General features: G+C 34.6%; 1 protein-coding gene and 1 long non-coding RNA gene across 2 annotated transcripts; one reads left to right on the top strand and one right to left on the bottom strand.

Moving 5' to 3' along the window:
- Nucleotides 1-9,484: 9,484 nt before the first annotated feature.
- On the bottom strand, nucleotides 9,485-12,210 carry LOC140181957 (uncharacterized). The gene is made up of 5 exons (XR_011877662.1): nucleotides 12,050-12,210; nucleotides 10,888-10,972; nucleotides 10,381-10,780; nucleotides 10,174-10,295; nucleotides 9,485-10,042 (listed from the first exon to the last, which is right to left on the bottom strand). It is a non-coding gene; the product is annotated as an uncharacterized lncRNA (long non-coding RNA).
- A 25,351-nt stretch (nucleotides 12,211-37,561) lies between these two features.
- On the top strand, nucleotides 37,562-39,765 carry LOC112778633 (RING finger protein ETP1 homolog). Its single transcript, XM_025822933.3, has 4 exons — nucleotides 37,562-37,623; nucleotides 37,710-37,788; nucleotides 38,822-38,875; nucleotides 39,445-39,765. Exons 1-4 carry the CDS (start codon nucleotides 37,574-37,576, stop codon nucleotides 39,598-39,600), a joined length of 339 nt encoding a protein of 112 aa, XP_025678718.2. The 5' UTR covers nucleotides 37,562-37,573; the 3' UTR covers nucleotides 39,601-39,765.
- The last annotated feature ends 32,324 nt before the right edge of the window (nucleotides 39,766-72,089 follow it).

Here is a 72,089-nt window from a genome sequence, read left to right as displayed (position 1 = left end):
TACAATATTAACATATAACCAATAACAAGGCACACATTTTACAATTCCCTGGCAATGGCACCAAAAACTTGACGGAGGAAAAATATCGGTAAAGAATTTCTCAAAATAACTTCGTTGCAAGTATAGATCTAAACCGACAATTAAACCTCAATTAACGTTTAATTAGGTTGTCACAAGTACAAACCCCAATAAAAATAAACCGAAGTATTCAAACACCGGGTCGTCTCTCAAGGAATTGCAGGGAAGTGTATTTATTATTGGTTATGAGAAAGTATATTTTTGGGATTTTGTAATAAGAAACAAGAAAGTAAATAGCAAGAAAGTAAGGAAAACTCAAATGGTAAAAAGTTCTTGGTAAGAGTTAATGGTTAAGGATCTCTATCCTTGTCACTAACTATAATATGATAGTTGTAGGGATCAATCTCATTTAGTTATCCTCTAACAATTGAAGGAAGGTCAAATGAGCTTCATCAATCCCAATCCATAAGTCCTAGCCACTCACTAATTGAATTAGTGAAAGCTAGTGTCAATGAACATCAACCATCAATTATTTGGGCATTAACAACTCAAGGTTACCCAAGTTACCAACCCAAGCCAAGAATAGAAAAATCTTCTCTATAGCTAAAAGAGACATTTCATCAAACACATAGAATGCAATAAAGAGAAACATCATAAAATGCAAGAATTTATAAAAGCTATAACTAACACAAGCAATAAAGCAATAGGAGAAACCAAGGCAAACATGAAAAAGACATGAAAACATAAAATTGCATTAAAAAGGAAATTGAAAGTAACACAAGAGTTCATAAACTAAATGGGCAAAATAAAAGAATTAATGAGAGAAGTAGATAACTGAAGTGTTAGAACAAATAAAAGTAAGAGAAAACTAAATTAAAGTTAGATAAAATTCTGAAGTTAAGAAGAAATAAGACTAAAAATCTTAAAACCTAGAGTGTGAATGAATGAATGAATGAATTGAATGATTCCTTCCAGCTCCACTCTGCAGCCTCTTGTCTTCATTTTTGGGCCTGAAACTGGGTCAAAAGTAGCCCAGAAATTGCCCACAGCAAATTTTGTTAATTGCAACATGTGACGCTCGTCACGCGTATGCGTCAACCATGCGTACGCGTCTCTTGGACGAATTCCTGGTCATGCGTATGCATCAGTCACACGTGCGCGTCATTTGCTTATGACTTAGTCACGTATACGCGTCAGCCATGCGTACGCGTAGACACCAGCTTCTCAAAACTAAAGTTTCTTGTGTTCCTTCCAGTTTTTGCATGCTTCCTTTTCATCCTTTATGTCATTCCTACCCTATAAAACCTGAAATCACTTAATACACATATCACGGCATCGAATAGTAATAAAAGAGGATTAAAAATTAGTAATTTAAAGGCCTAGAAAGCATGTTTTCAATCACATCACAAAATTCGGAAGAAAACTTAAAAACATACAAATTATATGGATAAGTGTGAGAATAGTTGACAAAACCCACTCAATTCAGTCCAAAATATATCATAAAATAGTAGTTTATCACCGAGCATCAAGTACATGTATCTTTACCAATTAAGCAATTTTTAAATGCTGGAGTAGAACCAAAGGAGATTCCACTTCCTCATGAATTTATCTTGAATCGGAATTTTTCGGCTCAACTTTATCCTAGTTTTACCGAGGGAGCAACTCTATTTTTCACCTTGAATTGGTCAAACTACGCAAATTTTCTTACTTTTCGTGGAGGATTAGATACAGAGATTAAAAAAATTAAGAGAATTAACATGGTTATTAGTGTAGATAATAAAAAATTATTAAATTATGCAACTTAAAAATAAGAATATTTAAATTTTGTGGTTAAATTTTACCAATTATATTTCTAATCCAATAAACAAAAGTATATTTTCTTTTACATAAAAAATTTGTGTCATTTTTTTGTACTATAACTTACTTTTTTACTATAATTAAAAATTTTTCAAATACAAAAAATTGTTGCTTTACTAAATATATTATTAGAGATAAATTATTAAACATAAATTATTAAAAAATATATCATAATTAGTTAATTATCATAATCACATTTAAAATTATTAAAATTATTTTCATATAATAAAAGTAATATGCTTCAAAAAATATTTTTATATAATTTATTAAGAAATATATATAAAAATATTATTATTTTAAAGTGATATGTTTTAAAGGCGTATAAATATACTTTTTATTTTAAAAATTATAAGATAATAAATATTATTTTTTTTCAATTTTATCTTTAACATTTAGTTTTAATTTTATCATTGATGTTTCAATATGTTTCAATTACACCATTAAGATAAACAACATTAGTTATAAATAATTAATAAAGAAATAATAAATAAAGAAATAATAAATAAAGAAATAAAATAAATAAATTTAATTTAAATTTTCTCTTATTAGTTTCTATATATATATATATATATATATATATATATATATATATATATATATATATATAAGAAATCAAAATGTGCTTTATACCTTTCTCTTTTTTTTTTGTATTTCAGTTATTTATTTTTGTAATTTTTTTATTTTTCGATTTTATTTATTTTTATTTTGCTAAGATTTTCTATAATTGTTTTATGTTATTTTTTATGTGTTTTTGTTAATAATTCTTAAGAATATTACTATTTTGTCTATTAATATTTCAAATTTTTTGTAATATTTTTTTAGAACTTGATTTATAAGTTTTTTTTTTCATAATATTTTTTTTGAAATTTTTTTATAAGAATATCTTAATTTTTTACTTTCATCTTTTATATTCATTGATTATACTAAATTTTTTATAGCGTATTTTTTATTGATTAATTGATTATACTAAATTTTTTATAGCGTATTTTTTATTGATTACGCGCATAATCTTTTCTCTTTTCCTCTGCTTCTTTTAATTGATTTTTTATCTTATTTTTAATTGTTTATTTTATTTTTACTCTCTATATGTTTATTATATTTCACTTCATCTTAGTCTCAATCTCATGGTTAATTATTTTTCAATTGTATTTATTTTGTGACTAATTATCTTTCAATTGTTTAAAATTGAATAGTTTCTTTCAAAACATGTTTAAATATATTATCTATTACAAATAATTATTTGGATAAAAAAATAAATTGAATATATAATCTAATTTTAATTTAAATTTAGAACTAAATAAATCATCAGAAAAATATTAATTAATTTGTTTTTAATTTCTCTATATTTTTGTTTAATTGTAAAAGTCTCTCTACAGCTAGGGGTGTTCAAATCCAAAACGATCCAAAATTAAACCGCTCATCCAATTCAATCCAAACCGAAAACCGATTAAAACCGCATTAATTTGGATTTGATTGGATTCTATTTTTTGCAAACCGCTGGATCGGATCGGATTTCGGATCTACTTTCCATAACCGATCCAATCCAATCCAAACCGCACAATGTACTATAATATTATTATTTTATTATTATATTTACAATTATACTTATAACATGTTCAATTTGTTATACAACTTTATATTATTCATGTATTATTATTATTTAATAAATATTTTATGTCCAAAATATTATTTATTTATTTATTTTAATTAACTTATAATTTTATTTCCATTGTTATGTTATTGTTGGCTTCTTAAAATATTGTTGAGACTTGTTATGTCATCGTTGATTATTTAAAATTTAATGTTGCGACTTGTTATATGTATTTGATTTTTTTAATTTACAAAACCGCAAATCCAATCCAATCCAAACCGCTTGAAATTTGATCGGATCGGATTGGATTTTTTTCTAAAAGTCATCCAATCCAAACCGCACCGCAAGTACAATTAGTGTTCGGATCGGATGAGTTTTTGACTCAAAACCGATCTAAACCGCACTGCAAACACCCCTATCTACAGCCACTAACATCGTTGATACAGAAAAAAAAGTATAAATTTCTATAAAATAAAATAAATATAATATAAATAACATATATATAATTTCAAAGTTATTAATCATAAATTATGGACAAATTTCTAAAAACAAAATCTTATAAATCAACATGTAATTTTTAAATATATTTTTTCTAAAGTTGTGCAAATTTATCGATATTTTATAATATGATTTCACAAGTTATAATATGTGATATTAATTAATTATTGTTATATATATGAAAAATGTGACTCATTTAGTGTTTTACTATTTATCTTCGATTAATGTTGTTATAACAAGATTACATGTAACTTTATGAGAATGATATAGCGTGGACTTCAATTATCTAAGAATTTATTGCGTGACTGGAATAGCTCCACATCACGAACCAATGAATGCTAGCAATTAAGATAATGGAGAAACAATCAAAATAGATATTCGTAGAGATTACTCACGATTTTGAGCTAAATATGGAGACCCGAAAAATCTTCATAGATGGGGACTAGTACAAATAAAATGGACGGAAACGAAAACATAGTTATCCACCTCATGGGTAAGGACGGTAAAAAAATCCGCACCTGCAAATCCTCACGGGATTACCCGCGGCAATGGGACTAATAGAAATCCGCAAAATCTCCACGAAACGGGAATTCACTGCGTGAATAAATGGGAATGGGGCGGGGATTAAGGTACCCGTCTATCGGGACCACAAAATTCTCGTGAAATAAAATTTACTTAAATGTCCTTTTAATTATATATATGTAAATTGTGTAAGTAACCTTAATTTATTTTATTTTAATTTATATGTCAAAATTTTATGTGTATGTTATTATGTTAAATTTGTGTTTAATTAAATATATTTGGTTGAATTGTATATGATTTTATGTTTGATTAGATAAATTTGTGTTAACTTTAAAAAAAAATTTAAAACTTACTAATATTCATGGATACCCGCCTCTCCCGCAAGGAGAAATAAACAGGGCTCCGTGACGGAGATAGGGCGGAGACGGGGGCATTTTATTAAACAGGGACGAAGTTGGAGAGGGATCCCCACTCCATAGAGACCCATTGCCATCCCTACCTATGGGACCCATTAAATCCATGCGCATATGAAATAATTGATTTATCTTAATTTATATATACATAAATTCATTAGTAACCCTAATTCCTGCCTCCAATTCGAACGGTTCTCTTTTCTTCCAAACTTATTTTTAGTCTCAATTTTGTATCTCTCTAGTTAACTTTTTCTATCTCTTAAGTTTGTCATTATGTCGTTGAGTCTTATTCTAAAAAATTTTGTTATGTTGTTATATTGGAAGATGTTTTTCTATTTTTTCTTTTGAAATTTTATTTTTTATAATGAATATATTAAAAAATATGAATTATGTTGAATTACATTAAATTGATTATTTTGTAATTATTATATTATGATTTTTTTTATTTTTTTTCAAAAATTTTTAAAGAATATTTATAAATACATATGGATATATACGTTTTCTACAGGGATAATTACATAGAGACTTGAGACGAAGATGAAGATGAAACGGAAGATATTTTCTTAAAACAGGAGTGAGGGACGAAAAAAGAGACCCACTACACCCTCACGAATATTCGTTACCATTTCTAACTAGCAACAATTATCTAATCTGGGCCAATTTGAGATGGGCACATGGAATTATCTACATTCGGTCTTAAGTTAATGAGCCTAAATCATATTTAGGACCCTAACAATAGGTCTAGGTTGATCTTGCTCATTTGAGAGTCTTAGTAGGTACAAGTATATCTTAAATTAATGTTTTGAGTCATTACTGTAACAAATAGTATATATATATATATATATTAGGGATGTCAATGGGGCGGGACGGGGGTGGGGGATGCCTCCCTGCTCCCCGTCTCCGCCCCCAGAATTGATCCCCATCCCCGTCCCGATCTCCGCCATGGGGATAATTGCCCCTATCCCCATTTTTCGCGTTCCCTATATTCTTTGCGGGGCCCCATTCTCCATCCCCTTATATTTAACATTCATATGAAAATTATAGTAAAAAATATAAAAAAATAAAAAACAAACTACAAAATACTATTACAAACACACAAACATATCTTATCCAAGATTATAGGTCCAGAAATATAACATAGCAAATTATAATCCATAAAATAAAATCTTAAAATACAACTTCCATTCTAAAAAAAAGCAATAAGATATAGTCTTTAACATCAAGTATTCTTTGATGGTTAGCACACAGCTTCCAACAAACATCTCCATGTTCTCTGTTAAAATAACACAAATATAAATATGTTAACATACATCATAAACAAGAATTTTACACATTAAATAAAAATTTGACATAATAAAAAAATAATTACCTAAATTCCTAAATCCCCCATATTCATTAGATAGTCCTAAGGAATTAGAATTTTCGACCCTGATTTACCTATATTATATCAATCAACAAATTACGAGAGTTAAATTTAACATGAGATTAAACTTTAATACCAGATAAAAATTTGAGTTATTAGTTCTTTTACCTGAAGATTCAATACAAAAACACTAAATTAAAATTCAAACATAAACAATAAATCACAGAATCAACTCAGAACAAGCAAATTGAACCCAACAATTCAGAATCATGGAATCAGAGTTATTAACAAATTGAATCACAAAATCAACTCAAAATAAGCCAAAATAAATTAAACCCAACAGCTCAGAATCAACTCAGAATTATTAATAAATTAAATTACAAAATCAACTCAAAACAAGCAAAATAAATTAACAAAATTAGTACAAGCAGAAATAAATTAACAAAATCAGTACAAGCAAACTCAAATTAATAAGATCAGTAAACAAACCCAGAAATCAGTATTATTAACAAAATTTCAAACCAAGCAAAATAAGTATAGAAAATCAGGAATTGACTCAGAATCACAGAATAATAGAATCAGAGAATTTGAACTAGGCAAAACAAGCAAATTTGAACCCAGCAACTCAGAACCACATAATCAAAATTTTTAACTCAAATTGAATCACAGAATCAACCCAAAACAAGCAAAATAAGTACATGCAGAAAATCAGAAATTAACAAAACTCTAAACAAATCCAGCAACTCAGAATTACAAAAATCATAATTAACAAAATCAAACTCTAACTATTTCAAAATTATAAACCCTATATGTCTAATTGCTTTAGATATATAGAAGGAGAGAAAATCAAACCTGAAGTCAAGTTGATGGGAAGGGGGAGGGGGACTGGAAGAGGGGCAACCAGTGGCTATTGCAGCGTCAGCAGCGACGCTCTCCAGTAGACAACGAGCAGGAACGAGGTGGTGGAGCAGCAGGATGCGACGTGGCGAGCAGCGAATAGATGGAAGAAAACACGTAGATGCAAGAGTAGAGTTGGGGCTGTGGAAGAGAACGACGCGGTGAGACAAAGTGGAGACTGGAGAGAGTTGGGACTGTGGGAGAGAACGGTGTATGGTGCTGTGGGAGTTTTGCATTTTGAACAAAGTGAAGATGGAAGAGAGTTGGGGCTGGGAATAGAGAGTATATGGCACAGCAAACAACACAGTGAGTAAGGAAGACTGAATAATAGGGTTAGAAATTTTTAATTGGTGAAATTACTAAAAAACTCGCCTATGTTAGAAATAAAGTAAGATTATTTAAAAAATTTCAAATATTCGAAAAATTATCAGGGGTGGGGCGGGGATCCCCGCTCAGGTCCTCGCGTCTGTCTCGGAGGAATTTTGCTCCCCATCTCTATCCCAACGGAAAAAATTTTCCACTATCGGAGTCCCATTCGAGGCGGTCCTCGCGGAGATCCCTGCCTCCTAAAAATTTTTAACACCCCTATATATATATATATATATATATATATATATATATATAAGTTGAATACACTTACTTACAAGATATTTTTCGATTCAAATTAAAAAAAAAATTAATTTTTTTTTCTCTCTTTTAGTTTTAAGTATTATTTACTAATGCAATAAAAAATAAATAACAATAACAATTCACATAATTAAAATATATCATCTTAATATATATATGACATTATATATATAAAAGATTATTATATATGATAAATAATTTTTTTATAAAGATAATTTATGTATAAATCAATTAATTTTTATAATGTATAATTTATTGCATAATTTTCTCCTTTTAATATAGATAATTTAATGAATTTAATATACAAAATATAATTTATATTAGTTAACATACTAAATGTAACTTAAGCCATCATCTAGAATAATAAATATAATAGTACATTACCTACTTACTTATTAATATTAAAAAAATATATAAATAGTATAAACTGATTTTTTTGGTAAAAAACAATAATAAAAATTATTAATTAAGTTAATTACGTAATAAAATTATTATGAATAATATCTTAAATAATAATAAAAATGAGATAATTATTTTCACAAACGACAAAGTTTATAAAAAAATTTTGGATAATAAATCAACCCTCAATAAATTATACATTAGCCTTGTAAAAAAAATAAATTATACTTAAATATTATTATTTATGTACTTATATATATATATATATATATATATATATATATATATATATATTATCGATTATTAAGTTATAATTAATTTCTAATCTAATTTAGGGTAATTGAAATTTAAATGATTGAAAATATTAAATACCAAATATTTTGTACATAAATTTTTTTTTTGTAGTTATTGACATTGAAAAATGATGCGTTGTTAATCAATTATGAATTTAAATTTCAACGTGTAAGAAAATAAAAAATTATTTTAAACTTTATTTCACTAACCAGAATAATTTTAAAATAAAAATCACATTGTATATTATATTATAGGATAATATAATTATTTATTTTTTAAAGATAATTATTATCAAATAATATGGTGTAAGAAATTGGAAAAAAATATATTTACCAATCTAGAACATAATAATTCATTTTTCAATAAAAAATTTATATATTGAATAGCAAAAGTTATTATGGTTTCTCCTTACACAAAATATACTCAACGATGGTATTTTGGTAATATTATCAAAAAATATTAACCAATTTAATCGTTTTTGTAATGTCATAGGTCGATAAGTTTGAAAACTTGAAAATCATATCATAAAATATGAAATTTTAACTAGTAATAATGTTGACCATATTATTTTTCCTTCAAGAATGAATATGAAACAACAAATAAAACTGTCATAGATAAATTTCTATAAAGACAAATCTCCATAAGTATTGCCATCAATACTATTTTTTTTTCTATGATATTTTCTAACTCAGCAGTTTGAGGACTAATCCACTACAAATTGAAGTTCCATTTATTAAGAGTCTATCGTTAGTTAATAAATTGCTACATAAACAACATAAAATTTAAATCCCTAATACTTATTTAAGCGGACAAGTAAAATAATCATTCAACCAATTTAAATTAATTAAAATAAATATTAATTATTTTTAATATTTTTAATATTAAAAATTATTAAATTTTTAATTATAATTTTATAAAATATTTATAATAATAATTATTATATATATTTTTCATTTAATTTTCTTTAATAAAAAAATTTATATGATTTATCCAAGTGTACAGCACATACAATAGTTCAACTCAAAAGGGAATAACTATGCACAAAAAACATAAAAGATGAAGCCACCACAAGCCTTACAACTTATCATCTAATGGTTAAAATGAAGTATCTTCACATGATCTGTGAGGCCAACATATTGGCCATTGGTGCAATGCCTCGGCCACGAGTAGCCACTTTATTATTATCCAAGGGTTGGAGACTTTGGCACTGCGGATCCGTTTTTGGACTCATTCTGACTGCGTGAGTTGTTGCGAGTCTTGCTATCCCAATCCTTGATGGCCCGACGGCATATCTCATCTTTCAGTGGGTTGTGGTTCCTAAGCACCAAGTCAACGGCCATGCGCATCCTACTATGGTTGTTGACCCTCTGTAGCAATGATAAAATAGGAAACATCAAAGACAAAATTATAATTAAGCTAAATATAAGTAATAAAAACATGATGTTTTGAAAACACCCTTTTAAGTAAGTATAAGACATAAAAAACATAGGTTACCACCAAATCATATCACACCAAGAATTGGACATGATCATCCACTGGGAAACCCACATGCCACAGTCCTTTCTGCAAGAAATTATTAAGTTCGACAGAGACTACTAGTTAGAAAAGTCCTTATCCTTTGAACTAAGTAAGCTAAGTCAAGAAATCATAGCACATGCATTCTTTAATTTGGTAATTAATGGTATCAAACTTACGAATCTCTTGCTTGTTGGCCAATGGTAGGCTCCTTGATGTCGTAGGTGGAGGGGTGGAAAGAAAGAACTTTCTTCTCCTCGTACATTTTTGGGTTAGCCAAGAGGGTCTCAATGAAGAAAGCCTTCAAACAAAATATGTGATTTTTTTTTTAAATTATTATTCCTTAACATAGACTACACATTAATAATCATTTGTTTACGGCTTACAACGTTTCTCATTTGAGCAACCCTATCATCGTGCTCCAATGGAACCTTTGCGGAGTCCAAGTATACTAACTTGCTGTTGGTGAAATCAACCACCATCAAATACCAATGACGATTTTTATTGAGGGGAACATATATGTGAGTGATATGATCGGCATATCCCATGAAGTTGGTCTTTATAAACTCAAGTGTTTTCTTGCAATAGATGGTGTGGGGTGTACGGCCAATTGCTGAAATATTTTTCAATTTAACATGATATGAAGTAATCAATAATAAACCTTCCAATACATTGCGCACAACCAGCATGGAATATAGATAATTAACTGACAGCAAATGTAGTAGGCAGAAACCACTTCCTTCCACGTTTCTCTTTAGTCATCATGAAGGCAACTAGGTTGAGCACCTACGTTATATGGGATTTGAAACAGGGTTTAATTTACTTAGCTTGAGTTTATGGCATCTGTGGAAAAAGGCTAGTAATAGTATTAAATTAAGGTTTTTTGCACTTACATCATCAACCACTTCTTGTCCAGGACATAGGGTCCACAAAGCTTGTCGATCAACTTTGCAATAATCATTTGGAACCAATATCTCCCTGAAATGTAAGCCAACAAGAGGACAACGCTGTCATATGGATGGCAATACCACTCAAACTCGCGGGTACTCACCCCACTCTTACTCGTTCAGGCCGGATAATTTGGATTTTTACCAGAGTAGGTTATTGTGCGGAGCGTGATCGGGTTTAGATAATATCCATTCCTACCCGCATCAGTATATATATAATATATATAATATATGTAAAATAATTAGTAAAATGATTAATAATATTGTATCATATTTAAATTTTTATTTTAATTTATGTTATGTATGTGATGATGGTTATATAAATTTTGAAATTTAATTTTATTTATTGAATTTTAATAATTATAGAAACGGGGAGGATACCACAGAAGCGGATTAGGGTTCAACTTTCAATTTTTTACTATCTGCAAGTAGGAGCGGGGCAGATTTTATGTGGATTATTGTAAGATGGAGCGGGATGTAGAGCAAAAACCCGCCCCTACCTATCCCGTTGCCACCCGTAGGTTGCTATTCATGCGATGCTGACAAACCAAATTTTAAAATGGTGAATTCTATGGTGTATTTTATTATGGTGCCTAAATTGCCTAACTTGCCTTTATGAGTAAAAAATAAAATGTATAAAATAAAAGTAAAATATTTAAAATTTATTAAATATTATTTCTTTGTCTTTTTTAGTAAGTTAGGCACCATGTCTTAGGCACCATTGCATTCACCTTTCAAAATATTGGAACAAATAAAAACATATAGGCAGCCAAGTCTTTCCCAAAAATATAGGCAGCCACCACCATATATCCGCCCCGATAAAAGTACATGTCGGGTGGGGGTCGAAATGCAAGATCCAACACCTAAATGAGAAGAACTAACTGTTTATAAATGCACGACAACATTATTTAAGCGATTGCGAATTGCGATGCTGCTTAAAAGTGATGTCTAATTTATTTAAAAAGATTAAAAATTAATATTTAAGAAAATAAACTAGACAAAAATTAGAGAGTGGAATTGAGCATACCAAAAGTTACTTGAGATGAACTCACATCTGAGCATACTAAAAGTTAGGAAAAGAATGGTTCTAACAGTGCAAAAATGTTACCTTGATATGGTGTCTCCCTTCTTCATCGATGACACACACTTTTCCTTGCCATGTTCCATGACCAAGGTCCCTCTTGTGTACGAATGAATTGAACTAAAATGAAGCGTGCGTATCATCAAAAAATAAAAAAAAATGATGAAGCGTGCGCAAGAAGCCTTGTGATAAGTTGATGGATCCAATGGAAAGAAAGGAGAAAATCACAACATTACTATATATCAGAAGGCTTTCCTTACAAACGGGCCACAGGATGCCTCCAGGCCCATAAGGAAATTCCAATATCATGTTTTTGTTTTTGAATATATAATCGAATGTTTTTCAAAATGAATTTTTTAACAAAAAAAAAAAAAAACAAAGTGAATGCTATTCTACCATCTCTAAAGTAACATGTAAATTACCCTCTCTGATATGTTATATTCTAATTCGATGTTTATTTTAATACATTTGTTATATATTTATTAAAATATTAATTTAACAATTTTCTTATATTAACTAAATTCTAAACTAAAATTGATGTGACAAATTAAAAATAAAAAGACAAATCAGTGTCACCGTGAAAATTTTCAATTTGAAAAATTTATCGTGTCAAATAGATCTTTAAATTTAGAAATTTATTATATACAATTTAGTTTCGAATTATATAAAAAAAATAAAAAAATTGAAACACTTTATATCTTGTTTTTTAAAAATTAATGTAACTAGTTTGTAATTATTTTTTATGAAGGTCTGGATTTTTATTTAATTTTTGTTAAAAATCAGAGATTTTGTAAAATAAAAGAATAATATATAACATTATTTTTTAAATATTTTGTTAAATTTCCAATAAATTTTAATGATTCGAAATCAATTTTTTATTTTTTATTTTATTAAATAAATTAATCATCCAACAAATTCTACTAAAAATTTAAAATAAATAAACATTAAAATATAACACATTAAAAAAATAATTTATATGAAATGTTTCTTATTCTTCTTTTTTTTGTAAACATGTGTTCCACTAAATCTTCATCACTTTGTACGAGAAACAATTTTCAGATACGTACATCTGATCCAAATGACCACAACAATGAATTTTCTCAAACTTTTTTATTAATTAAAAAAATAAATTATGATTTTATAATTAATTTTATAAATGAAATAAAAAATATTAAAAAATTAAAAATTATATCTTATTTTTTTATTTTTTTAACAATTAAAAAAATTTATTTTCAATAACTATAAAGAGTGGGTTTAAAAATTATATTTTATGACACATGAAATCTTTTAAATTCAGAGTTATATGTGATTTTATATATTATATCAAAGGATCTATCTAATTTTAAGACACGATAAATTAAAATTTTTTTAAAAAAAATATAAAAAATTTAAATTTTTAATATATTTATTTTTTATTTATTAAATAAAAATATTTAAAATATTCTATTAATGATAATATTATTATGTACTTTTAAAATATATGTTAGCTAAGTCTTAAAACATGTATGACGATTATAAAATGAAAATTCCGTCCACTATTTCTCTCACAAAAAGTGAAGATCTAGCATCGGAAGAGAATGAAATTGAGTTCCTTCTCATTATTCGAGGCAAATGAAACCATCTTTAGAAAGAATGAGAGAGTAAGCTTCTCCAAAAAAAAAAAAAAAATTAAACACATGTGAATAATAAAATAAAATAAAAATATTTTTAAAATTAATAAAATTAAAACATATTATATATATATATATATATATATATATATATAGAAGTAACGGTCATATAATCATTATTGCTAATAATATAACATTATATTATTCTCTTTCTCACTCTCTATATATATATGAGTTAATAGTCAATTTCGTTCTCAAAAGTGTTCTTGATCTCCATTTTTGTCCCCAAAAGTCAAAATTAATCAAAAACGTCCTCGAAAGATACATGAGTTGATGACGTTCGTCCTTCCGTCATCTCGGTGGGTGACATGGCAAACGGCCGCTTACGTGGTCCGTTAACTGCCTAGTTGGCCAACGCCAGGGTGTAGCATGTTGTTGCTGACAAGATAAGTTTTGTTTTAGACGTCAAATTAGTCCTTCGAGTGTATAAATCCTAATCCCAATTTTGAACGATAAATACATCGCCATGATCACTTTCAGTGGCAGTAGCGGTAAGTAGGAGGCGTAATCCCTGACTGGCTGCGTGGATGGAGACAGGAAATGGTGGTTGCAGTGGCGGTTTGTCACATGCATCGCACGACAGTCATGGATCTAGTGTGTCGACGCGAAGAAGGAGGGTGAATGCTCATGATGGATCATGTTTCTGTGGCCTGAAGACTGTGATTAAGAAATCTGGGACGGTAGAGAATCTGAATAGATTGTTCTATGCATGTCCAAGGTACCGGGTGAGTGATAGTAAAAGAAGTTATAGCTTTTTCATGTTGTTATATGGTGTTGGGTATTCTCTGATTTTTTTGTTTACTCTGAAATTGCAGAAGGGCAGTCATTGCAATTATTTTAAGTGGGTTGATGATGATGAATTTGAAGCAGTGGGTGTATGTGGTACAAAGAAAGATGCAGGAGCTAATATGGAGGTTGAAGGTGAGTATGATGAATGGAGGGTGAAGGTGGCATGGAAGTTGGGCATTTTGGAAGCTGAAGTTAGAGCTTTGAAACTGCTCATGATTTTGCTTTTTGTAGTAGTTGTGATACTTTGTTGTTTCTTATGTACTTCTAAATGAACTCAGTTGGTTATCCTGTATGAAAATGTAATGGTGTATTGAAGTTGTTGATATGAATGGGAGTAGTTATTTGAAGTTACAAGCAATTCCCTGTCAAATGTGAAAAATTTTAGAAAGTTTGGCAATTAATTCTGTGTCTCTGTTTGCATGAATTATGTTGAGGCATAAACAAAATGAAGATAGTAAGTAATCTTAGTAGTAACTTATCATTGAAGGCTAATTGTCTTAATACAGAAATACCACAACAAAGTCATAAGGTTCTTAACTGACAAATACATTGTCCATAGACTAAATTACCATACACAAAAGCAACAAACAGAATGTTGGGTTATACACAAAATGAGTCAAGCATAACACATTCCTAACAAATCAAAGGTTGTCATCAGTCTTCCTTGGAGCCTTGAACCCTGGAGTAGGCACAAAGGTCATGAAGTTGGCCAGCCGCTTAACAGTTCCAAAACTTGTCCCCTTAATGGTCTCAGCAGAAACAGCCACAGATCCAGTTGCAATATGCTTAGGGGAGGATGTTAACCTTGCTTTTCTTTTGATCACTTGCAATTTAGGTGGCTGAAGAGCGAATGATTGACGGTTTAGAATTCAGAATAAATTCCTGTTATAAGTATAGTTTCTAAACCAAGCAATCATCCTTTCTTACAAACGTTTTGGTTGTTACAAGTAACAAACCCAATAAAATTTATAAACCGAAGTATTCAAACTTCGGGTCGTCTTCTCAAGGAATTGCAGGGAGGTGTTCTTATTATTAGTTATGGAAAAAAGTGTTTTTGGGTTTTGAAAGGTTTGAACAAGGAAAATAAGTTGCAGGAATTAATAAATTAATATCTAATAAAACTCTTGGCAAGGTATGAAAATTCAAAAGTCCTATCCTAGTTATCCTTATGAGAATTGAGTTTAATCCCACTTAGTTAACCTTTACGAAAGCAAGGGAAAGTCAAGTGGACTAATTAGTTAGATCCCCAAGTCCTAACCAACTCCTAAGGAAATACTAGAGTTAGTGGAATTCAATTCAATTAGCAAAAATAACAATTAACAATCACGATAAGTTTGATAACTCAAGAGCCTCCAGTTAATCAATTAAAGCCAAGAATATAAAAAAAAATCTAAATAAAAATCATAAATTTGAAATACCTCAATTTATATCAAATAAAGAAAATCCTAACATGAATGATTCATAAGCCAATTTGGCAACATAAGTAATTAAATAAAAGCATTAAAGTATCTGAAAGTAAAAGAGAAATATAAAGTAAAAGGAATATTGAACCTGAGAGGAAGTTGAAATAATAAGAAATCCTAATTCCTTAAAGAGGAATCCTAATCCTAAATCTTAAGAGAGAGGAGAGAACCTCTCCCTCTAAAAACTACATCTAAACTATGAAAAGTGAATAATCGAATCCCCCGCTATGAATGGATGCATTCACCCACTTTTTAACCTCTAATCTGTGTTTTCTGGTCTTGGATCTGGGCCAAAAGGGGCTTCAAAAGTCGCTGGGGGCGTTTTCTGCAATTTCTGGTGCGTGGCGTCTGTCACGCGTCTGCGTGGGTCACGCGGTCGCGTCATCTGGGAGTTTTCCTTATCACGTGTTCGCTTCGCTCACGCGTACGCGTCATTTGCGTTCTGCTCAAGGCACGCGTCCGCGTCAGTCACGCGTCCGCGTCGCTGCCTTTTCGCGCTGGGCACGCGGCCGCTTCGTCCATGCGTTCGCGTCGCTGCCCTTTTCTTCAAAACTCCATTTTTGTACTTTCCTTCCATTTTTGTATGTTTTCTTTCCATCCTTTAAGTCATTCCTGCCCTATAAAGCCTGAAAGCACTCAACACACAAATCACGACATCGAATGGTAATAAAGGATGATTAATTTTAATATTTCTAAAGCATAGGAAACATGTTTTTCACATATATCACATAATAAGGAAGGGAAAGTAAAACCATGCAAATTACATGAATAAATGGGTGAAGGATTGAATAAATCACTTAAATTGAGCACAAAATACATCATAAAATATGGGTTTATCAACCTCCCCACACTTAAACAATAGCATGTCCTCATGCTAAATCCAAGATATAGAATAAGGTAGGGTTAAAGTGGTGGAATCTCATGCAATGCATTCTATTCTAAATGCAAACTACCTAAATGAGTCATGCAATTCTAGTTATTATTCACTTGTATATAAAGCTTACATGTAGTTAAATTAATTCATATCCTCAAGGAATTATATGTGTATAGCCAAACCTTAGATAATGTTAAAGCACTTTTACAATTGAGATGGGAAAAATATTTCACAAACTTGCAAGACAATTAACAATTAAGCAGAGATATATGGTGATGAGCTATTGAACCTTTATTGGATTTTGTGTTTACTCTCTAGTCACTCAGTGTTTATTGGGTTAATCACTCTATTCTTCTTTCTATCCTTGCTTTCTAAAACTTTGTTCTTCATCTAACCAATCAACAAATATGGAATATAGACATACAAAAATCATGAGGTCTTTTTCAAGGTTGTAATGGGGCCAAGGTAAAGGTAAGGGTATATGTATAAGGCTAAGTGAGCTAATAAGTGAATCCTTGATTAGTCTAAGATCCCACCTAACATACATACTTTATATAATTTTAAAGTTCCTTTACCTATTTACCCAAAATTTTTCCACTTTGTATTGCAAGCTCATGCATTAATTTTAATTTTTGAAATTTTGTCCCATGTGCATTGACTCTTTTTATTTTGCATTTGGGAAATTTTTGTATCCCCTTATTTAAATACTAAAAATATTATTAAATTCTTTTTATTTTATCAATGCACATAGTAATTTAATTGTTTTGATTTCACATGAGCGTGCTTCCCAATTTTTGTTTTTGAAACAACTTGTTCTGTTTAAATCCCTACTTTGTTTCTATCATCCCATGTTCCCATAAAATTCCCACTCTGAAATTGTGCACAATATCTATCTTAAGCTAACCAAGGATTCAACTTGGGATTTTTATTTTGTTTTTTTGCTTAAGGCTACTAATGTGGTTATAGAACAAGAGGGGATTAAAAAGCTCAAGGGGGCTAACAAGGGTGATGTAAAAGGTAGGCTAATTTAGGATAAGTGAGGGAAAATTCAAATTATGGCCTCAATCATCTCTCGGTATGTATCTATATTCTATATTAGACATATAGATTAAAACAAAGTAAAGAACATCAGAATGAAAAAGAAGGGCAAAATACACAGGAATGAAATTTATGGTTTGAATGTAACCATACAATTAAGCTCAAAACTCACAGGCTGTGTGTTCTCCAGCTCAAAAGTCATATATCAGTTATATATGTCATGCAAGTAGAATTTAAGAGTTCCCATTATTCTCAATGTAAATATTAGGGTGGCTTTTAAAATCTTAGTGTTCCTCCTTGATGAAATGTTGTTAACTAACTAACATGTAATACTATATATACAAGGTGTGTGGATTGTTTTAATTTACTAAAGTCTCTAGTTTATTTCCTTTTATTTTCAATTGAACCAAACTATTATATGCTAAAGGGGTAAACTATACTAATTAATCCACATATTCTATAACTAATAAGTTTAGAATTGCAAACTAAACTAAATGTCTAAGGTATAAACTAAAGTGCAAAATGCGAAAATAAAGTAAAAATATAGCAAAAGAACAATGTGCAAGTACTAAAAAAATAAAAATAAAGATAAAAATACAGAAAAATAAATAAAATAAGATAAAAAGAGTCTGTAGTGGTTCACCAAAAAGATACGCCAGGGATGGCGACCTCCCCACACTTAAAATATAGCATCGTCCTCGATGCTCACTCAAGCTGGGTATGAAGAAGTGTCATCACCGAAAGGATGGGCTGCTGGTGTCTCTGTGGAAGCCTGAAGGTTTGCAGACTGGATAAGTGTAGGAGGATCTGTCTGCTGTAGTGGAGGCGCTGACTGTAGAGGAATCTCTGGGTCTGCAGCCTGAATCTGGTGTGGCTCCTCATGCTGTGGCACAGCCTGCTCTGGTTCTGCCTGCTCAGCCTGGGTAGGTGCCTCCTCCTCGTGATCATCCTCCTCCACCTCAAATGTATCAGAAGGGATGTCAGGCTCGGAGGGGATGTTGCCGCCGGGATCGGATCATCAATTTGAGGTGCTCATAGCGTCGCTTGTTGCGACGCTCAGATCTCTCATATCGCCGCCGGTTGCGGCGCTCCATCTGGTCCAGCTGCTGAAATAAGCGGTGCACGAGGTGGTAGTGGTGGTAGCTGGTGCAGTAGTGGATGAAGAAGGGGTAGCTGAAGGTGTGGCGGTCTCATCAGAAGCGGTGAGAAATGGGGGTCTGTGGCCTAAAGCCTGAAACTTCCTGCTGTGAGGGATAATCTTCTTGCAGTCTGCAGCAGGTGGCTTCTCATTAGCAAGCTCCCAAGGCACGTCAGCTCGACGGCCTAGCTGGGTGACCAGATAAGGGAAAGGGAGAGTGCCTCTGACATGGACCCTGGTCATATAGTACCGGATGAAACGTGGAAGGTACAGGTCCTTACCCTCCATCACACACCAGATGAGGGTGATCATAGCAGTGGGCAGCTCTGTCTCATGAGTGCTCGGCATCACATAGTTGCTCAAAATTTGGTGCCAGAGCCGAGCCTCATCATTCAGGTAAATCAGCTTGATTTCCTTAGGCATCACTGTGTTCTTTCCCATGACCCAAGGGACAGTAGGATCAAGGCCTATTCTCTGCTTGACAGCATCCCAGTCAAATCTCATAAAGCGCATGTCCTCTTCAGCCTTTTGGTAACCGTCAGGCTGCTCTGATTTAGGCTCAAGGTGGAGGATGTCCTCAATGGCTTCCTCAGTGACCAAAATCTGTTTCTCTCTGAGGTGCATTGCATCCAGGGAAGTCTTGAAATAGTTGCAGTAAAACTCTCTGACCCAGAAAGCATTGACCTCTGTCAAGTTTCTCTCCAAGAAGAACCAGCCTCTCTGTTTTATCTGTTCAGAGGTATACTGCTGTAGTTCTTCTGGAATTTTCAAAGTTCTCTCTAGGTACAGGTTCCTGGAGGTGGCAAACACTGGATACTTCAGCTCACAGTATCTGTTTACAAATTTAACTGGATCATTGGCAGTGAAGAGCTGGTCAGCCTTCTCCTGCGGGGTAAAGTGCTTTTCCCGCCAGGAGTCGTCATGCATAATGTCGAGGATGGACATAAAGGATTCGCCTCTTTTCTATTTGCCAGTGGTTGCTTTGCCTTTCCCTTTGCGCTGAGGGTCAGACATCCTGAAAAGTAGAAATTCCAGGGTATAATTGAAGAACAAAGTAGGAAAATAAGTAGGCAAATAAAATAATAACAATATAAGCACATAGTGGCAAAAGAGCAGTAGAATTATGAAATGAGTTAAGTATATGTGCATTATAGACTGTATTTGAGTTAGAAATCTGAGATGAAAAATCACAATCCAAAATGTAATATAAGTAGAATTCATGTTAATTAGGAAAAACAATAATCATGCCTTGAGTTAAAAAGTTAAAGTAGTTAGTTAAAAACCAAAAGAGAAGTTTGAAAGTTAGATCGGCTAGGATTGAAAAAGAGGTTAGAAGGTGGAAAGCAGTGAGTTAGGAGAAAGAAAGTTGAAGTAAGTGGTACGATAAATGTTTCCTAGGTAACAATAAATTCACAAATTTAAAGAATAATCAACTCATATTCAAGAAAAAATATCAGGTTATTGATGATAATTTATAAGGATAGAAAAGTTGCAAAACTTAACATGAAATTATCAATAGTGCAAGTTATTAACCAAGGGATCAAAAGGAATAAGAATGCTAGCCCGGACAGGCATGAATTGGTTTGGTTGTAGCCAAGTAAGGCAAAATAATAAGTTACCAAACTCAATACATGAAAACAATTTGCAGAAAGTTGGGCAGCATTCCGGCTAAAATTGGATGATCCCGAGTAATAAATAGCAAGAAAAATTTTAAATTTGAGTAGAGCTGCAAATAGACACAAATACCATGAACATGAAAGAGCAGTGTAACAGCAGCAAGAAACATGGAAGACAATGTATGAAAAAGATGAACATCACAGCAAAATCAGAATTAAGAAATAGATAAAATAGGTAGCAAGAACGGCGCAATTATCAGGCCTAAATCCACTAACCACATCCTAGCTACCTAACCACCTAGAATCCACTACAAACATGCATCTCTAACTAGCCTAATTCTAACATAATCTGAAAAATAAGCACATAACTACAAGTGATAGAGAAATTGACGTTCGGCAGAACCTGGTATGTGTAAGAGCAGAGGTGAGGGCAGAGAGATGGTGGTGGTGATACGGCGGTGCTGAGGGAGGGGCACGTCGGCGCGGTGGCGGAGCAGAGGTGGTGGCAGGGGCTTGGGTAAGGTTTAATGGTAGAGCGGGTAGTGATGGTTGAGAAGAAGGGGGTGAGGGTTGTGGTGGTGGCCGGTGGAGGTGGGAGACGACGGTCTGAGGTTGGCCGCGGTGGGGAGGCAGTAGCGGAGGGGAGAGAAGAGAAGAAGGGAAGAAAGAAGAGAAGGGGTGGGTGTCGCGACGGGTTTTGGGTGGTCGGGGGTGGTGCGACGGTCGCGGTGGTCGGAGCTGGGTGGTTGGGTACGGTGGTGGTGGTTGCAGAGGAGGGTGGGAGTTGCAAAAAAGAGAGGAAGAAGGGGGGGGGGTTATGGGGCGCGACGGGTAGGGTTTTGCATGAAAAGGGGTTAGTGATTTTGAATCCATGCGAACACGTGGGGCACGCGATCGCGTGACTAGGGTGAAATGGGATTGACACGGTCGCGTGATTGACGTGATCGCGTGGGTTGGGCAAAAGATGGATGACGCGGACGCGTGAGGCATGCGACCGGGTCTCTGTAAATTGTGCTAAACGCACAATTCCAGCGTCGTTTCAGCGCAACTCTCTGTTTCCATTTAGGGGGTCATGATATCCATGCGACGCGGACGCGTCGCTCACGCTTTCGCGTGGGATGAGTGTTTTGCAATGACGTGTTCGCATTAGTGACGCGAACGCGTGGGCCGTTTTGTGCTAAACGCACCCCAGCCGCACGATTCCAGCCCAACTTTCTGGGCGTTGGATCTTTACGCCGATTTCCTTCTCACGCCCACGCGTGGCCTGCGCGCTCGCGTGGGGTGCCATTTTTTTTATGCAATTATGCAATTATGCAGTATGCAATGCTAATGCAAATGCTACGAATAATATCCAGGTTCAATGAAAATAAAACAGTATAAAAATAAACAAAACGAAATAAAATTGAAACAGGAACGATCATACCATGGTGGGTTGTCTCCCACCTAGCACTTTTAGTTAAAGTCCTTAAGTTGGACATTTGATGAGCTTCCTGTCATGGTGGCTTGTGCTTAAATTCATCCAAAAATCTCCACTAATGTTTGGAATGCCAACAGCCTCCGGGGTCCCAAACTAGGCATGTAAAGCTTTTGAGCAGCTTCAAACAGATTTTCAGGCTCCCGGGGTGATGAATGTCAGAATAGATTCCAGGATCCCAAACTTTGCTTTTAAATCTGCCTTTCTCTTGATCTATATTCTTCCATCCGGGTGGTTTAGAAATTGTATTCTCACCAAGATGACCAAACGTCTTCCGAGACCCATTCAATTGAACTTGGTACCAATCCGTGCACTTCGAATTGAAGTGTGGAACCTTATTGAATCTTGCATACCAACTCTGAGTACGAGCCATTTCCCTCTTACTCTTAAAGCCGCAGAGAGCTCTAAGCTGGCCATCTGTTTCAAGCAAACCATATTCAAGTGGAAAAGTAAAGATAAAGGTTAAGGATTGTACCCACTTGAAGCTTGTATTAGGTAGTAATGGCCTTGGGATAGGTGTTTCCAGTGGTTCTGTAAGCTCTACTCTCTTGTATTCTTCTGTGAATTCCTCCACTTCTTTGCAAAATTCTTCAACTACAACTGTGTCCTGATCAAAGTCTTCTATGTCTTCCTCGTCACTCAAGTCATACATTGGAGGTTGAGAGAAATCTACCTCGACGTCATCTTCGTATTCACTTGGATAAGGTTCTTCAGGCTCATGGAGTTCAGTTGCGGATGCAAGTTCGTGAGTAGGAGAGCTTGATTCATGATCATCACTGCCTATGGAATCAACTTCTTGGTCTGTTCCGTCCAATTTTTCACAAGGTATATGCATTGGAGGTTGTGCACTATCCTCTTTGGCATCAAATTCAAATGTCTTGGCGGAATTCTTTACAGTTCTCGATTCCCATGGAGGTTCAGCATCTCCTAAATCTTCAACCACTTCTTCCTCTACAACTATCATGGCTTCCTCCACTTGTTCCAATACAAAGCCATGCTCCTCATTGTCCACCGAAGTTTCTAGTGTTTCCTTCATGCTACGCTCTCCTTTTGATTCTCCACATGCAGCCATGGGAGTACTTTGAGTTCTCAGATGTCGGGAGGCTATTATATTTACTACCTCGGTTAAGGCAGTAGTGAGTTCCAGTACGTCCCTTTGCATCTTCGCTTGCCCTTGAAGAAGAACACGAAGTTTGTCATCCATAGGATGTTGGGGTGGGTATGAGGGTTCATTGGTTGGGAGAGAGGGTTCAAAATAAGAATGTGGTGGTTCTTGGGAGTAATTGGATTGGGATTGTGGTGGATAAGGGTCATACGGTGGTGAATGGTGAAAAGGAACTTGTGAGTGTGGTGGTTCAAAGCTACGTTGAGAGGATGGTCTATAAGCACAGGGTGGGGCTTGTTGGTAAATACAAGGGGGTCCACCATATCTATCAGCTTGGTATGCATTGTTGAGTGGTCCTTGCCCATGATATCTTGAAGGGTGTTGTTGCCTAAAGGGTTGATCAGATCCTCTTGGCTCCATTCATCTTTGATTGCTTAGACCTTGATGCATATTCCTGTTATAGCTTCCACTCCTTTCAACAGATTTAGAACCAAACTCAAAGCGAGAGGGGTGAGAATTCATAGTAGCTAATAGAAATAAAAGGGAAAAACAAAAACAAATAAACAAGTAAAAGAAAAAAAATATTTACAATAACCAATAATAAGGCACACGTTTGCAATTCCGCGGCAACGGCGCCATTTTGAAGAGCGAATGATTGACGGTTTAGAATTCAGAATAAATTCCTATTGCAAGTATAGTTTCTAAACCAAGCAATCATCCTTTCTTACAAACGTTTTGGTTGTCACAAGTAACAAACCCAATAAAATTTATAAACCAAAGTATTCAGACCTCGGGTCGTCTTCTCAAGAAATTGCAGGGAGGTGTTCTTATTATTAGTTATGGAAAACAGTGTTTTTGGGTTTTGAAAGGTTTGAACAAGGAAAATAAGTTGTAGAAATTAATAAATTAATATATAATAAAACTCTTGGCAAGGTATGAAAATTCGGAAGTCCTTTCCTAGTTTTCCTTATGAGAATTGAGTTTAATCCCACTTAGTTAACCTTTACGAAAGCAAGGGAAAGTCAAGTGGACTAATTAGTTAGATTGCCAAGTCTTAGCCAACTCCTAAGGAAAGACTAGAGTTAGTGGAATTCAATTCAATTAGCAAAAATAACAATTAACAATCACGATAAGTTTGATAACGCAAGAGCCTCCAATTAATCAATTAAAGCCAAGAATATAAAAAAAAGCTAAATAAGAATCATAAATCTGAAATACCTCAATTTATATCAAATAAAGAAAATCCTAACATGAATGGTTCATAAGCCAATTTGGCAACATAAGTAATTAAATAAAAGCATTAAAGTATCTGAAAGTAAAAGAGAAATATAAAGTAAAAGGAATATTGAACCTGAGAGGAAGTTGAAATAATAAGTTGAAATAATAAGAAATCATAATTCCTTAAAGAGGAATCCTAATCCTAAATCCTAAGAGAGAGGAGAGAACCTCTCCCTCTAAAAACTACATCTAAACTATGAAAAGTGAATAATCGAATCCCCCCTATGAATGGATGCATTCCCCCACTTTATAACCTTTAATCTGTGTTTTCTGGTCTTGGATCTGGGCCAAAAAGGGCTTCAGAAGTCGCTGGGGGCATTTTCTGCAGTTTCTGGTGCGTGGTGTCTGTCATGCGTCCGCGTGGATCACGCGGTCGCGTCATCTAGGAGTTTTTCTTATCACGCGTTCGCTTCGCTCACGCGTACGCGTCATTTGCGTTCTGCTCAAGGCACACGTCCGCGTCAGTCACGCGTCCGCGTCGCTGCCTTTTCGCGCTAGGCACGCGGCCGCTTCGTCCATGCGTTCGCGTCGCTGCCCTTTTCTTTAAAACTCCATTTTTGTGCTTTCCTTCCATTTTTGTATGTTTCCTTTCCATCCTTTAAGTCATTCCTGCCCTATAAAGTCTGAAAGCACTCAACACACAAATCACAGCATCGAATGGTAATAAAGGATGATTCATTTTAATATTTCTAAAGCATAGGAAACATGTTTTTCACATATATCACATAATAAGGAAGGGAAAGTAAAACCATGCAAATTACATGAATAAGTGGGTGAAGGATTGAATAAATCACTTAAATTGAGCATAAAATGCATCATAAAATATGGGTTTATCAGTGGCCTACCTATCAATTGATCCTACATGATCCAGTACCAAATGAGTTTTTTACATGATTAGACTACTTTCAAATTTTTTTAGGAGTGAGGAGTGATGATACTACCTGTAGGGGTTCTTGGGTTGGTGGGATGCATTCTGATTCACTGCTGTCAATATCTAAGTCAGGCTGAGTTGGTGATGGAAGTGAAGGCAAAGGTGCCTCAGCCTCTGTACCAATATCAGTATCAGTAGGGGCAGCATTTAGTTCGGGATCAGCACCTTCTGTAGCAGGGGTAACAACTGCCAATTGTAGCTGCATCTGCTTGGCATGTTCCTCAGCATCCACAGTCTTTTTCTTTGCGCACCCTCTTTTGTTGTGTCCAACCTCACCACAGTACATGCACCGGATTGGGTTGTATTTTCTTTTCATTTTTGTCTTTGACCCACTCGGTTGTTCTTCTTTGTCTCTTCTTCGCTTCTTTGTTGGCCTCCCAGGTTTAGGCTTCACTGGGGGTGGGACGGGTGCTGGATGTGGTGTTTTTTCCCATAGATCTTGCCCTTTAACCGGATTGACATTGAAACAGTAAGTATGCTTATAGGCTTCCATCTTTAACCACTCATGGTAATATTCTTCAGGTCTTTTGTCATTCTTATCTTGTATTGCCGAGCATACAGGGCATTCCTTTCAAGCCAAACAAAATGATACAGTAAACATACTATCATGAATGAAGACATTCTTAACTAAGTAAGAGAAGAACGTTGTTACCTGTAAGTTGCCAAAACCTGCAGGTGCATGTGTGCTTGCCCAGGTCAACCACCATATTTGTCGGCCAGCCATGCACTTCGTACAACTCCTCCTTTTCATCACTAGACCACTGAGGAGCCCAATGGCGGGACAGCACTGTCATAGCTTCCAACCTACTTTGTTGAATATGAGGGAGAATTCCTTGATAGTTCTGCAACTTCCTCCTATTATCAACCATACTCTTCATGATGATTCTTCTAACTTCCTCAGCCAGGGTCAGGATAGGCTTACTCCTTTCGTGTTTGATCTTTGCGTTGAATGACTCACAGGTATTGTTGCATATATTATCCACTTTCGGAACCTCACTGAAATGCGCCTTCGTCCATGCCTTTTTTGGCCATTTATCAAGATACTGCCAAGCTTTTTCGTTGATCAGCTTAACTCTCTTCATGTTTCTATCAAATTCAGTTGTTGTCCTTGACCTTGCACATTCTCACACAAGGTCTTTTAAATCACAACTACCCCACTGTTTCGACAAATTGCGCCACAAATGCCACACGCAGAAGTGGTGGTGAACTCTTGGGAACACTTCCTGCACAGCGGGGATTAAACCCTGCACCAAAATGCCAAACACGAAAAGATATTAAATCATTTCAGTCCCCAAAACAGAAATCATTAAATCAAACTAGTCCTTTAAAGATTACTCAGTAAATCAATTTAGTCATTACAGAAATCATTACCTTCTGCATATCTAATATGAAGCACCATTTGTTCTCTCTATAGTCACGTAGATCACTATGAAGCAGTTCAAGAAATCATTGCCAATTATCCTTGTTTTCCACACTGACAATTGCATAGGCAATCACAAAGATGTGATTATTAGCATCTTGTCCGCAAGCAGTCAGAATTTGTCCTCCATGTAGTGTCTTCAGGAATGCTCCATCTAGTTCAATCAGAGGTCTACAACCCACCTTAAACCCCCGCTTGTAAGCATCAAGACACACGTAGAACCGATCAAAAAAAGGAGGACTCTCAGGCATAGGGATCACACCAACTTGCACTCTGGATCCTGGATTGCTAGTAAGTAACTCGTTTGCATAATCTCACACCAAACCATACTGGGCTATCTCATCACCCTCTATAATTTTCCTAGCAGCTTTTAGTGCCCTGGTGATGCATGTGCTATTGAGGTACACATTACACTTTCGGACAAACCAATCATACACCTCTCGATGCTTCATAGTTGGGTGCTTTCTAAACTTGGGTACTAGCTTGCTAAGTGTCCAGGTTTGGGTTGCAGCCCTATTTTTTCTCTTTCTAGGGCAGGTGTGATTATCAACTAGCGTTTTAATTTGCCAAGACAAGTCTTTACTATTACAAGCACAATAAACCACCCATGGACAATCGTCTGACTTACAAATAGCTCTAACCCTAACTCTATCATTCTTGGTAAATAAAATATTTCTGCCCCACTGGATAGTATAATCCCTAGTGGCTTGTATAAATTTAGCTTTCGATTTGAATGTCATACTAACCTCAAAATTCAGGTTTTCAAATTTGGTTTTTTCATTATATTGGGGATAAACAGTTGGTGTCTCCTCATCAGAGTCTAACTCCTTGACAGAATCCTCTGAATGCCATGAGTCAGCATCTGAGAAACTTCCAAGATCATCATCATCTTCGTCTACATCTACCAAATCATAACATGGAAGACATTAAAATTTGGCCAAATGAAAAATTAAAACAGTAGCACAATTAAAACCCCTTGAACTTACCAGATTTAGAGTTTTCTTCATCTTCAAAATCCTCATAACTTGAGTCATCAGTGTCAATTTCTTTATCCGCTAGTCTAGACTTAGGAGGCCTATGCTTCTCCTTCGCTTCAGCTTTCTTTTGCTTTCTTGGTGAACCTTTTCCACTGTCACCATCACTGTCACTGTTGTATAAATTATCTCCTAGAACTTTTGGAGGCTTGTACAGCTCATCTTCAGTACTCTTATACGAGTCATGAGAGTCAGAATCTTCTTCTTGAATAGGACCTTCTCTTACAGTTCTTCCAGATCTTGTTACTCTGCATTCACTGGTATTTCCTTTCTTGTTATTACTTTCTGGGTTCTTGGCTGGTTGAGAGGATGTTTTGGAATGATGTGGGGCTGTCTTCCCTTGACTGTTGCTTTTGGTTTGTTGAGAGTGGACTTTTGTTGACTGCAAGAGAGTCTTTATGGGCTGAGAGGTGGTCTTTGAGGCCTGATGTGTTGGTTTGGTGGGCTGAGAGTAAGGTTTATTGGGCTTACTGGGCTGTGAGGTTGGCTTCGTGGGCTGAGAATTGGGCTTACTGGGATGAGGTTTGGGCTTACTGGGCTGTGAGGCTGCCTTTGTGGGCTCAGAGGTTGGTTTCTTGGGCTGAGGGTGCTTCACTGTGGGAGTCTTCACAGGTTGGGAGTGGTGCATCTTGGCCTGGGAACTGAACTTCTTCTTCTTACTACTTCCTGCTTCCAGAAGAGCTACAGCTTCCCCTATGTTGTCCACTACACAGGGCTGTAAGATGCAGTCCTCAAAGTATAGGTTGATCAAATGTTGGTTCCTCCTACAATCCTTGCACATTGCAATCAAGTCAGCATCTGTCACCAACTTCTTCAACCCAGATGCAATCGGAACTCCAGGAACTTTCCACCAACAGTTGTCAGCCTCAATGTATCCCAACTCCTTATAGTAACCCCTAACAAAAAACACATCCAATGTGTCTCCCTCAACACCCATCAATACCTCTGTATTATCAGGTTCATAAACCATATCTCCATCCTCACCCGTCTTAAACAAACCACCATGGTGAAAAATAAACGTCATGGGAGGACCCTCCATCTACAATGACAAACACGAAAACATCATAAACAAACATGACCAGCAACAACTACTCTGTATCAATCACCACCTAGTACACCCAGTTGGTACCAATCAACCATTAACCAAAAAAAAAAATATGCAATAAAACCATCACTAAATCCAGACATCCCTGACTACCGTCACAGAGCCATACAAAGTAACACAATCTCATATAGGAAAATACTAAAACAACACTAATACACCCTTCGTCACCCGAAACCCTACCTTAAATCAGACGAACATTAACACCACCACAGTAACAATACACCACATCACACAATAAGTCAGAAATCATATTATGAGTTCAATCCTTACCTCTCAACATCTCAATGCCTTCTTTTACTAGCAATGCTGCTCCAGTATAACATCAACTCTGCATTAACGTCCAAAGCCTTTCTACTGTAATCATCCAGCAGCACTAACGATCATTGTCGGGGTGGTGCAGAGCTTCAGTCAAACGCTTAGGGCATACCTTGTGGGAGACGACATGTTTTGGAGCGAAAGACAGAGCGATGGTTGATATGAGACAGGGGTAAGGCATAGCAACGTTTGAATCCCTCTTCAGAAGAAAAAACGGCGCCGTTTTATCGCTAGTAGCGCATTCCATCAAAACGATGTCGTCCTGCTTCTCTGCCACCTAGGCAGTTAACGGGCCACGTAAGCGGCCGTTTGCCATGTCACTTACCGAGATGACGGAAGGACGAACATGATCAACTCATGTATCTTTCGAGGACATTTTTGATTAATTTTGACTTTCGGGGACAAAAATGGAGATCGAGGACACATTCGAGGACGAAATTGACTATTAACTCATATATATATATATATATATACTAGTAGAAGATCCGTGCGACAGACGAGTTGAAAATTTTTGTTTTTTGTTTCGACTTTTATTTTTCAATTTTTCTGGATTGTCACTTTTTATGTTAATAAAAGTATTATTTTTGTTTAATTTTTAATAAAATGTAACTGATTTATTTACTCTATCACTACTCCAAATACACAAGTATCCTTTCTTAACTTCTCATAGTTTGTATAAGTATCCTTACTTTTTGAAACATTCTTATATTTTGCATAAGTATCCTTACTTTTTGAAACATTCACTTTGATGAGCACTTCTTAGAATTGACTATAAAGATCCTACCTCACAATACATTGTATCTTGTGAAACTTCATATATTATGCGCAACAAATACAACTTCAAAATATAAACAACACAATTCAAAAGATAAACATTAATAAAAATCATAACCAATATAATTTATGTATAATTTTTTTTTATTTATCATGTTAAAATCATTTATATCTTGGATAAAAAAATTATTTTACAAAAATGTAAGTTGTCATTTTTCAATGCTAATAGAGATCTATTAAAAAGAGAAGGCCAAATACACAAAAAATGAAGAACTTAAGAATTTGTAAAAAAAAAACTCTTTCGAACTTTTATTTTCTTTAAATGCTGCCTGAAGAAAAAGAAAAAGAGAAAAAAAATGAATATTTGATATCTCTCATCAAACTTGTTATTTTCTAAGATCAAAAAAAGAAAAAAGAATAATAATTGTAAATCTTCTTTTGTGCAACTTCAACTCGTTCTTACAAATATCTCAACCACAACTTTTTAATCAAAATCCTAACTTAGATGAGAGATAACGCACTATAGAGGACATTTTTTTGTTTATCTTTTATTTTATTTTTTTTGCTTTCTCTTTAATTCTTCATTTGGAATATGTGCGACGCACGAACAAAAAATATCTGTTGCCAAAATTTACCATGATGAGTTTCTCTCTTCTACCCAACTGTATACTCTACTTACCCACCGTATCAAAATATACCCTTCTTTATTACAACAAATAATATTTTGCTTTAATGACCACACTCTAATATCCAACTATCAATACACATGATGATCAAGAACTAATAAATCTTTGTTATTTATTCACCGAAATAACAGCAACTGTAGGATCAAGTTTTCAACAATGAAGGATTCAGAGGTAACTTAGTGGATCCACGAACATTCATGTTGGCCCAAAACAATCATTTCACTAGAAACAGCGAACTCAAATACTATAGAACATATAGAATGAAAGTGGAAAAAGGAATATAAGAAATAATAATAGAAAAGATTCATGACATATACTTGATCCTAAGAGAGAAGTACTTTGAACCTATAAATTATAGTCTTCCGAACAGTAGCTTATATCTTGCATTCTTACCAATCAACATAAATTATAGCAAATATCTGATAAATGACAAATGGAATAAAGAGAAAAATACATTTAAATGAAACAAAATTTGAGACCTCGATATAAAAAAGGTAAGGAGAAACACATCTAAATATAAAAAACAAACAGCCAAAAAAATTTAATAGATTTAGACTACTATAACTCACAAATCCATCCACCAAAATTATCTCCATCAAATGTGGGAGAAGCTGACCAGTGAAAGTAGAAACAGTCCAAAGTCTAATCACCCTAACTTTGAGGTTCCATACTTCCTTCTCAGGATTAATCTTATTAATCATATCCATGGAAGTTCTCATCTTGAAATGTAATTAAAGAGATGAAAGAGAAAACAGATTTCAGTCAATTAAACAGCAACTAAGAAAAACATACAATAACACATGAATGTGAAAAAATGTGACATGATCAATGGATTTATACTTAATTTATAAACACATATCAATTGAGTAATTTGAATTTTGAAATCCATAGAATCCTTATTTTGGGAGAAAAAAAAAGAAGAAAGTAAGATAGAGATTTGAAAGATATTGATTGACCATAGATATCAATCCAAAGATATTTGTGGACTAAATAATCCTATATATAGGCTCTAAGCTAACAACAATTGATGAACAAATAAGGTGTATAAATGGTAAGCTATATTAACCCTAAGTTATTCTCTATATAAATTGTAAGGTAATAGCAAGAGAGAGGATTGGATGAGAAGAGGATGAGAGAGAAGAGAAAGATAACAAAGACAACATGAGGTAACACAGAGAAAAGCGAGAACCAAAAATAAAAAGAAAATCTATGCATAGATCCAAGATTGGTAGACTTAGATAAGGACACCTTTTAATATAGATATCATTATTTTATTAGGCTTCTTATATTATTATATTTCCAATAAAAAATATATCATTTTTCCAATGAAGATACACACAAGTTAATTATCTATGTAGTTAAATACCAAAAACCAAAATGCCCATCAATCAAGTTCAAAAATTGTGCTCAAAAGAAAAAAAGAAATACAATTAAGGAATGAAGATATAAACAAAAGAGAGTAACAAATAGTAATAAATTTTTTACTAATTTTATTTAAAAAAATAGGACAAGAGAATCAAAAACTCAAACTTCTCAGAAAAAGAATCGACATAAGCTTGATAGCTAAATAGAGCAACTGCTCAGGCCACTCTCCAGGCAGCTCCAAAATTACAAATCTTATTTGCTCCATCGATTCATAAGCTTAAAGTTGCTTGATGAGTGGTCTGACCAACCCAACAAACTGATCAATCCCATAATCGAAAACTCGAAAACTTTAAAGAAACCATCCAACTAATCTGAAAAGTTGTAGTATTTGATTCTCACAACACAATGTTCATTACTCAACAAACAAAGACAACAAAAAAGAATAGAAAAAAAAAGTTTAAATTAATCTTCTCACAACCATAACAAAATTTCCAGTCAAAAGTATTTATGGCTAACAAATTAAATAAATAAGGAGTATTTTTAAAAATAAAAACTAAGCAAATAAAAACTTAAAAATGAGCAGAACATGTAAGACCTCAAATTTTTAAAAATTAAATAATTAATTATTTATGAGCTAATATATTATATTGAGATATAGTTTTAAGAAAATTATTTTTAACAAAAATAATTAAATAAAATTTTATGATTATTGAAGTTTAATTTAATTATTATTTATTCTACTAAATTTAAATTATTTATCAAAAAAATAATAAGTTATTAAAACAAAAATTAAATTAATTTTTATTGTTATTATTATTATTATTATTATTATTATTAAAGTTAAAAAAAAGAGAAAAGAGAAAAAAGTGGCCGAAGCCATTTGGGAGAAGGAAAGAAATGAAACGTGTTTTAATTTCATGCATATATACGTGTGTAACATTATAAGATGACCAGACGAAGGAGATATGAATTCCATTCAGGCGGGTAAGGGCTTTACTCTGTGTTCTCTCCAGGTCGCCTTTGCATTGGCGAAGACTGGAAAAGTTCATCATTCAGTGGTGGGGTCGGTCTTCATAGAAAAGAGGGCATCGCCCAACGAGTGGCAGATTTGGATGGAGTCTCGCTCATAGATAGAGGAAGAGTACACCACAAATAGAGACTAAAGCAAGTGTTGGGTTTAAAGCTGGTGTTAAAGATTATAAATTGACTTATTATACTCCTGAGTATGAAACGAAAGATACTGATATCTTGGCAGCATTATATATATATATGACACCTAAACCCATGTGTTGTGTAACATTTTCCCTAAATATGATCATTAGTTCCAAACCGACACCTAAACCCATGTGTTGTGTAACATTTTCCCTAAATATGATCATTAGTTCCAAACCGGACTTGCATGCTTCATTTCCTAGTAAAGTGAGAAAGAAAAGAAAAAGAGAGACCGAAAGTGTGGGTGAGGAGAACCACGAAACTTTTGAATTTCCGATTTCGATTTTTTGCGATTCGTAACTCCAATAAAAAATCGAATCCAGTAAAAGTGTTTGTATCTTTCTCTTCTACACATTGGCGTCACTTTTGATCGGTGAAAGTTGACGGTGACGTAGCTCTCCTACTCTTTAAGTTCGGCCAACTAGAGTTCTAGGAGGCACATATGATTTCTGACGCTTTCCTCTTCAACAGCTTGGTCAGAAAGTTTCTCCGGAGCTTTCGTTGATTTTGATTTCATACGAAGGTAGGGGGTTTCGTTTTTTAAATTACAAGTTTTTAATTTAAGAATTCCAAAAAGCTTATTGAGTAATTGCAAATAATTTACACGTGTTTTGTGTGTCTAATTGATGAGAATTGGTTGTAATTGTGAGTGTTGGTCAATTTGGTGTTGCTTGTTAAATTGAAATGTGATTTGAGTTTGAATTGAGACTGTGTTTGATGCTGGAATTTATGGTTATGGAAGTGGATGGAAATTGATTTTGGTATTAGTATGATGGTGAATAGGTGCTGATGAAGGGATGGTAAAAATACGCAAGAAGGTGATTTTGGTTAGTACTAAATGTTAAACGAGTATGGTCAGAGGGATTTGTAAAGTCTGAATGAAGAAATGAATTTCCTTTAATTTCAAAAGCTAAAGATTTGAAACGGGCTAATTTTATTGAAATAGAAAGAGGCTTAGCTTTAAAGAAAACAATTTGATTCTATTTGATATTTTGAACTGTGTGAATATTGAAAATGATTTGTTACTTGAAAATATTTTGAAAAGGGTTTGAAAGGTGGTTAGGTTGGGACCCTTGAAGGGTGACAAAGCCCGGATTTTAGAAGAAATGCTGCCAAATTTTTATAAAACTCTAAGACTTTATTTAAAGTGTTATTTAAAAGCAAATCTAATTTATGAATATTACTTGATTTCAATTTATTACGAAAAGAGTTTTGTTTTCAAACCGATTTATTAAGAAAAGTATAATGTTTCAAACTCAATCTTTTGAGAAGGGATTTTGCCTTACGTTATGTTTTGAGTTCGGTTTGATAAGAAAGAAAAGAAGAAGAAGAACGAAAAGTAAAGGAAAAAAAGATAATTAAAGGAATCTCTGCCACAGGAGAGCAGAGAATAAAGATTAAAGAATATATTAACTAAAAGGATCTCTACCACAGGAGAGCAGAGAACAAAGATTAAAGGAATATATTAATTAATGAAATGACTGCCAAAGGAGAGCATATGTGACATTGTTTGGGCCTTAGTGCCAAATGTAAAGTAGGGACGCCCACACACTGAGAACTGTTTTCCAGATGTACGCTTATTGATTTGGAAAGTCACACTGTATGCGGTCCAGCCGTACGACTTATAAGCACACTGTATGCATCTGGAAAGCCATATCTGGGACTCGTGCCCGGGTAATGTCGGGAGCGGGTAGGCAACTGACACATGACACTACAAGAAAAAAGGCCTATGGCCACGCTTTTTTTTTTCCATGCTTTAAAAGCATGGCCTAAAGTGGTCAATGGCCACGCTTTTGTGAGGGTGGTGATTGAATAGAGATTTGGCCACGTTTTTTCTTGCCACGCTTCAAAAATGTGGCGAAAAGGGTCAACGGCCACGCTTTTGGAAGGGCGGCAATTGATTAGAGAAACGGCCACATTTTTTTCTGAAGCGTGGCCATAGAGAGAAAGAGGGACGTTTTAAAAGCGTGGCGACATGGTTTCATTACGGCCACGCTTATAAAACGTGGCCATATCCTAGTACTCTTTTGGCACGCTTTAAAAGCGTGGCCAAAAGATTTTTTTCTGCCACGCTTCAAAAGCGTGGCCATAGAGAGAAACAGGGATGGTTTAAAAGCGTGGCGAGAAAGTTTCATTACGGCCACGCTTAGAAAACGTGGCCATATATCCTGGTACTCTTTTGGCACGCTTTAAAAGCATGGCCAAAAGGTCCTCATACAAAATAAAACGCTCCGTTTTACTTCCCCAATCAAAACGCTGCTTATCTCCTTCATCATTCAAGACCCCATTTCTCTTCAAAGAACCCAGAAGGCCAGAACCCTAAAAGCTTTGAAGAACCCCTGTCCTCACCCCAGCACTCCGCCAAGAACTCCAACCCTCCGAAGAACATCGCCGGCGCTCACGATGCCTCCGTCGTCACTCTCTCTTCCGGCACTCCCACCATCACTGCTCCTTCGGCGGTGATTCTCTTTGGTGGTGACTCCCTCATCACAAGTCTCTCTGGTGGTGACTTTCTCCGAGTTCACTCGGTCGACTCGGAGCAGCCTCTGGACCCTGAATCCATCTTCTCCTAGAACGATGAAGATTTGAGCCCTAAATTCAGGGAGCGAAGAGGGGTTCTCCACTTGTTCCGGAGCTCCTCTCACTCCTCGATTCGAAGCCCTAGCTCTCGCTCTTCTCTTGGCTTCATTCTCACCGTTCCCAATCACATCTCCTTCGATGACCTCATTCGCTGGTGCGGGCCCCACCTCCACCATCTCCACCGCCTCCTCTTCATCAGGTACCGTTTCTTCTCCTTAAACGTTTGTTGCTTTCTTTGCATATTTCTTTCATTAAAATCCCAAAATCGTGATTTGACATGTGTAGGAATGATGGAATGGAAAATCGCTACAGTGTGCTGATTCAACTTAGTTTTATCCAGCGTGTAGCTATTGAAATTGTTCTTTGACATAGAGTGCATACTATGATATAATATTAGAAGCAAATGAAACTATTTTAGAAGCTAACAATATAAATGTTGTGAACTAAGTTGAAAAAATATGCTGTAATGAGATAGATAGATTCCCAAAAGTTTCAATATTTCATTGTCTTTTCCTTTTCAGATTTTTCCTAACACAAACACCATCTGGAAGCTGATCAAGACCAGAATTTTTCTTCATATTGTTGAGAAGATTTTGTAGTGTGATTTTTCAGGGAAGGTATAGGTGAAATAAAGAAGATGGCTTTTCCAGGAGCAAATGAATCCATGTCAGGAGCCCTTTATTTACAAAAAGGAGAAGATATTCAATCTGAAAGGCATAGCTATAAGCAATATACAATTTATTTACCAAATATATTTATAAACTATGCTTCTTTCTGCCTTTCATTCTTAGATATTGCTAATAATATTAATGCTTAAAGGGTCTCTTTGCATTATTGCAGTTGAGTAATCCACTTGTAGAATATGCCACTGACTTCAATTCAAGGGCTGAGTTTTTCTGGTCTCACAGATTAATATCAGATTCCCTTTTTACTTGAGTTTTTTTTTACTTAAGTTTTTTTGTTCCTTTTTACTTGAGTTTTTTTCCTTTCCTATGGCCAAACAGAAAGAAAATGAGAGCATCGATGTGTGCGTAGATGACAAAGTTACAAATTATTTGAACGGAAGAGATGTGCAGCAGGTGCTCCATGCCAAGCTCATTGGAGTTCGCAAGTGGGATGTCTGCAACAAGTAATCTTATCAAACTTTGGACGAATAAAGAAAAGAAATAACAGTAAAATAGAGAATGAAAATTGCACCAAATTTATTTTTCCTCTTTGTGTCTCTATTGTTCTGCAAACAAGAAGTTCTACTTGTCTTTCTTTACTTCTTATTTTGACTTTTTCCTTTCTATATGAGCCCTTTTTTTTTTTAATTTATGTTTATATATATTTTTATGTTTTTCTTTCTGCTTATGATAATTTTTCTTAGCTCTTGGTTTGTTAGATACATAGATCTAGTGCAATAGATAGAAATAGAAGCCAATTGGAGTTGTTGTAAGGATTTTCAAGCCTGTGAGATCAGCCACTTCCAACACCCCCTAACTCCCTCTTCCATTCTTGTTCATTTTTTTCTGTTTCCTTTTTTCCTCTTTCTTTCTCTCCCCTTCCATTATTATTCTACTCTACTCCCTCTTTAAATTTTTATCTTTCTTTCTTTCTTTCTCTTGTCGCCTTATTGTAGGGTGTGTCTTCTTTCTTTCTCTATTTTTCTTCCCCCCTTTGAATTTTTATCCTTTTTCATGTTATGGGATTTTTTATTTGTGCTCAGAAGGGCAAAGGAATGCAGTTCCAAAGGTAATTTTCTCCACAACTTGTCCTATTGTTAAAGCACATGTTATAATTTTTTGGTTAATTGTGCAACCTTTTTATGTTCTGGATAGAAGTGGAATACTCACTACACTTTGCGATCACTCCTTTCAATGCCCTTGTGTTTCAAAGTGGACATACTTGTCTTGCCCGGTAAGCAGGTTTTTCATTCCTTCATCTTGTTTTCACATTGTATTGAAGTTCTTATTTTGGCTGGTTTAGGCAATTCTATTGTCACAAAATGTTACTTTCAGGAAGGAAGTAGCTTACTATATGCCTTCTACATCTCGGCATATATGATTTTAGAAATAGAGTGACCTCATATGAACATAAAGTTTCAACACTACTTTTGCAGTTTGATTGTTCTATGTTGTATTTGCTATTATTATGTGGGAATTTCTGGTACCAACAGCTGTTTCTGGTTTTATTGCAAGTGACATGAAAGGATTATAATGTTGCCTATAAATTATTTCTGGTTTTATATATTTACTCTGTTTATTCTGTTGCATTAGATTTTAAGTAGAAATCTCAATTCAAATCACCTTGAAGAGGAACATTTGGACGAAAAATTTATATGCATCAAGATTTGTGTATAGAACATTATATGCATCAAAATTTATATGCATCAAGATTTCTCTGACATTATAACAAAAAACAAAAATAATAAAAATATGCAAACCTTATTTTGTCCTACATTAGTATAGAACATTATCATTTTTTTAGAATTGATTCCCATCTCCCCTCCCCCCGGCCCCAAAAACAAAATCATTAGTCCTTGAAATCTGTTAGAGGACAAAGCGATTACTAATATAATAATTGCAAAAAGTATTATATTTCCACTTTGTATTGAAGTTTTGGAAGTATGTTTGTTCTATATAAACTCTTGAATGTCCTGTGTTTATGTTGAAGCTAACTTGGACAGATAGCTTGAAATAGAAACATATGCATATCTAGGTCTGATATAATCTTGCTCGCTGTGATTAATTAACACTGGCCTGCTTGCATGAACCACTTTATATTTAATAGATATACTGTCTTGTAGACATAGTTTCACATCATCATTTGATAGGGTAGCATTTTAATTTTCTAACACACTAAGTCTTCATTATTATTAGCACCACTGTTCTTGAGTATATTTCCCATTTCTATACATGGTTAGTGATTCATCGTTATTTCTCAAAAACAGATTTTGGATGAATACAACTGTCTTCTAACATCTCAGTTGGAAACTCAAAGACAAGTAAGTTGACACTGATGCTCCTGAAACTCATCCTCTAGAATATTTTTATAACTATGGAAAATAGTCTCTGCTTTGGATGTATGAACTATAGACTATATTATATCATCAAGGTTGACTAGAAACTACTTGTTCCTGACATATTATTAGAAGTATTATAATTACAGGAGTGGTTAGAATTTAGGGGTACTGAACCTGCATGCTTTGGTTTATGATAAATGCTTTAGGATTATAGCTAAAGCTAAATAATGATTCCCTCCATGTGATGATTTTTTGATGCAATAATAAAGCTAAATAATGAACTCGGATTCTCTTTGTGTTGTATATTTGTGTATAATTAATTAGATTAGATTTTATATATTTGTGTATATTTATGTATAATAAATGTATTATTGAATTCATTTTTAATATATATTTTTGCATTTTAATATATATTTGATATAAATAATTTATTTGATAGCATGCCGAAACATTTACACTAGAAACATGAGTTAATGTTAATGGAACAAACTATATATATTATGATTGAGTTGATCCCATAGTTTTCTTAGATTATATTATTTTATTTCTAGAACATACTTCATGATTCGGATGACGAAGAATGCTTGAAGATATTAAAGAATTGCTGGAAGGCTATACACCGAATGATGGGGTGGACAAAGTTCTTCCTGCAGTGCCAGAGCAGACAGATGTTGCTAAGATGGCTTTCAGGTCTGATGTTTTCATGATGTTTCAAACGCCAAAAGGGAAGGAACGAACCTACCAAGATTTGTAAATCCCACCTTAGTAAATCTGTATAATTATTGTCAAATTTGGTAAGCTAATTGAAGTATTAGATAGCATTGTATTTTTTGCTCAAGTTGAAAAGCTTGTTGTGAAATTAGAGTTTTGAACTCGAGATTTATTTTGTATTTGAGAATTAATGTATAAAATAATTATAGCAAAAATTATATATGTCAGTAATTACTATTTGATTTGTCTTGTAATAAAAATTGCATACTGGTTTGGTAATAGAAAATGACTAAAAATTTATATTGTGTAGTGATGAAGGTAAAGTCAAAAGAAGGATTTTTTTAATTTGATAAGGCTATCGCCACGCTTTAAAAGTGTGGCGGTATCTCTCCCTATCGCCACGCTTTAAAAGCACGGCCGTATCTCTTCCTATCGCCACGCTTTAACAGCGTGGCCATATCTCTACCTATCGCCACGCTTTAAAAGCGTGGCCATATTTCTACCTATCGCCACCTTTAAAAGCGTGGCCATATTTCCCACCTACAGCCACACTTTACAAGTGGCAGTTTGTAAAAAAGCGTGGCAAACAAAAAGCGTGGCAATAGGCTGAAAAAAGTGTGGCGATAAAGCAACTGCCACCCTTTCATAGGTCACCCTTTCAAAAGCGTGGCGGTAGCTCAAAAAGCGTGGCGAAAAGCTATCGCCATGCTTTTTTCTGCTTTTCGCCACGCTTTAAAAGTGTGGCAATAGACATGTTTTCTTGTAGTGTGAGCTTATGACCTGCATTAGGAATAAACATGCATTATGTTGTTTGCACATTTGTATTTGGTTGTGTTTGCTTGTATTACTTCTTTGTGATTGTTCTGTTTGACTTGTTTGTATGTTGGTTTGAATCTCTTACTTGTGTTGTTAGTTCACGGATGTATTGAGGTGAGATGTTGTGGTTGAAAAATGATTATGTGGCTGAGAGATGGTCAGTATGACTAATTTTGTGATTAAAATCTATTTTGAGTTTAGAAATTTAAAGAAAAGTAATTATTTATTTAAAGTAGAAATAAAACTATTTCCAAAGATTTAACGAAATAGTTTTACTAAGTATGTTAACTATTTGGATTAAATTCATTACTTTTATGGCATTCCCATTCCCTACTGAAAACGTGTGGTTTGTTCTCACCCCAAAATCTTCCACCCTTTCAGTGACAGGTTCGAAGATTCAGTATGAGGTTGCAGACTATTAGTAGATTTACTTGTGATACCTGTTGTTTTTATAGAGTTCCCTCGTCCTTGTTGCTTTGGCTTTTATTTTTTCCAGAGGGATATGTATTGTCTTCATGTTTTATATTGAATTCATTTGTATAGCATTTACTATTATTAATAATTGTGTGATTTTAATTACTAAAAATAATTTCCTGGTATTTTCTTATAAACTGAAACGTGATATCAACGTAAAGGCTTAATATTAAATAGATAATAAGGAAAATCAGGTCCGTAATGTCTTACTTTTGGTACGATCATGATGTGCTAAAAGTTAGGGTGTTACAGAACAGACAAAGAACAAAACGCAAAATAGTAACAAAATACATAACGACTTTTCATAAAACAACTTAAGGAAGCTAGCATCTGAAATTGGACCACAAAAAAAATGTATCACTGATCAACATTTTTCAAAATTTTCTAACAGCCCTTTATAGAACAGTACTCTAATTATTTTTCACAATTTAATTATTATACAAACGAAATCTAGTTACCAAAAACACACAAGAGAAAAAACTAAAAACAAAAAAGGTACAAAGATAAATTTGACTCTCAATTTCTTTGTGTGGGAGAATTAAAAAAAATGGATATGTGAACAACTTAAGTACAATTCAAGCACTGTAGGATAACAAAACCAGAAATAAAATTAGCAAGTGTTTATTTTTTTTTGTTATAAATCACAACTTTGTAAGAAATACATAATAAGAAAAAAAATAAAAAAGGTAGATAGTTAAATTTGACTTCAATTCCATTGTGTGGAATAATTCAAAAAAATAGACATGTGAAAAATTGAACTACAATTCAAGCTCTGTAGGATAATTTTAAAAAAGGATAAATACTTACTCATCTTATTTCAAAAGAATGTCAAACAAAACCAAGAAATAAAATTAGCAAGTGCTTATATTTTCTTTATATAAAAGAGAAATTGCAATGTATAGAATTTCATAGGTTTTCATAGGTTTACCAACATTTTTCACCAAAATTTTTTTATTATTTAATTGCATAAAATTATATCATTTAAAATTGGGAAAAATAAGTTTTAAAATTAAGAAATATGTCATTCATAATAAAAATATTAAAAATTGATTTAGTATCAACAGTGAAAATAAAATAAATATCTAGAGAAGATAAAAACTTAAAAAAAATAGGAGTCTTTCTAAAATAAATAACCAAGCAGATAAGATCTTAAACATGAGATGAACAAAAAAAGAACAAAATAAATAATATAACAAAATACAACTTTTCAAAATACAACTTAACGAATGAAACAACTGAAATTGGACTATATAATTTGAGAGAAAATATTTCTTCCAGAAATGAGAGAAGCATAAAGAGAAAACCTGCACCAAATCGATTTATACAGAATTTTTCACTGTCTAGAACTATGCTTTCTAAAAAGACATGCATAAAAATGTATCACACATCAAAATTTTTCAAAATTTTCAATAGCTTTTTTCAGAACAATATTCTAATTATTTTTAATACACTTATGAACTCCCACATATCAGAAAAAATTGTATAACCACATAAGAGAAAACAAAAACATAATTTATGTAAAAAATTAAGCTAGGAGAATTATTAGTTAACTTCATCAAACAGCTTCATTTTCAAAATCAACATCTCCTCGACAATTGAAGAAGACATGAGTAAAAAATAATAAAGTACTCTAAATAGCATCCAAATAAAACTCAAGTTGTGTAAACTTGTATATAAATATGGGACTAAGATAAATTTGACTGTCAAGAGAAAAGAAAAAAAAGGGTACAAAGAAAAATTTGACTCTCAATTCTTTCGTGTGCAAGAACTCAAAAAGATGAATATGTGAACAACTCAAGTTCAATTCAAATACTGTAGAGTAAGGAAAAAAAAAGAGAAGCACTTACTAATCTTAGTTCAGAAAACATAAAAACAAACATGCATTCATAAAATAAATGCTCGATAAACGATTACAACTCAACTAACACTAAATTCTTATACATTTTGAAGAAAATAAGAAGGCACCTAATTAATTAATTAGTTCAATACCCAAGAAGAAATAAGGCTGAAATAATTATAGCATAAAAACTCGATGATGAGTGGTGTACAGTTATATATAAATAAGGCACAAAAGAAAATTTGACTCTCAAGATAACACCATAAAAAAAGGCACAAAGGTGAATTTGAAACTCAATTTGATTGTGAAAAAAAAATAGACAAACAGAAATAATGAAAATAAAAAGTAGTAAGGAAACGGGTAACGACTTCTCAAGATACAAAATGAGGATAGCAGTTGTTAGAATTGAACCATATCAAATTTTATAGGTTTTCTCACTTTTTACAACAAAAGTATTTTATAATTCCAAGGGCATAAAATTATATATTTTAAAAATCTAAAAATATAAGGCTCAAAATTAAGAAACATGGCATGAGTAATCCAAAGATTAAAAGGTTATTTAATCATTAGTGAAACTAAAATAAATATCTTGTTTTCTATTAAAATAAATGCTCGATAAACCATTACAACTCAACTAACACTAAATTTATATACATTTTGAAGAAAATAAGAAGGCACCTATAAAACAAATACACAATAAAAATGATAACAACTTAAAAACACATGTTTCACAAATCAAATGTGACAACAAAAGTAAATTTCATCCAAAAGTATTCATAAACAAAGTTCAGACATCTAACAAACTCAATAAATTATTTGGCATCTCAACTAGTTATAGGATCCGAAGAGATGGGAAAAGTTACGGGGCCATCTCTCTGGATCCAATAACCAGCTCAGAAACCAATCAACCAACCACAGTTAAAATTTGCCTTGAAACTTTGCAAACATATAATATCACCTACCAACCTCTACCTAATTTGTCTTTCCATAAAAAGACAAAGTAAAATGAAAAATCACAGCTAAATAACCCATAACTAACAAAAAAAAAAACTTCAATAAAACAGGGGTATCTCTTAAAAAAAGAACCAAGCAGATAAAAACTAACAAATGAGAGGAACAGAGAGAGAATAAAACAAAGAATAATAACAAAACACACAACGACTTTTCAAAATACAAATTAACGAAGTTAGCATCTGAAATTGGACCATATAAACTTGAATAAATTATTTCTTACATAAATTTGAGAAACTTACAGAGAGACCATGCATTGGTTTGATTTATATAGCATTCTTCACTGTTGACCACATATTATTTCTGGAATTTAGTGAATAAAAATGTGTTACTCGTCAAAATTCTTAAAAATTATCCAAAAGCTTTGCGTAAAATAATATTCTAATTGTTTTTAATACACCTATGAACCTTTCCATATTTGGAAAAAAGATATTGTAAAACCACACAAAACAAAACAGAAAAATAATTTAAGTAAAAATATGTAAGGAGAAATATCACTTAACTTCATCAACCAGCTCCTTTTTCCAAGCCAACAGCTCCTTGACAATCAAAGAAGAGAGGATAAAAAATAAAAAAGTATTTTAAATAGCTTCCAAATAACACTCAATTGGTGTACACTTATGTATAAATAAGGCACAAAGATAATTTTGAGTCTCAAGAGAAAAAAAAGGCACAAAGATGAATTTGACACTCAATTTGGTAGTGAAAAAAATGACAAACAGAAAAAAAGAAAATAAACAGTAGTAAAGAAACAGGTAACAACTTCTCAACATAACAAAATGAGGAAGGCAGCAATTGAAATTGAATGGTATCAACTTTTATAGGTTTTTTTACTTTTCACAACAAAAATATTTTATTATTCAAATGCATAAAATTATATCTTTTAAAGATCAAGAAATATAAGACTCAAAATTAAGAATATGGCATCAGTAATTCAAATATTAAAAAGTGATTTAATATCACAAGTGAAACTAAAATAAATTTCTGGTTTTCTATTAAAGTGAAACTAAAATAAAATTTGATGAGTATATTTAAAATAAAAAACCAAGCAGATAAAAACATAAAAATGAGAGGAACAGACAGAGAACAAAACAAAGAATAGTAACAAAACTTTTTAACGACTTTTTAACATACAACTCAACGAAGTTAGCAGATGAAATTGGTCCCTATAAATTGGGATAAAATATTTCTCACAGAAATTAGAGAAAATTACATTGGATAACATGCACCGATTCGATTTACATAACATTTTCAATTGTTGACCGCATTTGATTTCTGAAAATAAGTGAATAAAAATGTATCACTTGTAAAAAATGTAACAAAATATACCAATTAAGAAAAATATTGTAATTATTTTTTAGCATACAAAAAAAAAATATAAATAAGCAAGGAAAAGTATCACCTAACTTCATGAAGCAAGCCAAGAAAATAAATACCAAAAGATTAGAGAAATAACAAAGAATAAACACACTTTTTTACCACAATAGTTTTTAAAATTGAATGCATAAAAAAGTATAATTCAACAGCTAGAAATATAAGAGATAAATAGCTCCAATGTAAAGCAAATGAGAAAGCCAACAACTGAAATTGAACCATATCGAATTTTATAGGTTTTTTCACTTTTTACAATAAAAGTACTTTATCATTCAAGTGCATAAAATTATATCTTTTAATATTGAGAAATATAAGAGTCAAAATTAAGGAATATGGGATTAGTAATCCAAAGATTAAAAAATAATTTATTATCTTCAGTGAGACTAAACTAAATATCTCATTTTCTATTAAAGTTAAAAATTTCATTTGTGAGATACTAGCTTAAAAATACACGTTTCACAAGTTAAAAATATAAAATGAGGAAGGCAGCTATTGAAATTAAACCGCATCAACTTTTATAGATTTTTTCACTTTTTACAAAAAAAGTATTTTATTATTCAAATGCATAAAATCACATCTTTTAAAAATCGAAAAATATAAAACTTAAAATTAAGAAATATGACATCGGTAATTCAAACATTATAAAGTGATTTAATATCACTTGTGAAACTAAAATAAATATCTGATTTTCTATTAAAGTTAAAAATTTAATTTGTGAAACATAATGATATTTTTAAACAAAAATAAACACTTCCTACCCAATATCAGAAAAAGAAGAAAAAAATTTCAATAAATGATGACTATCTCTAAAGTACAAAATCAAGCAGATAAAAACATAAAAATGAGAGGAACAGATAGAGAACAAAACAAAACAAAACAAAAGTAAGCAAGGTGAAGTATCACTTAACTTCATGAAGCAGCTTCATTTTACAAGCCAAGAGGTCGTCGACAAACTGAAGAAGAGGTGAACACAAATTGAAAAAGTATTTTAAATAGCTTCCAAAGAAAAATCAAGTGGTATACACTTATATATAAATAATAAGGCACAAAGGTAAAAAATAAAATGAAAAATAACAAAAAACACAGTAACATGAATAAAGAGTCATAACCAGCAGTGCTGCCGCCACCGCCACCGCCACTGCAAATAGCAAAGTGGACCAACAAAAGTAAATCGTCATCCATCATGCCTATCACTCTTAACTTGTAAGAAAAGAGGGAAAATAAATAACACAATCATGAGAAAAATGAATCCAAGCAAACTCCCCTTGATTTTCTTTATCAAATAACACAAATTCACATTCGATTTAATATTTTCACCACTAAATGATTTCAACTTTTATGTTCGTAGAAAATTTAAGGGAATCCATATTAAACCTATAATCTTGAGGTATATTTTCAATGAACCAAAATAATACTCTATATTATTCTATTTGCAATTTGTATATAATTGTGATATGAATTTTACATTAATTGTTAAAGGGGTACTCTATATTGTTAAAGCTGTACTCTATGTTATTCTATTTGTAATTTGTATATAATTGTGATCTGAATTTTACATTAATTATTAAAGAGGTACTCTATATTGTTAAGGCTCCATATACAAACAAATCACAATATACCATAGTTTATACACAAATATATCAGAAGAAAAATTATTTTAATTAATTTTTCTGAAAATTTTCTGACCTAATTTTTGTCTACAGTAGGACTGTGCTGCAAATTCATATCCGAAACCAGCAACAACCTTAATTGAACTCTAATACATCTACACCTACCAACCCAAGACAACATAAAAAATAGTGAATTATAATTCAAATGTACACAACAATCTTTGGTACATAGCATAACTCTAAAGAAAAAAATTTGCCTCCTTGATAATATAAACACAATAATTTTTTCAATGCATAAAATTACCAAAAATGTCAGTTTTGAAATACAAATATCTCACTTTTAAAAAATTTTATGTATCAACATACAATCCCAAACCCACCCTAAAGATCCTATGACATCACTGTACTTGCTGAAAGCACAAATATTTCTTTCTTCTTCATGCACTTCCCAAATCAGATAATTTATTTAATAGATTTGAAATAAAGGTAACAAATATAATACTGATCGGAGTAATAATAAAAAGGTTATCAATTTAAACTATTAAAATATGAATTATCTCAAATAACAAATAAATATTATAAAACCACAGAAAATAACAAATTAAACATAATTCATATAAAAAAAAGCAGAAAGAAAACATTTTTAACTTAATTTTCTTGCAGACTTTTTCACTCTATTTTTGTCACCAGTAGAACTGTGTTGCAATCTCATATTAGAGTCTGCCAAGGATCCTCAATGGATATTTTAAAAATCCTAAATTATATACCAACAGATCACAGTAAAAAAATAATAATAAATTAATATTTATTTTCTTTTTTTTTTTTCACATAACATAAGATCCAAAAAGATAGGATAAAGGGTACCTTGTTCTATTGCATTTTGTGCTCTCAACGATTTCTCCTTCTTTGAATACCAATTTGAAGGCTTCCAATTTAGACTTTGCCATTTCAACCATTTATTCCTTGTGATGTTATCGTCGCTCATATTTGCTTTCTTGCACACAAGTCACAATAATGAAATTAAAAGGAAGCACAAATATAAAATAAGTACTTTCCCCTAATACACATTCGGGTTACAAAATAAGCACAAATAACTTACAACAGAACAACAATCCACCCCACTTACCTGGATCGGGTATGTTCAACTAGCCGTTCCAATTTCTGACTCTGACAACATGAGCTGCAACCAACCACCAACCACCAACCAAATTAAAACCCTCGCCCACTTCAAATCAGAGTGCGATAACAGGGAAGATTCAAGGATAGACGCAACTTCAAATTGTAGAAAATTCCAGCGATAGCAGATAAAAAAACCAATCTACTTCAAATTGATGAGAATCAACCGTCAGAACAAATCAAACATTTGAGAAACAAAAAAAAAATACCAAACTCCAAATCAAAGACCACCAACCCACAATGGAAACCCAAAATCAACGACATTGAACCTGCAGTAACAGACAAAGAAAGATATCGGCAGAATACCTGCACGAGGAGAGCGACGGTTGAGATCCCACTGAACATGTCTCACCAAAGTTGTTCACTTCCGTGAATATATTAAGCACCCAACAGAGATCATAGTCGCTCATCATCGTGAGCATCTCTCCGGCTGAAACTCACCATCGCCATCACCTTTACCGTTCTCTTAGACGAATAATCCGCTTAGCTCGGTTGGTTAGGGTTTTCAAATAGGGGTTGAGAGAGATGTTCTTTGGGAATTGGGGTATCAAAGTACTTGGTGAGAGAGACAAAAGGAGCGTGAATAGCCAGAGAGGATATCGACCGCAAGGATGGAGTGGGTTATCGAGGAGAGAACGAAGAGGAAGATGGGATTTAGGGTTTTCAAGGAGATAGAAGAGGGGACAGGTTGAAGTGAAACGCACGCAGGGGGAAAAGATTAAATGGAAGAATGTAACGTGTTTGCGTTACTCTCTGTTTCATTTTTTTTATTCTGGTTAATTGAGAGAATGACACGTGGCTTAATGAGCCACGGCTATTATACAAGTAATATATATATACTATTTATATATATTTTTATTTTTATAATTTTTTAATTTTTTCTTAAATTTTTAAAATTAAAGTTCTGTTAATATTTTTTTGGTCAAAAACATAAATCCAAATCAATTTAACTTTTTTTTAATTACTTACAAAATTTTGTTCAAAATTTAAATACCCAACAATCTCAACCTTCAAACTTTCAAATTCCAAATTAAAACTTCACACTACTAAATACATTTTAAAGTTTAAATCTACAAAATCTTTCTAATTTTAATTTTCAAGTTTCTTACAATAATCAATTTTTTGTATTTCAACCACAAATCAAAATTCACAGATATAACATTATCTATTTTCATCTATATTTAACCTCTTTATCGGAATGTTACTCTAATATTTTTGTCGTTTTCAACTCAATTCAGTGCATCTAGACATGATTCATTTGGCGTTTGTAACACCCTAACTACCAAAGCTCATGCTTCCGGCTGCGCAACTCTGATAGTTCGGATATTATGACGACACTTATACTATTTAATACTAAAATATGAGCCTGTTTGAAACTTTAAACCGCAACACCGCTCCCAAAAATACTCTCGTTCGATAACATACTTCCATAAATACCATACAACTTACAACAACTCATAAAGAGTACATCCATATATATATATATATACAAATATATATATAAATAATATTACAAACATAATCCAATACAATCCCTATCCCTCTTACAGATTATATCAAGATAAAGGCGAGGGTACAAGAATAATAATCTAAAGCAATACAGAGCATCTCAACAACAACTAGATAAACTCTTCGTAACTTCTGCGCCCATATCCTGAAAGGGGAAAAATGTAGGGGGGTGAGAACATCATCCTCGAAAGGGTTCTCAGTAGAGGGTTTTTGGGAATTACTGTAATAGGATACATGAAGATAAACCGCACCAGTGATTAATAATCGTCTTATGCCTCTTTTCAAAAACAACAGTTTACAATAAAAGTAAAGTTGGAAATCTTTTCTAAAAGAGGAACCGTTCAATTCTCAAAAACTCAAAAGCCTATCAAAACGGTTTATCTATGCTGAAACAAAATAGCCTTTCATATTTTTCCAAATCAGAAACACACAAAACCGAAACCAACCATCGGTCCATCTCATTTCAACCACGGCCCTAGGCCCAAACAATCCAACCATCAACCAATCACCACAATCCAACAGAGTCCCAGTAGCAAACACAAATAGGAAGATGCAAGCACAAGCAAATAGTTATTGCAAGTAGAACAATTAGCAATTGATCACAGGCAAACCAAGTATAATATGCACACCCAAACAATGTCACATAAATGCATATGATGCATGCCTGTCCCTAGTGGCTGATGATATCATCTGTCGGTTATATAGCCAACCCGACACGTCCTGGTAGCTAACCATGGACAGAAACACCCCTCGCGGAGCAAGTAGGTTTGAGCTACAACCTCATTGCTACTACCCACTCAACCTAGAGCCAGTGGAACAACCACTACTGCGGCTACTACCCAGGCGGGTGTTTAAAAGCTCAACCTGGAGCGAGTGGAATCACCACTACTACCGCTACTACCCAGGCGCCACAATCTCTGACCTGGAGCAAGTGGGACGAACCACAACCCTTGCTACTACCCAGGTATCTCAAGCATATATTCATTTAATCCCAACCATGGATCAACATCCATCTTAGCCATCCGGCTTAAATTCATAATTCATAGTCAGCCATACGGCCCATAGCTCATTCGGCAATCAGCCATAAATCAATATCATACACAGCCATTCCGGCTCACGGTTCAATCCAGAACCAGCCAATATTCATAATCATACACAGCCATTCCGGCCCATAACAAAATAGCACTTCCTCCATCCAACATCATCAAATTCATAAAACCGGCATTTAAGCCATAAATCACTTTTTCTCAAATCGCTTCACTTTGAAATCAAGTTTCAACTCTTTTCAGCCTTGGCTTTAGAAATCTCGTTTCTCAAATCATCTCAGGCTCATAAGCCAAATTTACTCAAAGTGAGTTCCCTTTTTAAAACAAAGCCACTATCGGCATTCTCTTTCCAAAACTTTCAAAACCATGGCAAGTTAAGGATTTATTTCAAAGTATTCAAAATCACCCATACAACAATGGGATTTCATAACAAAAGTTTCTCGGCAGAGTCCCAAGTCTTTAGGGGAGAATAACATAACTCATTTCGCCAAATTCATTTAAAATCATTAAAACATTGGCTTTCTGATTTGAGTAAGCAAATAGGATCTAAGCCAAACCGAGTCATGTAATCATTTACTTCTTTCAAAGCCGTTTCCTTTACTTAGGCAAAACTAACTTCAACCCCCATGATAAATTCTAGAACGTTTCAACTGTTCAAAATTGTTTTAGTCTTGCAAGAATTCAGAATTCAAAGAGTACTTAAAATCTTTCTCAAAACATTTCAAAATGAAACTTGTCAATAGACATTCAGCTTCTTTCAAAGTCATTGAAACTTCTTTAATTGAAACCCCCAAGTCAAATTCAAAGGCATAAATCCTTTTCACATCCAAACAGCTTTAAAACACAAGTTTCATCTAAATAAGCTTCTCCTGAAAGAGATACAATGCCTTTCTTAAGAAGCAAGACTAAATCACAATTTCCTCTTTATTAATTCATTTCGAAAGCATGAATCATCCTTTTCTCGATAATTCAAATAAAATAGTAGAAGTCTTTAACTCATCATTTTCCAGACAACATTTCAATAAAGACTCGGATTTTATAGAAATTTCGGCAGCACCTCCCCTAAAACTTGGACTTTTGCCACCCAGTTCGGGTCCCAACTAAACCATTTCTCATTCCTTTTCAACAGCTCAAAACCAGAAATCAATTCAAAAGCAAGCTAAATTCAACAGTCGCCTTAATGGCATACCTCAAGGAAACCATTTCAAAAATCAACTCAATATCAACCGATTTAACTCATTTATAAAGCTTTAAAGAATCGGTTCAGCAATAAATCATTTATCAAAACCAGAGCAATTAAAGCAACCCAGGCTGAATTTCAAGAGCATTCTATCTTTCACATCATCAAAATAATTGACTCAATTCAAACCAATCCTCAACGGATTAAACACATTTCAAATATTTAAAGAGTCAACTTCAAACATTACATTTCACAAGCCACACAACAATTCAGCCAAGCCAACATCCATAATCATTCGAGTCAATCAAATAATACATAAGGCAGATACAATCACTAATTACACCATATCTCACATCAGTATCCATATGTAATAATTCCAATAATAAACTGTAGTTTTCGGAAAGCGCCACTACCTCGAAACGCAAAACCATAGCCCAAACGCGTCACAGAATCCTTTCAGCCTTGACCCGAGATCAACAATCAAAATCCCGTCAGCCAAAACCTCGGTTCCACACCACTTTTGCAACAGTCTCAACAACTATAATCGCAACATATAACAACCGAAACTCAATCGTATAGCAATTAACGCCACAAACCTCAGCGTAAGATAAGAGAACAGTAACAAAAGGGCTTTCAAATCGAAACGCTTACCAAACCGAAGAAGAAACGGCGACGGTCTGCGAACCGGTTCAGCGGCAGCCCAGCAGCCACCTTGAGCGACAGCGACGACAATTTTCGATCGCGCCAACTGAAACCAACACGCAGTGACTACGGTATTCTCGGAATTCAAAAAGGACAAGAACCTCAAATAAAACCCTTACCGGCAAAGCGTTCTCCGGCGGCAGAAAGGTTTTTCGGCGACCATACACAGCAGACCCCCAACCACAGCAGTAGTGGTGCAGCCGCTCACAGCGCAAGCAGCAGCGGCGGCCCAGAGCAACAGAAGCGTTATGGAGCACTGGGGGTTTTCGGCAAGCAGCAAAGGCCAACATCAGCGGCGGTGAACGGTAGTGGAGACAGTACGGATCTGAGGCGTTCCCAGCGGCGGAGCAGGCAGCGGCAGCTGGCGCGGCGGTGGTGGCCGCTTCTAACAGCGACAGGAGCTCCAGCGGCGTCGCGGTGGCTTATCCCCTTCCTCCCGTCGCATCATCTCTCTGTCTCCTCGGGCTCCTCCGACGGCGGCGGTCAAGGCTCAACGTCGACGGCAGAATGGTAGGGACGAGCTCCTCTAGCTCGCACATGGTAGCTGCGCCCTCAAACCCCCTTCTCGGCGCTGCTGTCTCTCTCTCTTCGCGATTGGCAATGGCGAATGACGAGCTTCGACGGCGAGGCGTGGCATGGTGGCGGCGGCGCCGTGGCATCGACAGGGCATGGCGAACTGGGGAGCAAACAGCGGCAGCTCTGCACAGCGCGGCGGCTGCGAGCTCTCTCTCTCTCTCTCTCTCTCTCCCCCTGGCCGGCGCATTCTCCCTTCTCTGCGTTTTCTGCTTCTGTTTCCTTTTCTCTTAGGAAATTGTTGGGTTGCAGGTTTGCTGAAGGGAAGAAGAAAAGGGGTGGCGGCTGCTATGCTTAGGAATTAGGGTTTTATTTTCAAAAGCTAGAGTTAGAGGTATTTTGGTAATTTCGAATAAAGTTGAGAATAATATGGTAATTGAAACCAAAATTAAATCCAACACTAGAGGTATATAGAAAATACTACTTGCTCATCAATTTCACAAATTATTTTCAATAAAATGCCCAAATCTAAAAATTAGAAATAATATACTTAATTTCTTCATTTTCCAAAATAGCAGTAATAATATTTAAAATATTACTTATCTAATCCAAATCATATAAAATCCTTATTGTTTCATAACTATCAACCTTATACTTTAAATATAGAAAATAATCCAATAATTATAAATTTGGATAATAATCATAGCTTATCTCAAATCCAATAAATCAAAGCTTGCCTTAATTATCTTTAATAAAATAATCTCTGAAATTAAGGCTATAAATAACTGTAGGATTTGAGACTTGATCATAATAAGACTTTTCAAAAGTTCTGGGTCTTACAGCGTTGATGGCTCTTCTAACACATTCCTTCAGACTCATACAATCTAGTTCAAATTCACAATATTCAATTTTTTTCAATTATCGTGGATTAGATGTTATTGAACTTAGTAATGATGAAACTGAAAATCATAGGCAAGATAGGAACCAATACTGGCAATGGGGAAGAGGATGAGATGTTGATCAGTGCATGGTTGAATGTTTCAACTGACTCTATAGTTGGTACCGATCAAAAGGGCAAAATATTTTGGAATCAAATTCACAGCTATTGTATAGAATTTAGCAATGAGATGAAAAGGAAGGGCAGTTTGATGCGTGAGCATCTTTCTTATATTTTTCTAGTGAATTTGCATGTAATTTGTTAAGTTTTATTAAGAATTAATTATCTTTTAGCCACTATGGATGCTACTTTGAGTCTTGCAAATTTCTGTTTATTTTAGGTAGCATTTGGTTGGATTTGATGGAGTTTCCGCAGAGAAAGAGAAGAAACCAAGGAGCTGACTAGCGAGTAGCGACGCGTGCACGTGCCTGACACGTACGCGCAATTTGGAGCTCTCCATGGCGACGCCTGCGCGTACCTGACTCGTACGCGTGAAAAGCGAAGTTGCACAGCGACGCATACGCGTACCTGACACGTACGCGTGACACGCAAAAAAGACCATCGACGCGTACGCGTGACTGACGCGTACGTGTGACGTGCGCAACATGCAGAATTCACAGAAAATATTGGGGGCAATTTCAGGCCGAGTTTCGACCCAGTTTTCGGCCCAGAAACACAGACTAGAGGCAGGGGATAGCAGAGACTCAAGGGAGATTCACACAAGAATGGTTATGCCCACTCCAAGTTAGGCGTGGACCCTACGAAGCAAGTGGTCTCCATCCATCAAATTGAAGACATGTTGATTGCTTTAATTAATTCTGATTTAAACTTTATTTTATTTAAAATTAGAAAAATATATTATTTTAGTTTTAGAAGATAGATTTTAAATTTATTAGGATTAGATATAAAAAAGGATTCCAACAGGGGGATTCTAACACAACATTATTCCATTCTATTCCAATTTACAATCCTTATTTTTCTCTGAACCATGAGCAACTAAACCTCCACTGTTAAGGTTAGGAGCTCTGTCTATTGTATGGATTGATTTTATTATTTTTCTATTTTAATTCATGTCTTGATTTATATTTAAGAATTGTTTTCGTTCTTTATTTTATGACTTTGGGTGGAACGGAAGTATGACCCTCTTTCTAATTGTGTTCTTGTATAACTTGGAAAAGCTCTTTACTTGAACAACAGCTTGAAAACATATTCTTCTAAATTTCTAGTTTATCTGAATTTAATGGGATACGTGACATATAATCCTTTTATATTTGGGTAATTAGGATTTCTGTGGCATATAACTAGAATTAAACTTAACCCTCTAAGTGGAATTAAGTGACCAAGGAATTGGCAGTTGATGAAAGTTAGAGGAGACTAGGAAGGTCTAAGGAATTAGGGTCTAGTCACATATAGTTTGCCATGAATTAAATCTTGCATGATTAAAATAAATTAATAAGAAAAATCAATCCGGAAAATAGATAACTTTGAAGCCTTAATTGTTTCTCCATACTTTACTCCCAATTCATTTACTTGCCTCTCTTTTAATATTCTTTATATTGTTTAATGTCTTTGAACACCAAAACACTATTTTCTGTTTGCCTAACTAAGTAAATTAATCAACCATTGTTGATTAGTCCTTCAATCCTCGTGGGATCGACCCTGACTCACCTGAGGTATTACTTGGTACGACCCGGTGTACTTGCCGGTGAGTTTGTGGGTTATAAATTATCGCACCAAGTGTTTGGCGCCGTTGCCGGGGATTGATAGTGATTAACAACTATCAGTTGTTTGATTGCTTAGATTAGGCATTTTAGTTTTAATTTTGTTTAAATTTTGCTTATTATCTTCAAAATTTTTTTTAATAAATAAATAGCACTAATATCTTTTCTTAATTTCTGAAATTAATTAAGTATGGTGTCACCGAGTTAATTTTACTTTAATTTTCTTGTTTATTTTTCCTGTTAATTTTCGAAAATTTCTGTCTAATTTCAGTTATCATTTTTGAAATTTATTTATTTATTTTATTTAGTATTTTTATTTTATTATTTTACACAGGATACCTCACTGGGACTTCTCTGCACTCTGACGTAGAGAATCCCATCTTTTCTTGTTATTCTATTTGTTTATGCGCAGGAACAGAGACAAGGAACCTCTGTTAAACTTTAATCCAGAACCTGAAAGGACTTGTAGGTGACGATTACAACAAGCAAGATTTTACAAGCCTGCAGAATCTACTATGGATCACAATAATGCTGTTGTGGCAAATCCGAATGGGAATGAAGAACAAAGGAGAGTGCTTGGCTCTTACTCTGCTCCCATTGCAGATCTTTATGGAAAAAGCATTGTGGTGCCTCCTATAACTGCGAACAACTTTGAGTTGAAGCCATAATTGGTCACCCTGGTGCAACAAAACTGCCAGTATCATGGTCTTCCCCACGAAGACCCAAATCAATTTATTTTTAATTTTCTGCAGATTTGTGATACTGTGAAGACAAATGGAGTGAACCCAGAGGTGTACAAACTCATGCTCTTCCCGTTTGCTCTGAGGGATGGATGATAAAACTCGATTTTGTGGTTTATCTTGTACTTAATTTGGGGGATTTTATTATCTTTTCTCACATTTATTCAATGAAATAGCATGGTTTTGCAATTCTCCCTGAATTTGTGCTTAAGTGTGAAAACATGCTTTTTAGGCCTTAAAATAGCTAAATTCAATTCACTTTAATTCCATTCGATGCCTTGATGTATTTTTTGAGTGATTTCAGGTTCATAAGGCAAGTATTAGATGGAAGAAGTGAGGAGAAAAGCATGCAAAGTGGGAGAACTCATGAAGAAATAAAGGAACTGTAAAGCTGTCAAGTCTGACCTCTTTGCACTCAAACGATCATAACTTGAGATACAGAGGTCCAAATGAGGCGGTTCTAGTTGCGTTGAAAAGCTAACATCCGGGGCTTCGAAATGATATCAAATTTGCCATATTTTGCTTCGCGTATAAGGGCACAAACGCACAATATACGAGTGCGTGCCGATATTGCTCGTGGCCCACTAAAGTGAAATCGCCCCCAGTGATTTCTAAAACACTTTGGGCCCAACCCAACTTATTTCTAATACTATTTCATGCAGAATTCAAGCTTGGACAAGGGGGGAGCAATTTTTTGGTAGTATAGCATCATGTAGGTTAGTTTCTAGAGAGAGAAGCTCCCTCTTCTCTCTAGAATTAGGTTAGGTTAATCCATCTTAGATCTAGGCATGATTTCTTGATTTCATCTTGTTTCCTTTACAATTTCTTGTTTCTACTACTCTATTCTTCTTAGTTCTTTTGTCAATTTTGCTTTTATGTCTCTTTTATATTTATGAATGCTCATGTTGGATTTTGTTTACATTTAATGAAATTTAATGTTTGATGTTCTTTTATCGATGATTTGAGTTGTTAAATTACTTTTCTTGAAATTGATAGTTGGTAGATTTATTATTCTTACACTTTTACCATGCTTTCCTTTTATGCCTTCCAAGTGTTTGATAAAATTCTTGGGTGGATTTTAGAGTAGAATTCTATGCTCTTGGCTTAGGAAGGTAACTTAGAAACTCTTGAGTTACTAATGTCCAAGTGATTGACGATTGGGAGCCATTAACGCTAGATCTCACTAATTGATTTGGTGTAGAACTAGGACTTATGGACTTGGATCGACATAGCTCATTTGACTTTCCTTTATTAGTTAGAGGATGATTTAATGGGGTTGATCCTTGCCAATTCTCATGTTGTGGTTAGTGATAAGGATAGAGATCCTTGACCGCCAACCTTTGCCAAGATCTTTTTAGTTGTTAGTTTATTTTCATTGCTATTTACATTTCATGTCTCTTATCCCAAAAACCCCAAAATATTTCATAGCCAATAATTGATCACTTCATTGTAATTCCTTGAGACGACCCGGAGTTCAAATACTTCGGTTATAAATTCTTTGGGATTTGTACATGTGACAACCAAAATTTTTGATTGGGAGGATTGTTTGTTAGTGTAGAACTATACTTGCAACGAAAATTCATTTTGTGTGAATTTCTATACCGACACGACAATTTTTTTAAATCAAAATGGCGCCGTTGCCGGGGAGTTGCAATGGTGTTATATTATTGGCTATTGTATATATGTTAATATGCTTCTTTGCTAGTTTTTGCTTGTTTTAGGAGTTAGTTTTTATTAGTTCTTACTAGTTTTATTTTTATTTTCTCTTGCAATTATGAATTTTCACCCCTTTGGCTATGAGTTTGGCTCAAATTATGTTGTAGAGAATGGAAGCTACAATGATAACATGCATCAAGGATGGAACAATCAAAGGTGGAGGGAGCCTCAAAGGATTAATCAACCTTCTTGGCAACAACAACCTCCGGATTCTTATGGGTATAACTCTAATCCTAATGCATATCAATCTAATGGATGTGGTGACCCTTATTGTGATTGTCAACAACCACCACTACATGCCTATGAACCACCCCTCAACATGGTTTTGAACCACATTACTCACAAGCCCCCTACCACCAAACACCTCATTATGACCCTAATCCTTATCCACCATACCAACCACCTTATGAACCATATGAACCATACATGGAACCACCACCATTCCAACTCAATTGCTCTCAAGAACCACCTCAATATACACCAACTCCATACCTTTACCAAAATAAACCACCTTCCAACTATAATGCCTTCCCCTCAGACAATGAACCCTCTCTTCCACCACCACCCACCGATGAAGCCCTCATGCTAGGAGATCTTAACTCTCAATTCTAAAGGCAACAAGAGGGGATGGAAAAGGAGTTTAAAGAGCTAGGAGCCAAGATGGATATCCTAGTGAAAGTCATTAGCAATATGGCCTCCTCCCGACTAAGCCTAAGCAACCAAGGCACTCCTATTGACGAATGTGGAGAGGCAATTAAGGAGCATAGTGAGGGAGTGAGTTTAGAGCTTCAAGGTGAAGAAGAGGAGTGAGTTTAGAGCTTCAAGGTGAAGAAGAGGAGTTAAAGCAAGGAGTGCAACAAGAGGATGAAGTTAAGATAATTGAGCCGGAAGAAGTGGTTGAAGCCTTTGAAGATGTTGACTAAGAGATGGATTCAATCATTGAAGAATTTTTATGTACAATTGAATCCTCTCCAATTGGGTTTGACATAGAGGGTAAGGAAGAAGATATCTCACCTCCCATGCCCTTGGTAAGCGATAAAGAAGAGATTGAATTGGAAGGAAGCTACCAAGAGGAAGAGGTTGAAATTGAAGAAGCTTGTAAAGAGGTGGAGGTAGTCAAGAAGGAGCACAAGGGCGTAGACCTCGCATTGGCTAAGTGTGGGGAGGTCCCCCTTCCTAAGTCACCATCATCCAACACAACATTCAAGTGGGTAAAATTTCTATTCCTAAGCTTCACTTCCTCACTTGAATATGGTTTGATTGAAAATGATGGTCAACTTAGAGCTCTTTGTGGAGTTAAGAGTAGGAGAGAGTTGTGTAGTGGTTGGACACATCACTCTAAGTTCATAATGGATGCATGCTCAAAGTTGAATGACAATGGTTGGTGTAGAACCAAATTGCATGGGTCTAGGAGAATGTTTGGGTGCTTAATTGAGAATTCTAAGGTCATGCCACCCAATTGGAATCATGATGATCAATTTGAAGATGGGTGTCAAAACAAAGTGTGGGATCCCGGATCGCACAAGGAGAATCAAATTTGGGAGCTCATGGTTTGTGAAAAATTCCATCAAAGCTTGAAGATATTAAAAATGAAGAATGAAGCTTATTGGAGACTCAAGCATTCGTGGATGTTCTAGGATAGCTTCAAGCACAAGCCACCTTGAGAGGAGCTCCCCATAAGTCCAACTTAAGGACAATAAACAAAAGTGCTAGGTGGGAGACACCCCACCATGGTAATATCTTTTCATTTTCTCTTTTGTAAATATTGGTAGAATTTGTTTAAATTCATATTTAGAGTAGTTTGTTGAGTCTATTTGGTAGTCTAATATGTTAAATAAGGTTTTATGGTGTTTAGGTAGCTGTTTGGAGGGTTGGAATGCTTGGATTGGTGCAAGAACATGGAAAAAATTTGAAAAACAGAGCACCAACCCGCGCGTGCGCGCACCTGGCGCGTACGCGCGCCTCAAGCATTTTTGATCATCCACGCGGGCGCACCATGTGTGCGGACGCGTGGATTGAATCAAAGAATGTTGATGTACAAGGAACATGAATTTAGAGAATTATTATGACTTCTCTGAAATAAATAGAAATTTAATCCTTGAAGCAAAAAAGACAGCGAAAAAAAAAGAGTAAGGTCCAAGGCTCTAAGCATCAATGACTAGGGAGGTCAGACATGATTAAAAGCTCAAAGAGTTGTTTCCCTAGTTATATGCTTGTGGTGTTCTTGTGTCAAGTAATCCTTGAGACAAAACGTTTAGAGTCGAGATCAATTGCAATTAGAAGAGTATGCCAAAGGCTTTGAGCACCACTGTCTGGGAGTAGCTGAAAGAAAAATCAAAACTCCAAAAAGAGTTCCCCAGTTAAGTGCTTGTGGTGTTTCTGTGTCAAGTAAAGATTGAGACAAAACATTTAAAGTCACGGCTAGGCTCAAGGTGCAAAGCACCAAAGAAAAGAAAAATTTCTGTGTTCAAGGGTTAAATTAAGCTACAAAAGATCAGAGAATTCATAATATTATCCGGATTCTAACATCCTTCTGATTCAAAGGAGAGTGAGATGCCAAAACTATTCAGGATTGTAGTTGTAAACCCCACTATAAGAAGAGACATGAGCTTAATTGAACTCTCATTCTCATGAAAATTCACATTCTAAGCTTATATTAATTTGGTTGCTTGAGGACAAGCAACAATTCAAGTTTGGTGTTGTGATGCGTGAGAATCTTTCCTATCTTTTCCTAGTGAATTTGCATGTAATTTGTTAAGTTTTATCAAGAATTAATTATCTTTTAGCCACTATGGATGCTACTTTGAGTCTTGCAAATTTTTGTTTATTTTAGGTAGCATCTGGTTGGATTTGATGGAGTTTCTGCAGAGAAAGAGAAGAAACCAAGGAGCTGACCAGCAAGGAGCGACGCGTGTGCGTGCCTGACGCGTACGCGTGAAAAGCAAAGTTGGACAGCGACGCGTGCGCGTACCTGACGCGTACGCGTGACATGCGAAAAAGACCATCGACGCGTACGTGTGACGTGCGCAACATGCAGAATTCACAGAAAATGCTGGGGGCGATTTCAGGCTGAGTTTCGACCCAGATTTCGGCCCAGAAACATAGACTAGAGCCAGGGGATAGCAGAGACTCAAGAGAGATTCACACAAGAATGGTTATGCCCACTCCAAGTTAGGCGTCGACCCTACGAAGCAAGTGGTCCCCATCCATCAAATTGAAGACGTGCTGATTGCTTTAATTAATTCTGATTTAAACTTTATTTTATTTAAAAATAGGAAAAGATTTTATTTTAGTTTTAGAAGATAGATTTTAAATTTATTAGGATTAGATATAAAAAGGGATTCCAATAGGGGGATTCCAACACAACATTATTCCATTCCATTCTAATTTACAATCTTTATTTTTCTCTGAACCATGAGCAACTAAACCACCACTGTTAAGGTTAGGAGCTCTGTCTATTGTATGGATTGATTTTATTATTTTTCTATTTTAATTCATGTCTTGATTTATATTTAAGAATTGTTTTCGTTCTTTATTTTATGAATTTGGGTGGAACGGAAGTATGACCCTCTTTCTAATTGCGTTCTTGTATAACTTGGAAAAGCTCTTTACTTGAACAACAACTTGAAAATATATTCTCCTAAATTTCTAGTTTATCTAAATTTAGCGGGATATGTGACATATAATCCTTTTATATTTGGGTAACTAGGATTTCTGTGGCATATAACTAGAATTAAACTTAACCTTCTAAGTGGAAATAAGTGACCAAGGAATTGACAGTTGATGAAAGTTAGAGGAGACTAGGAAGGTCTAAGGAATTAGGGTCTAGTCACATATAGTTTGCCATGAATTAAATCTTGCATGATTAAAATAAATTAATAAGAAAAATCAATCCGGAAAATAGATAACTCTGAAGCCTTAACTGTTTCTCCATACTTTACTCCCAATTCATTTACTTGCCTCTCTTTTAATATTCTTTATATTGTTTAATGTCTTTGAACACCAAAACACTATTTTCTGTTTGCCTAACTAAGTAAATTAATCAACCATTGTTGATTAGTCCTTCAATCCTCGTGGGATCGACCCTCACTCACCTGAGGTATTACTTGGTACGACCCGGTGTACTTGCCGGTTAGTTTGTGGGTTATAAATTACCGCACCACAGTTGCATGTAAGAAACGATGATATAAGACCAGCAAGACAGTTGCATAATGAGAGAAAAATGATGAGCTCTTTATGAGATTGCATGTGAGAAAATAATTAATAAGTGGTTTACTTAATGATTTCTTGTTTTCATAGAATTAAGTAGTTTGTTTTATTTTTATTGTGTATTACCGAATGTGATGTAGTATGTTTCATTCATTTGTGATGGAACTTTTAAAATTAGTTAATATTGTTGTGTGTTATTGTTTATGAAAGTAACTGTCGCAAAACTAGCCGTTTCAAAATTAGACAAGAAAAAATTTAACCGTTGTGAGATAGGCGTTGCAAATCTAGCCGTTAAAAAGTAGCTCCTTATTGCGAATACACTTATAAATATCAATTATCAAATATTTACAATCACAAACTCCATTTCAAAGCTAGTTTCTCACTTCAAAAGAATATTAAATATCATATTTCAAAAAATAGCTAAAAATTTTGATGATATGTTTAATGAGGCTTTGTATGATAAAAAAAGAAGGTAAGATAACACACTTATGGATAATTAGATCGATGAGTGTTTGTTTAATAATTCAGAAGAAGAAGATATCGAGAGAAGCTCTTTCCTAACTCCTTGTAAATGGATCAACGGAGATCGAGAAGTAGGACATGATCGCCTTTTCAAAGATTATTTTGTAGATCAGCCAGTGTATAATGCTGGCATTTTTCAATAGAGGTTTCAAATGAGAAGACAAGTGTTTCTTCTGATAGTAGATGCCCTCTCAAATGTCTATCTGTATTTTCAACAGAGGATTGACGTAACTGAGAGAAAATGCTTGTCACCATTGCAAAAATGAACTGCTACAATATGGATATTAGCATATGGCATAGCAGCTGATGCTGTTGATGATTATGTGCACATAGGCAAGACCATCACAATTGAATGCTTGAAATATTTTGTTGAAAATGTCATTCCAGTGTTCGAGGATGAATACTTGCGAAAACTAAATTCAAATGATGTACGACGCTTGCTACAAATGGCAGAGGGTCGTGACGTTCCTGACATGTTAGGTAGCATTGACTGCATGCATTGGCAATGAAGAAATTGTCCAAAGGCATGAAAAGGTATGTACATGAGTGGTTATCTTGGAGTTGCAACCATAGTACTTAGGTTGTAGCATCTTCAGACATTTGGATATGACATCCATTCTTTGGAGTTTTCGATTCAAATAATGATATCAATGTGTTAAATCGTTCACCAGTATTCGATGATATTATAAATAACCGTGCTTCAGAGGTAAATTACACTATCAATGGTAATAATTATACTATGGGATACTATTTCGCAAACGGTATTTATTTGAATGGGTTAAATTTTTGTCAAATCAATATTAAAGCCACAAGAGGAGAAGCACAATTTATTTGCACAATACTAAGAAGGGCAAAGAAAAGACGTGGAGCGAGCATTCGAAGTGTTGCAAGCATGCTTTGCAATTATACATGGTTCAATGCACTTTTGGAAAAATATGAAACTTGCAAACATAATGGGAGTTTGTATTATATTGCATAATGATACTTATGCAGAAAATTTCGCTCAAGGCCTAGAGTATGACGATGTCGAAAATGGCTTATCACAATCTCAGCTGGGAGAGGAAGATTTTATATCATACCATCAATTTCCCCAAAGAAATGCCCAACTTCGGAATAGGCAGCAACATCAATAATTGAAAGAGAACTTAATTGAACATATATGGCAATTTCACAATGTTTGTCGTCAGCTATGGAGTTTAACTATGTTTTTCTTTATATTAAGCAACTTTACAAATTAGTTTAATCTCAAATTATATATTGTGTATTATTATTATTTATGAAGTTATTAATTTTTTTCTAATATTAATATTTTTAATAGTAAATTATTTTTGAATGTATAAATTTTAATAATATTATTGTAAAAAATAGTAACTATATTAATTTTAATTATTTTAATCAATTAATTAAATAGAACTACAATACGGACTAAACTTAATTCCTCCTAATAGAAAAGAGAGAAATTTAGATCTTTCAAATTTTGAATTTTTACTTAAGAAGATAAAGTGTAATTTTTCACTTTTGAATATTTTCTCTCATATTTTTTCTTGATTCTATCTATAAAATAAATGATGAGAGATTATATTTTACCCTCTAAAATAAAATTCAAAATTTAGAGTATCCAAATTCAAAAGAGAGATATTTTAAAATCTTATTTACTGTTTATGATATAAAAATTAATGTAAAATTACTTTTTTTTTAATAAAAAATGAGACATAAATAGAAGGATTTTTTATTTAAATACATTAAAAAATATTTTATTTACTAAAATAAATAATTTTAAAAATTATTACAAAAATACATAGGATTACTTATCTCGTTTACAGTGTAAACCAGATAAGTTTATACTGTAAATGAGATAAGACAGTGCGCGTGACATGTATATACCTCGTTTATAGTGTAAACGAGATACGTGCAAGCTTATCACGTTTACACTGTAAATGAGATGTGTTAAATTATAATGTTTACAGTGTAAACGAGATACAGTAAGATAAACTTCCAATAGCTATAAAAGGAGGTACAACCCTTGTCATTCTTCACATACATTTTATATATTCTTCTTCTCTGTTTTTCTTCCCGAAAATAGAAGGAGGTACAACCCTTGTCTATGTATATCCCAATTGTCGTATGAAGAGCTGTGACAACGGGTGATATTTGAGTGTGATAATCTGTTGCTATTGCGCACTCGGCGAGTAAGTTCTTGTCCGAGTTGAAGAGTCTGATATTGAGCAACCTTGGTGGTTTAGGAAAAAGGAGATCGGAAAGGTGGGGTATAGGTTGCTAGCACCATTGGATAATGGAGTTTTTCGGTTTTGCCTGTTTTGGCTCCAGGACGACGAGCATGTGCAACTCATGTTTGACATCCACGGGAGAATCATGGCAAAACAAGTGATGGAGCTTTCTGCTGAAGTTGGTGATGTTGGTGGCAGTGGATCCTCCCACTCGACCTTTATGCAGGATGACCCACCTCTCGCACCACCACCGATTCTCGTAGCTAGTTTAGTAGAAGACATGGATGTCGGTGATGAAGACTCCGATGAAGAGTGCGTTGCGGATAGTAATGATAGAGATTTGTATGAAGATGATGATGAGTAGGAGTTTGTACCATAGACGCCTGGCCAAGCCAGTGGTGCGCTATATATTATCTCCCCCCTCGCCCCCCACTCAATTTCGGCACTATCAAATGTACCAAGTCATTATCATGCATTAGATCTGGACGTAATGCATGAGAAATCTCCTTTTTCGAATACTGGAAAAGACGATTACAACCTAGACAATAGGATGGAGTTTTGTGTCAGCCACAGATTCAAAAGCAGAGATGCAGTAATGCAGGGTGTGAAGAACTACAGCATCCACAAAAGCGCTGAGTACCGAGTGGTCGAATCAGACCAATTGAAGTACCATGTACATTACCACCAAGCTACAACTGGATGTCCCTGGAGTCTCTATGTAACCCTCTGATAGAATCTCAGATACTGGTGAGGTCAAGTTTAATTGTAGCATATTTACTCATTTATGATTGCTATATCTAGTGTAGTTTCCAACCATGAATGTTTTATTTCATTAGGGAGGTCTGGAGGGTTGGTGGAGCACATACGTGTTTGGCACCCACCATGTCCTAAGACCATCGACAGTTGGACAGTAGCCTCATCTGCAAGGTCATCCTGCTGTTGATACAGTTTAACTCATCCGTCAGCATTCTTATCCTGCAGGGTGTAGTTTGGCAAATCTATCACTTCAAACCCTCGTATATAAAGGACTGGATGGTGAAACAAAAGGCAATTGCGTAGATATACAGGGACTGGAAGAAGTCATACAACAAGGTGCTAATGCTGCTACAAGCACTGCAGAGTTATAATCCCAGAACGATATGCAAGCTCAGGGTCGTATTTTACTATGATGGGCACCTTATGGTCCGTGACTGTAACATGTTCGACAAAGTATTCTAGACATTCCCGACCTGTGTTGAGGCTTTCAAACATTGCAAGCCTTTTATTTCTGTCGACGACACACATTTTTATGGAAGATACAGTGGTGTGTTGCTTATTGTAGTGGCACAAGATGACAACAACAATATCCTTCCTATTCCTTTTGCAATTGTAGAGTCTGAGAGTACGGAGTCATGGTCTTTCTTCCTGACTAATCTAAGATGATGTGTCATCCCACAGGACGGCCTGTTGATTATTTCTGATAGATCCCAGCGATCAAGGCTGCACTGAGGGCTGATGATAGTGGATGACACCCTCCCAGTGCGTTCCATGCTTATTGTGTAAGACACATGGCCGCAAATTTCATGTTTAATTTCAAGTCCACCGAGGGCAAGCGATACCTCATAAACACTACTTACAGTCCAAGCAAGGTTGGGTATGAGTGGTACATGGATGCCTTGAGAGGTTTGTCGCGAGAGATGGCAGACTAGGCTGGTAGATTCAACAAAGAAATATGGCTACAATACTGCAACAGTGGTCGCCGGTTTGGGCACATGATAACAAATCTGTCAGAGTGCATCAGTGCAGTGCTAAATGGTATAGGTAGTTGCCGAGGACATCATACACATCACGTACGAGAGGCTACAGAAGTTGTTCATCACGAAGGGCATGGAGGCATAGGCATAGCTGGCGATTGTAAATCATTTCTCCCAAAGGCTGATGGCTGTTGTTGAAAAGAACAGAGAGGGTATCCCGAAGATGCGTGTTACCCATTGTGACAGACGGGCTTTAGTGTTTGTCGTTGAGGAGTTACAACCGTTCGAGGGTTGGTCACAAGGTTCATTCCGTGTTCGGCTAACAGTGGGTATGTGTGACTGTCGACTTTTCCAATCTCTCCACTACCTATGCCGACATGCGCTGGCCACTTGTGCCGCCGCAAGCATCGAGTAGGCTCTATATGTTCATCCAGTGTACGTACAGGAGGCTATGTTCAAGGTATACGAGCCAAAGTTTCCACTAATACCCGACGAGGCACTTTGGCCAAAGTGGTATGAGACTCTGCTTCGTCCTAACCCACTCATGCGCAGGAAGGCTACCGAAAGACTTGTCTCTAATAGGTTCCGGAATGACATAGATGATGTCGAGTGCCAGGAGAAGAGGTGTGGTCCATGCAGTATGAATTGTTGATGTAATAGTTGAAGATTGTGTTCTCTGTTAGATTTTTTACAGTGTGTTTTATCATTGTATTCTGTGTTTGCATCACACTTTCTATAGTGAATTATCAACACAGCACTTATACAAAATACTCATAAAAAATACTATGTAAGATAAGTTCAGTATAAAGTACATAAAATGTTCATACAGAATATCGAAACATCATGAAAACTTAAGAAAATATAATACGACGTAAGATACAGTTAATAACATCATAATCTACATAAAATATATAAATACATCATGGGTGCTGGGGGTCATGGTAGTGGAGCCAATGTCCGGTGCCACATCGTGGAAGCTGTGCCTGGCACTGAGGTTGGCTGGGCCGAAGGTCTGCATGAGGCTGGGCCAGGACAGAAGGATCTGTGGCATATGTGGAAGCGGTGGTGGAGGTGGGTAATAGTAATATCCCGAGTATGCCACGGGGGCATACTGATGCATCTGAGGCTAAGGGAGTGGAGCATACAGTGGTGTCTGCTGCAGCTGGGATGCAGTGAGCAAGAGACCATAGTTCATTGATGGCAGAGTCATATACCGGGCACCTGGTCGCACCCTGATCCGTATGATGAGTCAGTGTCTGGTGATATGTGTGGAATCCAAGCTGACGTATACGCCGAAGCTGAGGAGTGATTGATGTGGAAAAATCATCCGTTAGAAATTTTCACAAAATTAGTTCTGTTGCAAGTATAGATCCAAAACAACAATTAACCCTCAATCAAAGTTTAATTTTGTTTGTCACTTAAGCAAACCCAAATAAAAACCGAGAGTATTTAAACCTCGGGTCGTCTCTCAAGGAATTTCAGGGAAGTGTGCATATTATTGGTTATGGGATATATTTTTGGGGTTTTTGGGTTTGATAGACAAGACAATAAAACCAACAATTAAAGAAATATAAATGATAAAAGGCTACTCATGGCAAGGCTTAAGAGTCAAATTTTCCTATCTTGTATCATTGACCATAACATGGTAATTACAAAGAGTTAATTCCACTTACTTATCCTCTAACAATTGAACGAAAGTCAAGTGGACATAATTGATCCTAAAACCAATTAACAACCTTAAATCACCAATGAAACTGGACATCAATGAAATCAAGGGACCTAAGTCCTCAATCACAAGGCAAGAGTACCAAAATCTACTCTAAAATCCAACCAAACATTTTATCAAACACTTGGAAGGTATAAAATAAAAGCATGGTAAAATTGCAAGTATATAAAATCTATGGCTACCAAATGCAAGAAAACAATAATAACAACTAGATTATTAAGCAACAATAAATAAAGAAACATCAAATTGTATTAATGGAAATTAAATTCAACAAATAGTTCATAAACATAAAAGCGACATAAAAAGAAAATTAACAAGAAGACTAAGAAGATGAAAGTAATGGAACAAGGAAAAGTAAAGGAAACTAAATCAAAACAAGCAATTAAATTCTAAACCTAAGATAAATCTAACCTAATTCTACCCTAATTCAATGGAGAAGAGAGAGCTTCTCTCTCTAGAATATAACCTAATGCATGATACTATTCTATTCCTAATTGCTCTCCCCTTCATCCTTCTTGATTTTGGTCTCTAATAGCTTCAGAAGTGAGTTGGATTTGGGCCTGATGAGGCTCAGAAATTGCCAGTCACGTTTTCTCTAATGAAGTCACGTGCTGCTTGTCACGCGTATGCGTGGGTCACGCGTACACGTCGCCTTGACAGATTCCCTTCTCATGTGTATGCGTGGGTCACGCGTACGCGTGGCATTGAATTACACAAATCCTTTCTCTTCATGAATTCTCCATCTTGCATATTTTTTCTTCACTTCTTTGATCCAATCCTTGCCTTATAAACCCTGATAATTAGAGCCACTTGAATTGTTATACCCAAGTATTAATCTGTAATTGGAAATTACCAATTAGCTTGAGACTCACCAACTCTAGTTCTTCCCTACGAAGTAACTAGGACTCGTGAGCTAAGGCTAATTATTTCACTTGAATTTCCTCCACTTGTTAGAGGATAACTAAGTGAGAGCAATGAGATTTTACCATCACACTTGGGAAAGACAATAAGGATAGAATTTTCAATTCTCACCTCTAACCAAGGCTTTTTATACTGATTATTTTACAGCTCTTGCTAATTATTCATTATTTTAATTTCTAGTTATTTATTTCACTTTTTCTCAACCTTAAAATTTCCAGAAAAATCGCAACCAATAATTTGTATTTTGTGTCAACTCCTAGGGAAATGACTCAGGATTTTACTCCTGGTTATTTATCTCATTTGTGACACATTTTAAATTTGATAGCAGAAATATCGTCAGTTAAGACTGTACCTGCAATGGTGATTTGAAAAAATACTTTTGATAATTCTTGACTGGCATTTATCCACTTATCAATGATGGTGGTGCTGGTCTCGGAGGTGCTGAAGGTACTGAAGGTCCTCTTGAGGGTGCTGCTAAGGATGTTGTTGCCTCTGTAGGATGAGTAGTGGGTGTTTTGCGGGCTAGAGATTCGAACCGCTTACCTTGCGGAATAACCTTCTTGCGGTCGGCAATTGAGGGTTTCTCATCCTGAGGCTCCCAGTGTACCTCAGCCTGACGAGTCATCTGAGTGATCAAACATGGGAATGCCAAGGTGCCTTTGATATGTACTCGGGACATATACCTCCTGATGAGTCTTAGAAGGTACAGGTCCTTTCCTTCCATGACACACCAAATAAGAACTACCATATCCGCTGGCACCTCCGACTCGTGAGTGCTAGGCATGACATAGTTTCTCAGTATCTGTTGCCACAACCTAGCCCATCATTGAGATAATCAATCTTGATGCCCGTGGAGTCGGCTTCGACGTTCTGAATGCCCATGGAACGTCAGGATGAATAGCTACTGTACGAAGGACGGCATCCTAGTTAAAATCTATAAGCTTAATAGCCTCCTCAGCCCTATGGAAGATCTCTTCTATTGCTTCCTCTGTGACTAGAATCTGTCTTCCCCAAAGTTGTACCGCATCAAAGGTCGTCCGATAATAGTTGCAGTAAAATTCTCGGACCCATGATAAGTTCACTTCTACCAACTCTATCCAGAAATACCCAACCCCTCTGTTCAATTTGGAGTTCAGTGTACTTTCTTATCTCGGGTGGTATTCATAGCTTTCTCTCCATATGAAGGTTTCAGTCTTCCAGAAAGTGCTGAAACCTCAATTCACAATAGAGGTTGGCAAACTTAACTGAGTCGGAGGAAGGCGTAGCTTGATCGGCCTTCTTCTCCATAGTAAGTTGCCTCTCAGATAGTGCTACATCTGTTGACTCAGTAGATGGCTGTGATCTCTTCCTCTTACTAGAGGTGGCCTTAGCCTTTCTTTTTCCTTTTCCATCAGACATCCTGAAAAATAAATTTACAGGATACGAAATATCAAATATACGCACAGGCAATGAAGGAAAAAATAATATAACAGGCAGACAATAGACATAAAACAGAGGAATTCAAGGCTTATGCATGAAGTGAGTTGATAAGAGTGCAATTACTTGGAATAGGAAGAAAACAGAAGTAAAAATAAAATAGAATTTACATTCCAAGTAATTGAGTATAATGAAAACCAAATTGCTTGTCCGTTAATAACCAAAATTGCTATGCTTTAAAAGAATAGGAAAAAAAAGTTAGTTTAAAACGGAAAATGAAAAAGAAAGATTAAAAAGTTAGTTAAAAACCAAAAGTTAGAAAAAAGAAAGTTAAATATTAGTCGCATAGAAAATATGATTCTTAAACTAAGAAAGTGTTCAAAAATTTTGAAAGACAAGCAAACTCACATTCATGTAATAAAATGCAAGCATTGATGATGAAATAAATCAGATAAAATAAGCACAAAAAGAACATAATCCAACATCAATGTGTTTGATCACTAAATTGTAAAACTTGGTGTGAAAATATTGAAACATGCACTTAATGTAACCTAAAAGGTATTGAAACAAAAACTTCATTCAAAAGGTTACAAAAGTGAAATGCACCAATTGTTACCAATTACAAGAACCTCAATTACAATTAGCAAGGTTAGGCCACTTGGAAAGTTCATAATACTAACTTCAATGGTTGGATAAAAAGAGAATTGAAATTGAACCATGAAGATGAAACATTTTGACCTAAAATTGATAATTCAAAATGTAGAGGTTATTCACAAATGATTGGTCAACAAGGGTCTATTTGACACAGAAATCCATCAAATAGCACCTTGATGCCCTCAATTATGTAATGTAACATAAGGGAACCAAAAGAGAGCGGAAATGCTTGTCGAGCAATTCATGAGTTGAGTTTGGTAATAAAATAGAACTGAAGTAACAATTTACCAAATTCAACGCATAAACCGGGATTCAATTAACACAAAATTTTGAAAAATTTTGATAGCATTCCGGCAGTAAATAGGATGTTTTTGGATTAAACAAACAGCAAAATAACAATCCATATGAATTCAAGTTAAATCAACAAGCACAAATCACAGGAAATCCATATGAAGACAGCAGCAGAAAAATTAACACACTAGAAATACATAGATTAACAAAAGAATACAACATCATCATTATCGTTACCTAACAAAACAGGCATGAAATAGTCATTCCAGACAATATCAGCAACAAAAATTCAAACCTAAATCCACTACAATATCAATTAACTACCTAACCACCAAAAATCCACTAAGATTCATTTTCAACTAATCTAACTAATAAAAATTAACCAAACAAATTAAACTAGCTTAACAGAATATTAACAGAGCT

This window comes from Arachis hypogaea, chromosome 19 (assembly GCF_003086295.3).
Source record: "Arachis hypogaea cultivar Tifrunner chromosome 19, arahy.Tifrunner.gnm2.J5K5, whole genome shotgun sequence".
NCBI classification, from domain to species: Eukaryota; Viridiplantae; Streptophyta; class Magnoliopsida; order Fabales; family Fabaceae; genus Arachis; species Arachis hypogaea.
Note: the sequence above shows the minus strand (reverse complement) of the source record. Positions and strands in the feature narration are given on the sequence as shown.

What these genes read in the sequence shown, in the direction of transcription:
- LOC112778633 (XM_025822933.3), top strand. Translation starts at nt 37,574, where the DNA reads ATGGGATTTTTTATTTGTGCTCAGAAGGGCAAAGGAATGCAGTTCCAA. An exon ending in AAAGGAATGCAGTTCCAAAG is followed by an intron (nt 37,624 to 37,709) that starts GTAATTTTCTCC and finishes TGTTCTGGATAG; the next exon opens with AAGTGGAATACTCACTACAC. An exon ending in AGTTGGAAACTCAAAGACAA is followed by an intron (nt 38,876 to 39,444) that starts GTAAGTTGACAC and finishes TTTTATTTCTAG; the next exon opens with AACATACTTCATGATTCGGA.